The 72,089-nt window shown below is 40.6% G+C and overlaps 1 protein-coding gene across 5 annotated transcripts; it reads right to left on the reverse strand.

Annotated features, from left to right (window-relative positions):
• Positions 1-712: 712 nt before the first annotated feature.
• On the reverse strand, positions 713-40,494 carry ZC3H12C (zinc finger CCCH-type containing 12C). 5 transcript variants are annotated; one of them, XM_077173916.1, is made up of 6 exons: positions 40,174-40,494; positions 19,282-20,048; positions 7,834-7,973; positions 4,929-5,163; positions 3,913-4,019; positions 713-3,188 (listed from the first exon to the last, which is right to left on the reverse strand). In XM_077173916.1, exons 2-6 carry the CDS (start codon positions 19,974-19,976, stop codon positions 1,789-1,791), a joined length of 2,577 nt encoding a protein of 858 aa, XP_077030031.1. In that variant the 5' UTR covers positions 19,977-20,048; positions 40,174-40,494; the 3' UTR covers positions 713-1,788. The 5 variants fall into 5 exon arrangements, with proteins under 5 accessions (XP_077030031.1, XP_077030032.1, XP_077030030.1 ...); XM_077173917.1 differs by having other exon boundaries at positions 40,151-40,260; XM_077173915.1 differs by lacking the exon at positions 40,174-40,494 and adding an exon at positions 39,347-39,712.
• Positions 40,495-72,089: the final 31,595 nt, after the last annotated feature.

Consider the following 72,089-nt stretch of genomic DNA (forward strand, 5'->3'; position numbering starts at 1 on the left):
TAATTTTTAAATAAGGGATAAAATGTTGCCCAAAAGACTAGTTATAATTTTACATTTGTGTTTCTAATCTACAAATCAAAATAGTTCTCAGTTAAAAAGATACAATTTGTATCAACAGTAAAAGGTACTTTCTGGTTCTTCAGGGCCTTACTTAAAACTCCAGCAAATGTACCAAAATTATCAGCTGTAATAGTGTAAACGAGTGACGTTTTTTTAACACTGAACATCATTGCAATGGATGGAAACCTAAAACTGTTGGCAACTGATCGTGTCATGGAAGTACATCTGACATCAATTGCAAAAACTATTTCTATTTTTCATATATATATATATATATAAAAGCTTAAGAGGTGCTAGTAAAACCCATGACTTTAAACCAGAAATATCCCTTACTAATGCTAAAACAGACTTGGCTCGTCTGTTTCTAAAACTACACTATTTGTGGCAAGAATCAGGCCTACACAATGCAAAAAGCGAAAAACTAACTCCAGGAACACATATGGTATCTTCTCTCCCCACAACCCTCCCCTCCCCAGCCAAAAAAAAAAAAAAAAGTTTAAGTTATTATTTTGAGCTACAATATCATTACCATAGTGCAGATAATAAATGTTGCATATCCTGAACACACAAAACCTTTTCAGGCCGGCCTTGATAAATAGCAAGAAAAATCAAACAGTATCTTAAATACAAAACTTGCATTGAGATAATTAAATTCATTTAAAAACAGGTAAATACTTTATGAAAAGCATATTTTATCCAGTACAGTTGTGCAGCAATACAAAAGAAAAACATATAAAACAACTAAACAGGGCCCTACGATTTCAGGTCCCCATCTATTGACCAGAGATACACAGAGCTGGGTAACAACACACAGGAACTGAAACAGGGCAGCCTGGCTTGGGATGGTTCTGAGCATTTGCAGTTTCTCTTAGCTTCCAAGGGGCCTGCAAATTCTCAGTACCTCTGAAAATCAGGCAATAAGGCTTTTAACATATCCATAAATAATTAAAAAAAAATCTTTTCCCACTCTGTTTGCATCTGATCTTACTAATTGACTGCATCAACAAAAACATGTAACTATTTAGGCAAAACAAAGAAAGCAACGAAAAGTGCCATACTATAAATTACCAATATATTGTTACCCATTTCACTGTTAACTGGTAACTTTGTTATTTTTTTCAAAAAATGGAGTCAGTGCTGTAGGAAATCTTTGTTTTCTACAAACAGGTGATTACAGCACAAAAAAGCTCACAAAAACAAACAAACATACATCAGACATACACGTGGTGGTTTAAAAAGTTCAGAAACTTGGCTTGAAAATTGGCTTGAAAATTCCCTGCCAGAAGTAGCAAAATCCTCATTCTGCAGGTTAATATCTCACAGCCCAAGGATAAGCATCCAGCAAGTTAAAAAACAAAACTAAAAATCCCAACAAAATATAACAATGATAAGAAAGTGCTGCATATAAACCCCTGATGCACCAAAGATTATAACCAGAGACCACAGATTTTTTTATATATATATATATATATATATTAATTTAAACTGGAACATCCTCCAGATGTGAAAATAGCCATTTAAAAATTTTCAAACTAGAACACAAAACTTATCTGGTACTTCCAATGCATGGGGCTATACATACAGACTCCATGATACAGTATTTCACATAAACGGATTACTATATAACCTCCTTGCTGAGAAGGAGATCCCAAATGCTATTGTAGCAAACCTCCCTCAGCCTTAGAGCTGAGCTGAAAACTACGAGACACCACAAAGATGCGCCATCTCTCAATAACCTAGCTGAGATTTCTCCACTAAGATGGCAGCAGCGAGCTGCTGAGCGTCCGTCACGTGAGGGTTCTTCTTCATCACCATCCGCACGAGATCGGGGGGGAAGATGTTGCAGAGGTTAATGTAAACCTTCTCCCGGGTGTCTTGGAGCCTCGGGGGGTCTTGCGGGGGGATTCCACAGTAAGGGATGCGCCAGGGCTGCTCCTGCTGCTCGGGAAGGCTTTGGAAGGCGAACTGCTCGTAGCACGGCTGCGTGGGGTTGCTGGGCAAGGAGTACGTCTGGCGGTAGCCGTAGGCATCCATGCCGTAACTCTGCCTATCCCAACCTCCCAGCCCTTCCTGGCCAGAGTAAGGCTTCCTGTGTCTTAAGGGGGAGTTTTCGTACAAGCGCGAGTCTGAGATGCTGTCTATCCTCGTGGACACCAGGGCTCTCCCCAGGTGCAGCGCCTTCGAATGAGACGAGCCCTGAGGCGCGGAGTACTCGCTGGGACAGCTGGAACGAGCACCGACTGCTGGGTGCTGCAGATGCACAGCCATGTACGGAATGGGAGATTTGTGGTGGTGCTTTGGTTCTTCGTGACTGTAGCTCTGCACTCGAGCCAGGGGCTCGTGGTAGCTCTGCAGGAAGGGCTGAGCGTTAAGGCGGCCGTGGGCGTGCATGTGCTGGCACTTCAAGTTCTCCTCCAGCTGTGGGTCAGGAGAACTCATGTAGGAGCGGTCGCTGTAACCCACGTAGGAATCGCTGCTGCCACAGCTGACGCTCCCCTCGCTGCTGCAGTCAGAAGCTACAGAGCTAATCCGATAATCTGTGTCCAGGGAGAAGCGCCTCTCGGGACTACGCGGTCCCGATATGCTGAGATTTGAATACGCACTCAGCATAGAGTAATACCCTACGTCCACCGGAGACTCACATTTTGGATACTGGTCATAAGGCATTGGTGTTCCATGATTTTTGGTTGCCATCATCACTGTAGGATACTGTCCCTGTGGTCTTTGATCCTGAGGTGGGAAGTGAACTCCAGATGGAAGGCCGTTAGTTAAAGGTGCAGTACTTTGGGGTTTTCCAGCAGAGGAACTTGGTATGCTAACTAAAGAAGGTACAGACCTGGTTTCCAATTTGTTTTTGGTGGGAAGCTTTTCCTCCAAGTCCTGATAGACTTGAGTCCTTATACTAGGATCCGATTGCCTCTTTGGAGCAGCGCGCTTCAGCTCTGAAGTGCCCTCGCTTTTAGTGCTACAGGGAACGCTATTGCTTTTCACCAGTCCTCCTTCACTCGTAGTTTTGACAGCTGTGCTTCTAGACATGGCACGAAGTTCATCAGCTACGGATCGCTGAGGCTGATTTCCTCTTTCTGGATGATAGTATTTGCATTTGTGTCCATAGGTACATTTCTTCCCTATTAATACAAACACAATCAGATTTTAAAAACTTCAAACAAAATCTGTTAGCTGTCCAGTAACAGAAATGCACCTCATTTGAAGTTTTACTGTTGATTTGAAAGATCTTGCAAACAAGATTGGCTTTGTGCAACACAGGGTGTGCTCTAAGAGCTTATCTCTCCTGTTTTGTGGGGAAAAAAGAGGTGATGGTAATGCCCTGCAGCTGGTACTCTGGGAATGCAGACCAACACTACCAGCCACGTTTTGAGCTGGATGTGGCACTGCCAGGGAGGCTGTACCTGCTGTGTCGAGCCAAGGCAATATACAGAGAGAAAACTTAATTGAGAAGTCCCACAGCCATAAGGCCAGCAGGTTTCCGCTCAGTCTAGATGCCTGTGGGAATGCTCAGTAGCTAAACTTCAGATAGCTCAATTAATTCTCTGGAAGAAAACCTCAGTATCTCATAACATTAGAAAAGTGCTGATATGGATTTATTCTAATGAATGATTAATTAAGTTGCTCCTTTAGTTCAACTAGTAGACAGAAATGTTTTTTAAGTAGCACATGAAAAAATTGCTTCAGTTTCCACCATCAGCCCAGCATTTCAACCCATCTCAGGCTAAGACAACAACATTAAAACCAATGTCAAAGAGTTTTAAACAATTTTGGCAGTGTTAAAATAAAGCAGGATCTTGGTCCCCAGTCCCAGTCCATAAAAATTTATGGATTAAATCAAATTACCATATGGACATGGTTGCTTCTTATGCTCTGGCACAATAGGCTTCTTCCTAAGAAAATTGTCCAGACTTGGACCATGGCGGCCAAGAGGATCATCAGGAGGCATAAATCTACAAAGAAAGAACAAAATATTATGGAAGCAAACAAGCCTTTTCATATTTCTCATGCAATGACCAAGAACCTTATAACTGTGCTACACCATAACCTGCCATCCTGATGTTTTTAAATCTGGGAACCTCAAGAGCAGTTTTGGAAAGTGACCTTTCTGCTGCAGGTACTGCCTTAGAGGTAGGTCACAGGAACAGACTGTGTGGACACCTCTAGACTGCTACAGACACCTCTGGTCCACATCAGCTGATGCTTTGTGGCAGAGCAGGGCTGCAAATAACCCATCCCGAATTCAAAAGTAAGGGTGCAATACAGGCAGCCATTTCTTAAAACACCACTACTAGCTTTGCAAAACTGTGCTCATGGCCTAGGATTCTTGCATCAGCATTCAGGCACCTCAACACAAGTGCCTGCTTAGGGGAGCACTGAGTGCCTCCCACTACACAAAGACACCAGCAGTAACTGCAGTGGATCTGTAGGCTGGGGTAGAGTTACTATAGATGGATCTAATCAGACAGTTGAACTACAGATCCCCTGAAGTTCATTCCAATTCAGGTTCTTCTATGACTCTAGGACTTAGGAGTCTAACCACAGGCACTCAGAAATGTTGGTTCAGTATATCAACAGAGCTGGAATATTATACCATAGCATACATCAAATACACATTGACATACACCAAAGAGGAAAAAATAGCATAAAAATACATAAATGTAAATAAATGTAAATAAAAATGTTGCTACAAAAACAGTTTCAAGTACTTTAATCAGAAGACCAAATTTATGATTGACTATTCCTCCTGTTTTCCTACATATACCTAATGATCTGGGTGTAAGATAAAAAATTTGTATAAATCTTCAAACTGTCCTTTCCTCAATTATTTCAGTGGCACATGTAAAGACAGAATGACTTACTTGTCATTAACAAAAGAATACATCAACAAGCGTTCATCTATGAACTTCTTCCATTCTGGCTTTTCATTAGCTAGATCCCTGTAGTTGTCATTGGAGACAATGATGCCATCTGACTCGAAGGCCAACTTCACTATGAATCGGTCATCGTAGCACACCACCCTTCTCCCCTGCACGCGCCGGGACGGAGTGAACACGAGAATCTTCTCCTTCTCCAATTTACGCAAGATTTCTTGATCTACAAGGAATAAGAATCAAAAGCCAAACAAGAAAGAAAAAAAAAGTTTGTTTAGCCTCTAAAGGTATTAGACTTGAGGAAGAAAATCCAAGCATGTAGGACTAAAAATGTTTTATATGTTATAGTCCATATATGATATCTGAACTTATAGTCAGAAGTCAGCTGCCAATACTTTCAAAAACAAATCAAAGCCTCCTGCTCCACACCATTTCTCTAAGACCAACACAGGGCACCTTCTTCATGTTCCTGTGGCTCAAAAGAAGAGCCATTTTATCAAAATATCTGTGCAAAACTCCTCTGGCTAAAGGGGTAATTTTAAACACCACTGAATACAAAGGCTATACCCAAGTACAGCCACAGTTTTCCCGTAACTAAGATCCTTGGTAGAACCCAGCTAGAAACATCTTTTGAAAGAATTCCAGTAGCTCATATTAATGGGACAGTCTCATGAAAGTCTCTGCCCATCAACAGAAGGGGGTTACCCACAAGGACTAGAAAAGCCATATTCTGTACAAGCAGGTTCTCCACAAATATTAACAGCATTCCCCAGAAAGGCAGCTGATGTAATTTTGTAACCAACAGCAAAAATTGTGGTGGTTTGTTTTGGTTTGGTTTTTTTTGTTAACACCAGTAATAGTTTAGATTGTATCTTTGCTTGGATGGTTTACACATGTACATTTAAGTACTTATCAAAGCCAGACAGATTTCTCTTCAACCTTCTAAATAAGCATATTTAGCATTTTATGTAGTTCCTTCTTGTTCTACACAATCTGTCACTCACATATCCTAAAAGTATTTTATTTTCCTTTTTTTCTGTATAGAACCTGGAGTTCCCAAGGAGCTTTGAAAGACAGACCTCGGGCTACGAAGGAAGTTGTATCCAGTACTGGTGCACTACCCCTTATGTTGATTCTCCTACCTATCACTCTTCTTGGAGCAGACAAACTATGAAGGAAATATACACGAATAAACTAGGCAACATCTAAAACAGCAGATGCTTGCATAGTGAATATGAGTCATGGCTATTAGCAATGGTTAAGATCTCAACTCAACTGTTTTGTAGCATAAGAAACTTGACAAGGGAACATGTTCCATCTGGGAAAAAAAAATTCCAACAGAGAGAAATACAGCATTAATATTACATATAAGCAATATATTTGATACAAGTATTTATTTGCTTAGTAGAAAAAGCACACGATTTTAAATGAAATACAACCTTTTTGTATTCAACCCCTCCCCCCAATGAGTGATAGTGAGATGGAAGGTGATTTTTTTTCTTCCTTGCTAAGAAAGAATAAAAAAAATCTGCCATGTGATTACTGGTGGGCACTGGTAAGAAAGATGAGGCTGTTGTTCAGTCCAAGAGGCTTCTCATGAATGCTGACAGTCTAGAACCATCCCCATGTTAGTCATCTAGGGCTTTTTCAGAACTCCAGCTGGCTGCGTATTTTAGGTGTGTATCTCTGGAAACAGAGTGTCAGCACCAGATATTTTACATGCCTGGTAGCACACAGGTTTCCTGCATCCTTAGAGGAAAACAGAAGATGCAATATTTTTACAGAAGATACAATAACCTGCTCTGATCTTCCTCCCATTTTCAGGGTCCATGATGACACATGAAAAACTGATTTCTAGGTCAATTCTAGCCTTGCTGCTTTCTTGAAACACCTTTTGGGGCCCTTAGCCCTACACGAACTTCAAGCAGATGTCACAATTAGAAGTGGTCAAATTTTTATTTCTTAGCCAATGCTCTTCTCACACCCCAAACACCAGTAGCAAAAGAGAAGGGCTTCAAGAGGAAGGCTCCACACTGCCAGTGGTGACAGGGTAACAGCAGCTTTCCAGATGTTTCCTTGTGTTAACATGCTATATTCTAGTAACAATCAAGCAAATGGAATGAAGTGTTAAGAGGATCTTTCCAGATATTTGAAAATGCACATGGCAGTCAAAACATGCTTCTGTATTCTTTTAGAAGCTATGGCTATTAGTCTCAAAAACTTCCCCTCCTTTAATGGTAGCTGTGTTGCCCCCTCCTGCTAAAATAAACAAATCCTTCCTCCTTTCTAACTTCTAGGGTTTTTTTAACCCCTAATTCCTTTCTATTTCAACTTTAGGGCAGTTGGAGGATGTCTCTCCAGCCTTCACAAAGAACCTGTTAATTTGATGAAGGAATAAATACTTCTACATCAGATTTTTTTTTTCTAGGATAAACATATTCAAAATTAAAATTTTCAAAAGTTGTCTATTTGCTAATAGTAATGACAAAGAGGGGAACCATTCCTTTTCTGTCTGGATAATTCCCATAACCCAAAGCATGGGCAGTGACAGGCCAGCCTGGCAGAATCTGCTCTCCACAAGAAATAATACTCAACAAATTACTAACTTCAAACCTCTTTGCTACTAATGCTGCACAGACATAGCAGATTTTAGAAAAGGCAATTACATTCTTCAAGAAGTAAGTAGCAATGGTATGGAAACTTAAGCAGATGATCAGAACAGGAGGACTTGTGAGGGCATTGCTTTGTCTTTTTCCTGTCTATAGATCACAATGAAATTACTGCACCAAAGATGCTTTCTGTTACAGCCTTTCATTGCTGAAGGTTTGTTCATTTGAGCAGTAGCCCTCCTGCCAGGCAAAGCACTGAACAAACAAGCAAAGATGGAGCTTACCTGTTATAAGAGCATCTGGTCTCGACTGCTCTTTCCTCCACGCTGGCACAAACACAGTCACATCCTTGTGGCCTCTTTCCAAAAACCAATCTACTGCCAATTTGATTCCTCGACAAGAAAATACTTCTTTGTTCCCATGGCTGAAACACACACATGGAAATTCTTTGTTAGATGACTTTTTCTATGACCATAAATGGAGCTCAGTAAAATGCAGATGTCATAGCCATGCTCTTCACTTGCTCCATGGTTTCTAAAGGCAGCTGAGAGTCTGTCTGAGCCTTGCCCAAACACAGCCATCATTTCCAAAATGGTGTGGGAGAGAGTTTCCAAACATATTTATTACCTGTACACAGATTTGACAAGCAAAGAAAAATATAAGTAGGGGTTTTTAAAAATCCTCATAGCCCAACCAAAAGTATGGGATGTAACAGGCAGCTCAAAGACTTGGTGAGGGAAAGCAGGAGGTCCAAAATACCAACATGAGAGTGCACTGTGCTTAGGAAATGGTAGCAGAGGAGCATAGGTGTGCACAGCAGCAGGGGAAGGGAAGCAAAGCCAGCTGCTGCAGGAGCTCCACAAGGTCCTGTGTGAACAGGGAACGAGAGAGGAGAAGGTCTCCAAGCCCAAGGGGATGGCAGGCACTCAACGGGACAAATTAGGCAAACTGGAGAGACTGTCCAAAATCAACATTGGCAAAACTAAGAAAGTGCTTAGTATGTACTTCAGAAGGAGAAATTAACGTGTATTTAAAACACTGTGCAGAGACAATTAATTGTGATCAGACAAAAGCACAACAAACTATGTGTCTGTTGTGCAATAACTGTCTGCGGTAAAGCAAGAGACGCAATGATGTCATTTTCCCAAGACAGACAAGTCCTTGCCCTACTTCTACATCCAGTTTCAGGCATGACATTATAAAGACATAGATGAAATGGAAAGGATTCAAAAGAAAGTAAAAGGAGACCTATGGGGAAAGGCTGAAGGAAGCATATTTAGCTAATCTGGAGAAAAAAGCAGCTTGTGGAAGAACAAACCAATCTTTCATGCATAGGAAGTAACTATAATGGAGGACAGCAATCAACCAATGGGTGTCCATAGAAAGGTTCTGGGAGCAGGGAGCTGCAGGGTGGTTGCTGTGAGAACAATCTGAGATTGCCCCATGATGGGCACACCCAGATCTAGCCAGCTCCACAGTGCAGGAGATGGGAATGAGAGAAAACCATGGCATGAAGATGAGGAGCTGCTTCATGAGGAGCAGGTACACTCCCAGAGGGATTTGCACACTAAAGAACAGGAAAAGTGCAAGAAGGAAGGAGCAGCAGAGAAAAACTGTGACATTCTGACCCCAGTCCCCTGCACTGCTCACAGCTGCTCCAAAAGGACTGACTGCCACCTGCAGCTGTGACAAGGTTGTAAGAGTGATGCTGTGGTGAGGTAGTGAGAAGGACACATGCTTGGAGTGAAGCAAGCCTGGAAAAGAGGAGACAGTCTTTCCCCTAAATATTTTAATGTTTCTCTTTTTCGTCTCCCAATACCTGATTTAGAATTAAATATTTATATTAACTGGCTAAAAATTAAATTGAATTCCCCAAGCTGAGTCTGCTTGACATAAAAAATTACATGATGAGTGATCTCCCTGTCAGTATTTTGAGCCATGGGTTTTCTTGCTTCTGCTCCTCCTGTTTTCTCTCCCATTCTGCTGGCATGCGAGCCACAGCCAACCCACTACAGTCCCACTGGATAAGGACAGAAAAGTCCTTCACTAGAGCTAGGAACAGTTAAGCACTATGTTAGTAAAAGCTTTCTCCCTGATCTGTGGAACAGTGTGGCTATGGATTTTGGGATCTCTTCATGGGACGCTTTGCAGAACAAGGTAGACAGCTCCTTTGAGGCCTGTCTAGGTTCTCCGTGCACGGGAGACAAACAACTGTTGTGACATCTCTCCCAACCCTGCAGCTCTGTGTAGCAGAAGAAACAGAGGGGCATGGAAAGAAGCCATCACCTTTCACTTGGCTGGCTTGTCATGAATAGCAGGTATGCCACAATCTGCTTTTCAGAAGGGTAAAAGACAATGCTTTGTCTGTGATTAGTGAAGGGGACAATATCATGACAGATAGCAACAGGAATTTTAGAAGTCCCTTTCTCCTTGCATGTCTTTGGTAAATAAAATACCAGAAAGTTATTTTAAAACTTTTTTCCCCTCAGTAGGAAAGTAAGTACCTACTTTTTCCACCTTTCTAAAACATAGCACTGCTGTGTCTTTCTTGACATTATGAGAACTTGAGTAATTGTGCAATAGACAAAGTGCCAAAGAAAAAGTGAGAACACTTCTGCAAAAATGTTCTGATTTCAGAAGCCTGTGAAGGAGGTGGCGTACACTTGCCCCTGAGTCAAGAGAGAATGAGTCATGGCTAACACTTCTTACAAAGCATCATTCTCAGTAAAGGCTAGGTGGAACGTCACAGATCCCAAACAAAAGGAGAAAAGAAAAAAAAAAAGGAAAAAGGAAAATAAGAGCCCACTACCATTAACTGGATTTAAGTGAGGAAGTGTCCTACTTCCTCTTGTAATGAAACAGGAGACAGTACCTGCAAACATAAGCATATACTTTGATATTGCAATTGTTGCCAGGCATAATGATCCAAGCGTGTAGATTTTAGCTGCCATGGGGCACTCAAAGGATAGTTTAAGCCCATCCTCTGTGCCTTTAGGGCTACACTAGGAACACTGTCAGGAACAATATATCTATCTACCTCAATATCCTATTCAACTATAGTTATAGGCCTCTGCAGTAACACATTCCCTGTTTTCTATGATCACATCACACAATATTGTATTACATCATAACAACACTGTAATAGTAGAACACAGACCGGTATATTTTTCTAGGCATTGTTTTATACTATACAACTATTCTTGTGCTTGTTTGGCTGCAAGAGTGGTATCTCTCTGTATTTCAAAACTTACCAGGAGTAGGAAACCAAACCACACACAGATGTGACACACTTAAAGTGCACATGCACACAATACATAGCAAAAATGGCCAATAGTATTTCATCCATGGTCTAATTCCATCTTCCCTTGACAACACAAGATTGGGGCATTAGGTGCACATTCAATGCCCAGGGGGCAGCCATAAGGCCTCCTTTGCAAAGCCTGAGACAAGAGGTTACTGCTATGCTAGCAGGCTGGGTGCTATCATAAACATACTGTAATCCATTTTAAAACAGTCAGGAAGATGTTGTTCCAGCTACTAAATTCCACTGGAATCACTGTACTGTGATTACTCTAAACAATCTCCATGGTTTCAAGTGGATAAACCCACTTTTCACTCCTGACAATGAAAAAGTGGTGTGTTAGACTACGTTTTAGCAGTGCTATGTTTCTTTCTGCAAATCTGAAAAATAATTTCAGGAAAAAAATCCTGGACTCTTGGAAAAAAAAGAAGTTCTTGCTTATTGCTTTTCATCAGGTTGTAGCTCAGGCCACGCTTTTAAAGGTAAAGGGAGAACCAGGCAGTTCAGCTCCTTAGTTTTCTATTGCATAGTACAGAGTATTAAAATTCTTTCATCCAGAATAGAAGTTTTAAATACACTTAAACTGTATGAAACAGAAGTGGGGAACGCATTACAATGCATATCAGCTATTCTGCACTGCTGAGCAAGTGAATTTATAACTTGTATAAGTCTTCACTTTTTTTCTGCTCTTTTTAGACACGTGCCTAAGCTCGGATCTGAGCGGATACAAATTCCAAGGAATTGAAATAATTAGTGAGAAAGTCCATGAAAGAGATGTGCAATTAAAATTTGTTCTTTTGTTTTGTTGTTAGGCAGATTTGATGCTCTTCATTTTGTGATCTTTGTGCTTCATCAGCTTTATGATACGTCATATGGTGAAAAGACTGAAATCATGCTGCTGCTTCTGACTTTTTTTCCTTCTTCTTAGTTGTGATAAAGATGAGAAATGTTTGTACTTCTTTGTCAAGAAACTTCCTTTAAAAAATCTCCTTCCAATCATTAGGAATATGAGAAAGCTCACATCAGTCAGCTGTAGCCCTGGGTGAGATACTGGTTTACAGTATTTTGGTTCTGTTTGATGACTATCTAGCACTCTCAGTTGCAATATAAAGTTTAATTCTTTAGAAGTACCTATTTCTTTTTCATATCATGAATGAATGATTCCTTTTACCATCATGTTCATATTTGGTCTGTTGATAGTTGTGATTTTATTTTTAAATGAAAGAAAATAAAGTAGTATGTCTCCTGAGCAAAAAATCAATCAAGAATTTTTTAGGCTAGGAGAATTAGTAAAAAGTGTAAAACTTCTGATGAGAACACTTCACTTTCATTTTCTCTGTTACCTTCCTAGACCCCAAATTAGATTTCCTACTGACTCTCTTGGAAAGACTTGTGGTATACACGCTTAAAAGACTATTTAGAATACTTGCAAGACTTCTAGTGTCCTCCAATACAATATCCAAACCAACACTCAGATTCTGAAAGCTACAGAAAATATGCCATTGATGACAAGAAGCGAGGTCTATAATAACATCTGCTGCAAACAGCTTTTTATACAACTGAAATCTGGACACATCCACACACCTACCATGTAAAAGCATATTGATTAAAAGCAACAACAAAACCAAAACACATACCTGCCCATTAAAAGTTATTACAGAGTTACCAAACTATTTTCTTCTATGATATCATGGGAGGAAGAGCGTTCAGTCCATAGCACAGACAGAGAGGAGTTTCCATCCTGTATCATATTGGTGACTCATAACCCTGCAGCCTGATTTTGTATCTAGCCTCATCCCTTTTTAATTACTTTTTTTTGAGCTCTACTAATTCCCTAATCACATGAATCATTTGTCCCAAACCATTTCTCATTAACCTGAGCCTTCTATCAGTCCTGTATTTGCTCCCTCTATATATGTATATTTTGGTGCTGGCATGAAGCAGATAGAACAGGTGCCAAACGTTTTTTTTTCCATTAGCCCAAATTACTTCCATTCTTTGAGGTGTTTTAAAGAAAAAAGCCTTGGAAGCTGTCACATATTACAAGATACCTTTTCCCTGTAGGGCTTCCAGTGCTGGAGCACTCTCCAAGTGCAGCAGATGCTGTCTCCAGCCAGAACTGCACGTGGGTCCCTGTCCGAGCACGAGCCACACACTCAGCACTTGAGGTCAAAACAGGCAAAGACAAGCTACACTCAAAGCTGCCAGTGACAAGCTCCTATCCATGTGATTGTTACTTGCTGGAAAAATATTTTTATCTATTCCTTATAGTGACTTCTCAAAATAAGCTAAAAAAAATAGATAGATAGTGGTACTGAAAGATGAATGTCTGAATCAAGGTACCAAGATACAACTACATCTACCAAACTCAGCAACACAATCTGAGGAGAAGCTAATGCAGCTATACTGTTAGTTTGTTAAAATAAATGAGCAATTAAATTGTCACATGAAAACTCCATGTGGCATAGACAAGACAACTAAGCCATCATCCTGACACAAAGGATGCAGTTGTGGAGAACCTTCTGTGTCAGGAGGATATCAGTGAACCTTTTACTACAGCCCAATGACCTGCCTCAGGGTTAACACCCGGGACCAAGGCTCAGTTGTCTGAACAGAGATATCTAGCACTGGTTAGAAACCCCAGTGACACTTTCTCCAGCTGAATGCCACTCCTGAATGGCACTGGGGGCTCTACCCATGACTGTCAGGCCTGGGTGTATGTTTCTGGCGCCACCAAGCACCTACAACATCCACAGCTGGCAGGGCATGAAAGGTGGAAGAAAATTGTTAAATATCTGTCTTGAAACTGGGACTGTATTTAACTAAAAACCACCTCCCCAAATCAGCATCTTCCTCTTCCCAAACAAAAATGAGTACACTGTTTATCTCATGCTTTGTTTTCCCTTGTGCAATGATGCACAATCAAGGATCACTTAAATACACAGGCCAAGGTTTTCCAGAAAGGGAAGCTGAAATGCATCACCTCCATGGCCTGAGAATCCCAAGGGTAAAGTTTTCAGAGGAATCTAATTGACCAAAACAAGATCAATTGATTTCAATCTGCAAATCAAACCAACACGATCAAAATACTTTGATTTCTTTTCCCATAAACTTCTGAAAATTGTTGTCTAAAACTAATAATAAAGCAAGTAAAGTAATCAAATAATTTTACATCAGCGTTATTCATGTTGCACTCTCTGTAGGCAAAGCAAACTTATTTTCTGCCAGTAAGTTTTCAGCATAAATTTTTATATATATTTGAAACATTCTATTCACAGTCAGCAAAGAAAGTCTGAAGGCAGCCAGGACACCCAGTGAAAACTATCAAGGTCCACAATAGCTCTAGGGGATTATCTAATTTGCTGTTCAGCTCTGATTTTAAGTTTACATACACAGAAAAATCAGTCTCATCTTTAAGAGCATTCTAACAAAAAACCTTGATGTTTAAGGCTTAAACTGTGGGCATCTTTCCTCTTCTGAAAAAAATATTAACTCAACACCAAGAAAGGTAGAATGACAAAACAAGACCAGACTTTAAGTATCCTATAGGAAGCTAAATAGCAATTCTTCAAGTCATAGCTTGCAAAACCTCCTTTCTGCTATTCAGTTGAAAGAGAGTGTTTTCTTTGTTTTTAAAACTTCAGCCAATTCATATTATTTAGACCATATTGTATCTTTAAACTTGATATACACAAGATGCATTTGATGACTCATTTACAGTTTAATGCACAAATGACAAGCAGTGTCATATGAAAGTTTAAGGAAAGCTTTCCAAATGTTACCAAAAGGCAGAAAAAAATGACTGTTGGGTTTTTCTGAATCTACAGTTTGCTAAAACAGCTTGTCTGTAACAGGAGTAGTCACCAGACAACTGGCATACATGAGGGCTCTGGCTTGCCAGAGTAAGTTGTTCTGACCCAAGCCTTTTTCTGTGCTGCTCAAAAGAAATTCATGAATCCATCAGCTCATTAGATGCAACCAGTTCCACAAATATGAGCACCAAGTCACATAATCAGACATATCCTTCCTCCTTTGTGTTGGATTGAGTTGTTCTCCCAATGACAAAAACATCAGGTTATGTTAACATGTCAAATGGAAAAATGATCCTTTCTGATTCCCCCTGCTCTCTGATTTAGGAAGGTGAATCAACTCATTTTGCAGCCACCCAGTCACCAGATGAGACGCAGATAGGAAAGCATGCCTGGCAGTGGGATAGAGGCAAGCCTAAAAGTAAATCACTCTGTGTCACTCACCGGATGTTTTGTGAAACTACATCCTTAATTAGGCATGGAATGGAGACACAGGGTAGCACAGTGTTTGATCCTTCCAGAAGAGGACAGCTATCTCATTCTACTCGAATTACTGGACATCAGACTCCTTACCTTCTCCATAAAACTTTCCCTCCCCATCAAATACATCCTTTAAATGAAAATTAGTAGCTCTTATCTAGAATAATTCTAATAATAAATGTTATCATCACGTATGTGCATTACAACAACATGGCTGTAAGAATATAGATCACAATTTAACCATTCCTGTGATAATGTCTGAGAAAGCTTCCAAGAACACCTCTCAAAAGACTATCTACAGTCTTGCTTAGAGCACAGGCCCATTTTCCTTTAGCAATTCCAGAGTGAACTCATTTCCCACAGCTTGGAAGAGTGAAGACAAAACCGTGACAATTTTTAGCTACACATAACAGGACCGTGGACATTTGCATACAGAAATCTGAAGAAGATTGAACTGCAAGTGAACTCCTGTCTCTCCTGCATGTAAAAGCTGAAATCTTTCCAGTATTTGAAGTGCTTAGTTACTAGTACCTATTTTCTTGGAGGGGAAAGGGCAGATCCTGTGGGCAAACAACTGGTTGCACAACTGGTGTCAGCAGCTGAGACTCATCTTTTACATACATGGACTGGCTTTCCTAATCAAGGACTGATTTCTAGAAAAAGGTGGGATGCACTGGACCCATCAGCCAGTTGGCAAAGATGCTTTTGTTCCGACCAACACAGCAAGGCATCAGTAATCCAGGAAGTTTCTGGAATGCTTTTGCGGTAACTTCTTAACAATGGTGACTAAGTACCTAACAAGTGCACCAGCTGGGCCTCATTCTTAGAAACAAGGGAGAAAGAGACTGAGATGGGAAGGTCAGGGGCAGCCTCTGCTGCAGCGACCATGAGAGGCAGATCCTGTGAAGAAAGAGCAAGGCAAAAAGCAGATTACAAGATCGGAATTCTGGAGAGCAGATTTTGGCCTACTGAGGAGAATCCCAGGCAGAAGAGTGCACAGGAGAGAAGATGGATTTTTCAAGGATGAAAGCTTGCTCATGCCAAGCTCAAGACTGGCCCACAGCAATGCACAGAAGTTTGGGCAAAAGTAACAGGACAAGACTTTCCCTCACTGACTTTTGGGAACACTGAAATGGAATATTGCCAGGCTTCTGGGCCCTGATGGGTGTTAAGGGAGCTGGCTAATGACATTGTATGGCCTCTCCTGGCAATTTTTGAAAGGTTGTGGTGATTGGGAATATTCCTAATGTCTAGAAAAGGGCAAATATCCCTTCCATTTTAAAGGGGATAAAGAAGGGTAATTCAGGGACCTACAAAGCTAGTCAGCCTCACCCTGATCCCTGCAAAGGTGATGGAGCAAATTGTCCTGCAAACCATTTCTGCATGTAGATTGGATGAAGATGACTGGGAACAGTCAGCATGGATTTATGAAGAAATATGCTTGAGCAGCCTCACAGCCTTTTATGGTGAGATGACTTCTTCAGTGGATGAGGAGAGCTGTGGACACACTGTTTATTGTGGCTTTAACAAAGCTTCTGACAGCTTTGTTCTTGTAGCAGCCTTCCCTTACCACAGCCTCACTGCTCCTACTTCCCTAGTTTGTCAAAGTTAGAGCAGAGATGGACTGAAATCTGACTGAACTGCTGGACCCAAAGGTGATTAGAGGTAAAAAGTCCAGTTGAAGGTCAACCAGTATCTGTGTACTCCAGGGACTGGCACGGGGGAATGCATTGCTTAACATCTTCATAATGACCTAGATAACAGAATAGAGTCCACCCTCAGCAAGTTTGCAGAGGAAGCTCAGCTGGGAGGAGAACACCAGATGGGTGTACTCTCATTCAGAGGGACCCTGGTCAGGGTAGAGCAATGGGCCAACATGTACCTCAGTAAATCCAACAGAGGGAAATGCCAATCCTCCAGCTGCAGAGGTCTAACACTAATCATCCCTACAGGCTGGGAGCTGATCACCTGGAAAGCAACTCTGAAGTGAAGGACATTGGGGTTCTGGTGAACACCAAGCTGATCATGAGGCACCAATGCGCGTTTGCAGCGCAGAAGGCCAACAGCCTCCTGGGCTGCATTAGGAAAAGCACTGCCAGCAGGTCGAGGCAGGGGATCCTTCTCTACCCATGCATATGGAGTGCTGGGCTCAGTTCTGGGCTCCCGCATACAAGACAGGCATAGACAACACTGGAGAAAGGCCAGTGAAGCGCAATAAAATTAATCAAGGGACTGGAGCACCTTTTATACAAGGAGGAGGGGCTGAGAGATCTAGGACTGTGTAGCCTAGAGAGGAGAAGGCTTGGGAAGATCTTATCCATGTGTCTAAACACCTGATTGGAAAAAATAAAGGGAACAGAAACTGATTTCTCATTGGTGTCCAATGACAGAACAAGAGGCAATGGGCACAAAATAGAATACAAGAAATGTTGCTTTAACATAAAGTAAGGAAACTTTCTTACAATAACAGCATTCAAACACTGGCCCAGAGAATACATTGAGTCTCCATCTCCTTAGAGACATTTAAAACCCAATTAGACATGGCCTTGAAATGACACAGCTCTGTGTATGGATCTCCAAAGGCCCCTTCCAAATGGAATGATTCTGTTATTACATTTGGTAGAAAACAAGTAAAGACTTGATAATTTGATTCTTAGATACAGAACAACCATTCTATGAATAGATTTAATCTATTTATTAAGGTCCTGCAGCATGCATCACATACATTCATAGTTGGTTCATTTGATGCTGCAGGTGGTCAAGAAAGTAAATTGAACATACGAAGGCAGATCCTAAATATTTATGCTAATAGCTGAATAAACATTAAGGAAAAATTACAGATCTGGAGCTAATTCTGGAATGTGTTCAGTACAGTTTGTAGGAGAAGTTGAACCTAAGTCCACTCACCAAGTCTGAGCTGTGCTAACTAGCTAACACACAACCATTTTGGATTCATGTGAAGTACAAAAAAAACCCATTTTAGAAGTCTGGGTAACTTGGTTGAGTACCACAATTGTGTTTGTTCAACTGGACATGCCTCCTCTACAGTTCAAGTTGAACCAAGAGATAAGGCATGACACATCCAGCAAAAAGAACTCACAGGAATATACCATATTAAATAAGTAATATCCATGCCTTATGTGCTAATTCCTCTACTTAAAAAACCAAACCCCATCATACTGGCATAAATAAGTGGTATATTTAAATTTCATTTTAAAAAGCTTCATTTAAAGGGTAATGACTTCATTAAAAGCTAAAAAAAAGTCCCATGGAAATGCCAGGGGTTTTCTTTAGCCCAGGAAAGTCTTGCATATTCCTAAGGTAATGAAAATCACATCAAGTCATCAGAAAACTGACCTACTAAATCTTGCTGTTAGTAATTAGACAATCCTTATGACTTACTGAACCAGTTACCAATCAATTTATCATTTAATAATTTATATCTCCATAAAAACCTAATCTCTCAGCATGTCTCTCTGCCATTTCCTTCTCTCTTTAATCACCGATGAAGCATGAACCTCTCGCCTTCACAGGCAAGTTTCTTGTTATGCACCCAGATGACTGGGTCAGGATCAGTGAACACTGCAGGTAAATGTGCTAGCTGTGGGCATGTAAGTGAAAGTCATCTTTCACACACTAATCTCAACAATTAATGGCAATAAAACCTAACTCCAAAACTGGCAACCAAGACCAATCTTATGGGCAGATTAGTTCTCACAGATTAGCCAACTAAGAAGTATCCCTTAAGCTGCTTAATTCTACATCACTATTTTATAATCTTAAGGAATCTTACATTTGCTGTTACTTTCTGTACATAACTCCATCCAGAAATTGCCTGTAGCAATGGTGACTATCAAAAATTAAGGACTAGAGCGGTAGTAAGAAGGAGAGATTTGCTATCTGCCTACAAAGGGACAATGGCATTAACCTCTGGTTGTTCTAACAGTGAGTAGTACACCACTGAAGTCCTACAAACAGTAGCCCGATTGCAATATCAGCACTCTGTGTGGTTGACAAAGACACTTAAAAGAGACCCTGCATACAGCTTAAGGAAGTCACACCAAACATCAGTGCTTGAACTGGGGGGCAAGAACTTTCTGTTTCCATTTAAATAGAAAAGCAAAACCTTCATGGTCACATACCTCATTGCAACATTGCTGCCATCAATAACTATTGGCCTCAGGTTGTCTCCATCCTCTGTCACATCCTCCTGCAGTGGAGACTCTGACCTCTGAGACTCTATGGAAGACGCTTCACGCATTACACTAGTGTTAGCATTAGTTACAGTCTGATCAGTCTCAGTTTTATTCCCAAGTTTGACAAGTTCTCCCAAAATATCGTTTATTAAAGCATCAGTACCAAGTTTATTTAGTACAAGTTGAACCTGCTCTTCAGAGTAACCCAACTTAAGTGCAAACTCCAGTTTGGTTTGATATTCTTTCACCACATCAGGAGGCTTTTTGACTTCCTTAGGTACTATCTGAGCCTCTTCTATCCTAAAGTCTTGCAAGATCTCATTTCTTTTTAGTATATGAGGCTCTAAGCAAGGAGATCGGCACAGCTGTCGATGAGTCTTAGGCAATAAATGTGACTCCGATGCAGAATTATTCAGTCTCTCTGAATCATTATCAGAATTTGTGCTTTCTTCGGAGTCACAGCTTGAGCTTCCAGAAGTCTCTTCAGAGGTCTCCTTTTCTCTGTCTTCTTTCCTAGAATTAACCTTATCCATCGTTGGCTTCTCCGCCATCGACCAAGGTACAATTGCATTTATTTGTGTGCCAGTGCTCCCCACATAAAGGTGGCCTAAGTCATGACCCAGATGATCCTTCAAGCCCATGAAGCTGCTGCATGCACTTGACTCCACTTTGCTGTTTTTCTTGTATTCCTGAATATAAAGTGTTCCGTATTCCTAAAGAGAAAACAAAAATGTTGCAACTGGTTACACGCATTACTTGTTTTCTATTTTCTTGCTGCTTCCTCAGAACTGCATTTATTCTCTTGCAGCCGAGAAATAGAACTTCTTTCTTTTTATAAACATGGAAGGCTTTTTGTGGAAAAAACTTTCTAAGGAATATCTCTACTAAGAGGATAAATAACTAACCACCTGTCTTCTGAATGTATCAAATGTTTTACTTCCACATTTGTAGAAATGGATTTATGAAAGAATATGAAACCAAAGACTCCAAGTTTACCTACTGTAATGTAGAGACAGGAGTAAGGTAACTATTTAAAAATAATGAGATATTTCTTCTAGCATAAGACTATGTTGTAATGACAACAACAAAAAAGTGACTACAAAATACTCTAGAAAAGGTTTTCAAACTAAATACCTTACAGTATGTTGAACAGAAAGAAATTAGCATAGTGCAAGATCCTCTGGCTTATTAGTAACAGAAAGCATGATTAAATAAAAACTTATTGGCCCTGAAAGACACTATCAGCTCAACTGAATACACTCAAACTATTTCTGAATTCCCTTATAAAGTGATAATTAAGTCAAGAAAGACTAATTGCTCTCAACAGAGTGTTGTACTACTAACACATCAGCATTTAGGGACGTGGATTGATCTAATGGCCAATAAAGCCAATGGAAGTCTTTGCACTAATTCCAACAGACCATTCATCAAGCCAACAAGGCAACAAAATCAAAAGCTGGTTTCAGCTCCTGCATTAGATTTTTGCAAGCCTTTAGATAAATCAACCTATACCTGTATAGATATGAGTTATTTAGGAAGAATGGAAGAAAGAAGTTGCAATTTTCTGGACTTCATATACTCGCCATATCGGATTTTCTTGAGGAATTTTGCATAGCCGTAGCTATACAGAAGTTAGTTACCCATTTCATCACAAACATTACTTAACAACCTACATTTAAAGGCAGATTGCTACCTCTTTCCCTTACTTTGTTCTTTGAAACAGCAATCTTTGCTAACTGCTTCAGTAAAGAAAATAAAACATAAATTATTTCTCATAAATAAAAATGGACCATATGGACCAATTGTACTGAAAGGTTACCATGAAAAAGAAGAATTTAAATTAAGGAAAGACTATGAAACAAAGAGTTCTTTCACACTTCCATCTTGTAAGGCAGAATATAAAGCAAGATATAGAGACAAAGGACTTCACTTGAACTTAAAATTTCTGTCAGCAAATACATTAACTCTCCCATCCCCCTACAGGTGAGCATTTAAGATTGATGTGGTATTTTTAATATACAGTGTACTTTCCTCTTCTTGCAATAAGATAATAATAAAGATTTGAGAGTGTGCACCGGAGAAATTAATCCAGGTTTAAGATTAGAGAGAATCAAACAAACAGTCCAATCCATGGCTCAGTAAAAGTAGATTCTATAGGCAGGGAGTACCAAGACATCACCATTGTGGTAGAGTGTTCTGGTTATGGGGCACAAAAATCTTACTTTACCTGAACATTTCTAGTTAACATAAATAAATCTTATCTATCATCAGTGCTTTCATCTCCGACACCTTAATCACAGCAAGGTCGATAAGGAAGAAAACAAAGTTTTATTTAGATCTTATCTTGTTAGAAGGCAGTAGGGCTGTAATTCTCAGGCAGTGTATTAATGAATATTGCCTTCTCTTAATGTAAAGCTTTAGGATTTCTAGCCACCCGGAGATAAAACACAACAAGAATTTAGGAAATGGACCTTTTCACATGGTGATTTATTAACTAAGATAATACACTTGATAGCACAGAGGTAGTAACAAATCACAATATTCCAATAAAAAGATACAGTTAAAAAACCAACACTGTGGCCTTCACAGGACTGACACACACACACCACACACAAAAATTAAAACAAATCGCAAACAAGCAGCCCCTATTGGAAGCCAGGCTGCCTAGCAACCAGCCTCTAGTTGCTAGGATGCGCTCCTTTAACATACCATCATGAATACTAGCACAGCCAAAGAATAATTTGGTATGAACAAAAGCCCATGAAAGAGAGCGGGACTTAAGTGCGTCTGGTTTCCCCTCGGAGAACAATGCAGCTGCCAAACCAATCTGGAAGCCCCGACATCATTGTTCCACCAACCCCACAATCTGCTCTGACTCGAGGAAGTCTAGTTAATGGGCAATACTTTTAAGCTGGACTGAAAAGTTGAGCTGGCTCATGTACTGCTGCTGTAGAATACAGGGAGATAATGGGTCACTGCCTAAATCCGTGTACTGTGAAATGTCATTTTAGTATTGAACTAAAAGTGAAGGGAGGGTTTTTTTGGAAGGGGGGGAAGAAGAGTTTGCATATTAACAGCATCAAATACCAAAAGCCTGAAGTGCATAGATTAGAAAGAGGATTTTTTTTTAGTGTTAGTTAAAATAATACTTAAGTCATTCTCCAATCACTTCTTTCTTGAAGTTTAAGTGCTTTACAGCAACTACAATCATAACACCCTCCAGTGCAATTCAAAGAAGTCACTAGCATATGAATGTGTCTGAAGATCAGGCATTATACGAAACGTACTTTAGATGATTTGCACATCAACTGCATATGAAAAATGACCATAGCCTGAGCTTGGTCCATTGTTAGGAATATACACATAATAAGCCTCACATCTATCTGCTTTAATTTTCCTGTCAATCTGCATCATTCTTCAATATATAATTGCTTGTTTTGCAAAGAACTCTACTGTTTTTCAGAAACTATTTAAAGAACAGAATAATAGAAGGAGCAGCTTTAACATCTCCCACAGATAATATATAGTCATTATACTATTGCTTTAAAAGCATAGTTAAAATTGTATTTGTACTGTAAATTCAAAGCTAAATATTTCTGAAATAGTTTTGCATAAGCAGTACACTATTCCTGGCATTTGGCCTAAAATCTGCATGCAAACTGGACTTATTTTCAGAAAAAAATTTTACAGTGCCTGGAAACTTCGTATATTGTGTTTGTGGTCAGTAGCACGTCTTAGAAACATTACACTTTGGAGCTCCCATCATGATGTCCTTTATGAGATTCACTGACTAGAACCATGAAAATCAGATGTCACTATTGAATGCTGCTGATTATTTTGTCTTGGTTTGGTTAGTGAAGAGCAACACGCCAGGCAGTCAATTTGAATGAATTTGTATTCCAAATAAACACTAGTGTACCTATATACAGGACAACTACAGGAAGCTCATGAAAACCAGAAAAGGTCACATTTATCTAAGGAGCAACAGCAGCTAAGAATTCTTTATTCACAAGGAGCTTTTATTACATACATATGGTTTTAAAGTATGCCGACTGATACAACGCAAAATAGCTAAGAAAAGCATCTACTATGAATTCTGATTTAAATGAAAGATAAACAAACAAAAATCATCCCAAAAATTCCAGTCATGAAAGTCTTCCCTTTTTTGTTATGCTCACCACAGCTCAGTAAAACAATTTGTATTTATGAAACAGTTGATAAAATGGGTAACTCCCAATTTAGACATACCTATGATAACATAAGTTTTAAACTGTAGCCCATTTTAAATGACAGTATCTCACACTGTGTTCATTGTTAAAGGCTTAAAGTACTGCACATACATTTATCAGGTATAAATATAACAATCCAGATGAGCACTTCATTGTAGAAGTATAATATTTTACCATTTCTTAGAAGTTGTCACTATTTTCCACTAACCATTAGCAACAATCAGCCCATCAGTTCACCTCCACACAAAACAGAAATATTTCTCAAAGGGACAGGGGCTAGTAGATCACCTAATCTTTTACTGTGTATTCAGATTTCCACTTACAGTTGAACATAAAAAGTCATTTCATGCAAATTTAGTTCACAGAGGAAAATAACAGAGTAAAGTAGCGTCATGTGGCACAGTATAACAGAAAATGTGTATTTGCAAAAGACCATCAACAAGTTTCTGAAGATACAGTCTATAAGGAAAGAGTTCAACATGTTTTCACACAGGTAGACTTTTTCTAAGTCTCCTAAACACAAATGTAAAATATTGAAATAATTTTGTTGAAACACTCACTGCTTGTCACAAACAGAAGTGCAGAGTTGATCAGAAAAGAGAAAAAAAGAACGTATCTGTTATCCAAATGATAAAGATACTGCAACAATGCAAATAAAATAATGAATATGTAATAAATACCTACTGCTGTAGTTTCTATGTATTTAATTACCATTGTATTTGAGCGAGTGCTGTTGTCTGCATCATTCTATCCAACAAAGGAGGGATGTCCCATTGAACAGATTGGTTAATGCTCTGGGGCAACAGATGTCTACTGGAACTGCAGGAGACCAGCAACTGGTGGCCTGCCCATCTTCTGAAAACTTTCAATAGACTCATGCATATGTTCACACAATAGGGCATGTGGTAGAAATGCAAACCTCTTTTTAACCCTTTTATATGCTCTCTTTCCCTCTCAACTGATATATGAAGGTCTTTGTTTTGGACTTTTTTTTTTTTACAGGATCCTTGGAACATAGGCTCATGTGTGAGCACAGAGTGTTTGTTCTTCAGCCTAACATCTGAACTCAAAATATAAAACAAAACAGATTAGAAACTTTATAAAAACAGCCGGACTAGATCTAACATACTGATAACTGGTTTTAAAAACTTAAAACCTTTGACTGTACCTGAGAGCACCCTCATGCTCAATCTTACATGCCAGTCTCTTTAGACAGCCTATAATGGAGCTCTTCCTACTTCCACAAACATGGCAAATTTCACCCACGGTGTGGTATAATGGAAAAGGCGTCTAATTCTGGTTTTCTTTCTAAGAGATTTTTCTACTACTCACAATTTAAATAACAGCTTATTTGCGAAAAAGGGTAAATACCTGTAACTTAGAAGTTGAAACCTCTCCTTCTCCCCGATGGGCTAGAGAATTCATTCTGTTGATGGCTACTCCTACCATTTTCAAATTCTGGGAAATGCACCATTACTGATGCTTTCAAAAGTTCCTTAATAGAATGCAGAGTGAGTCAATGCTCTTTAATATACTTAATCTTAGCGCATAACTGTTTTTCTATCCCTCTTTTTCCAAGAGACACCCAAAGTGTGCAAATCTCAGCCGACACGCAGGCTAGCTTGTTGTCCAAATGCAAACTGATAAGGCTGCAATGCCAGAAAGGTGAACCGTCCCGTTTGTGCAGAGAGAAGCCCCCATACTCACGTTGGCTGGAAAACACACAGACATTGGTTTCTCTTAGCTGCTCCAGAAGCAACTCCTTAACACGATTTCAGCTGCAGACTTCAGGCAAGCAAGCAGAACAATGAATGGACGAACAGATGGACCCGCGATGTCTTTGCTTAACCTACTACTGAGCGGCCGCGGAGCCAATCACGGCCGGCAGAGCTCACAATTAGTTGGCTGGGCAGATGCAAGGCAACCTCCCCATCCTGCATCAGGTTCCGAGGTTTCTAAGATAAGCAAGTTGATGTCATTCTCAGGGTCTGCCCCGGGCAGCATGTGTATTAACGAGGGGTGTGCAGCAACAATAGGCCATACAAAAGAGACTAGCAGGCAGCTGCTGTATGAGAGCCAGAGTCATTAGGGAGCAGGCTGCCAACAAGAAACACCTGGCTTGGGCAGACTTCAGCTTCTCCTCATTGTTTCTAATTCATGAAACAAAGAAAAGAATTATTTTTTAAGTAGTAAAAATTGTGAGTTTCTATTAAAATGTATCAGTCTGAAGGAATATAACCCCTTCTATTATAAAAACAAAATGTTCTTTGTCAGGAAAATATTAAAGAAAAATAAATCTATCAGGAGCTATTGTAGTCCCCTTTTCTTGTTAGCAAAATTAATCATAGCGGTATAAAGCACAAGGATGTATGAAAGGAGCCCACACTAAACACTGAAATGCATTCAGAAACTGCTTTCTGAATTTTCTGACACTTTTCTACATTAGTCAATAATTGCAACAAACTTGCATTTACACACAACTCTAAGAGTACTTGTAGGTAATTTCAATGGAGCGGGTGAAAGCCTTTAAACTAAAACCACATAATATTAATATATGGAATAATGGATATTTTTAAGCAGTTGTAACATTAGAGCACTTGACAGAAAGGAACTACAAACCACTCTTTTGTTCTGGACTCCCTTACATTTGTTTGCAACACAACTGCTTTCCCCTATTATTTTTTCACAGATCTGTTCTAGATGCCAAGATCTCTCCATCTCTTCTCGATGACAGAATATTTCAAGAGAAGTCTGGAGCTAGGCTATAGCCAACTCTTTATTGTTTTTATTTTCAATTGAAGTAATCCACACAGAAACACAAACTCCAGTCCACATCTCCCCTCACTGCCCAATATTTCCACTGCCCAACACAGACATTTAGCAACATAATTGTAGCAAGGTTTGATGCTTGATAAAAAAAGGTGACACACTGTGGACTTTGAAATAAGAATTTGCCATTGCTGATAACTTCAGCTGAAGACAGGTCAACACAGAAGGAAAAGATTCTGCATTTGCAAATGTTCATCTGAATGACTACTAGAAAAGCATATTTCCTGAACTTCAGCATCATTACATGACTAAAAGCAATAATGAGAACCACAGAAGCAGCTGTCTCCTCTGCTTGTGAGGACAGGCAAACTGCTGGGAAACATCTACTGTGATTTAACAGAAGGGAAGAATGAGAGTAGGTTTGTTACAACTGTTTCAAGTAACTTTCCAAGCTTTATGTGGATATTAAGGCAATTCAACACAGTAAATGAAAGTACATACTGTCATGCTATTACACTGATGCACTTATCAGGTTCCCAGATACTAAACTTCAAGGAAGAAATCCCAACTATAGTTTGTCCACACTGTCCATTAAACACTCCTAAAAACAACTACTAACACCATAAATTTGGAGCTTTTAAGTCGGAGGCAGGAGGAGACTCCACACTAATTTCTGCCACTGTGAGCACAAAGACTAGAGAAAGCTACCCACGAGCACAGTGGGACGCCTGATCCCCAGCACTGGATTAAGCCTCTTTGCAAACAGCAAATAAAAGCAGTGATCTGAAAAAGCTAATCAGTCCCTGCTGTGGTATTTAGACTACCTCAGTTGCCGGTATTGGATAACGTTAAGCATATTAAAACTTCTGTAGGCAAAATTGGAAGCCAGTCCAGTTCACCTATGTCCAAGAACTGCACTTAAATGCAAGCAGGAACACTTGGCTAGTCATTTGTTACCTCCCTGATTAGAGCCAGGCATTTATTTTGCAATACAGAGATGCTTGCTTTGCAGAGACACATATGATACCCTTTGTATACATCTGTAACAGAGAACTCCATGGCAGAGAAGTGCTGTACTTATGGCTCTACAACCACGACTAGTGCAAGTGTATTACCCAGCTTAGAAAACTGCCTTAAAAATAATGCTGTAAGACATTCACTCACAAAGACCTGCCCCCTCTATGTCTTCTACAGTAACAATAAAAATACCACCCTGTTTCATGTACCGCCATACTCTCCACACACCAACTGCGTGTCTTCAGGGAACTAGGGATAAAATTTAGTTGCAGATTAAAGTTCATGCAAACACCATGCTGCAGCACTATGACTAAAATGAGAATGGATGCAGTCTGAATACTTACATTATATTGTTAAATTTACAGAAAATATTCTAGTAAGCTAGAGTTGGGTGAATTAGGATGACTTTTTCTAATTCTATCTTGTGCTCAACATCAGTTACTTAAACCAGATGCCTCTTCTGGAAGCATCTTCTCAGCTCTTCCCTAAAAGAAGGTGGGTTGTTAAAGGTTTACAAGGTATCAGATCATCCTATTAAATCACACTTGTGATGACAGAAAAGCATTCATACTAAGGCTTATCAAGTACATGAGGCTTCCTTGTGGGAATGATGAGCTCACCTGCATGAAAGACACTGTATGAAACAGTGGGGCTGTGCCATCACATCTGTGAGAGCAGATGTGCCTAAGAGCATCACCAGTAGGTATAAAGCAAGCACAAGGCACAAAGCACAAAGCGACAAAGCAAGTTCTACTTTTTGTGCTAAAACCTCCAAATCCAATAATGAGTTCAACAGCTTCCTATTATTATACTCAAAATACAAAGAGGTAGTAAATTAAATCCAGACACAGCAAATGTAACAGCTCCTTCAAATTTCTGGTCTTGCAAGATGAGTAAGCTATAAAAACCGATATTTGTGGCTGCTAGGTATGGGACATTTTGTACAGTGCTCATCAGGTCCTTAGTGCCACTTGATTAAACAGCAGGCCAGCACAAAATCCTGAATTGCCTGGAGGTGATGGGCTTGGAGACTCCATGGTGGAAGGAAATTTCAGAATGGCACAGCAGAAGGGTATGGGATGCTGCAGAGAGACACAGACCAGGCTGTCTCTTGCTTTGGGTGAGGGGTGGGAAGGAGAGCATCCCCTTTATCCTCCCCCCCACCGCTCAGCGTGGTGTGAAAAGCACACATGGAAGGGCCAGAGAGACCAAAGGGGGGAGAGCTGGAGCAGCTGGGAAATTCAGACAGCAGAGGCTGAAGATATTAGGGAAGCAGTACTATAAGGCAGAAAAAACCCTCTAAAAACCCTACAAAAAAGCTGCTAGCTCCAGCCAAATCTTGTTGTTTCAAACACATTGAAAGCAAAGCCTTATTTAAAGAGAAATTATTTTATGCAAGCATACAAAATGGTCATTCTGTCATTCTGTAACTCCAGTGGTATTATTGCAGCAATTAGAAAGACAATTTGTCCCATTAACTTGTTTAATTATCTTTTATTTTACAACTTTGTGCTAAGCCTCCTGTAATAAATTATGTTCTTTGCAAGAACACACTGCAGAAGTTAAATCAATCATGTACCACTGCATTTATGAAGTAGAAATTAAGGTTATAGGCTACAGACAAAACTCAGCCCAAAAAAGGTGAAAAACTTACATTTACTATTGAACTTGGGAGCTACAAGGGAGATGCTTATTTTTAAAATTACAAGGTGGCAATGCAAAAAAAATATTCCTTTCAAGTTATACGAAGAGATAGACTATCTTAAATAGAACACTTGAAAGAAGATCACCTAGTTTTGAGGAGTGGTAAGTGGTGCTCTAGACTGGATCTACTCACAGTCAAAACAAGACAAAAAACCACCACTCTACAGCCATACAAAGGACTGAATTAAATGACACGTAAAGAATGCCAAGAATTCAGAAAAAGAACTGATATTATGATAAAGATGAGTAATGTTTTGCCTAGAGAATGACTAACCTTTCAAAACCACCATATTTTAAAATAAGGTTCAACTGTATTTTCAAATGCAGTGCAATTGCTCTGTAGAAAAATATGCACTTTCAAATGCATTAAAACAAAGTGGTGAAGAGTTCTTTCACTCTTTGAAAAAAGACTCATCTTTCTCTAGTTATCCTTAAAATTAAAAAAGCAGAAATGCATTTTCCAGCAGGGCATCATCTTAGAAGAAGGCCAGAATGACTACAGTTTCTGGTATAATCCCATTAGATCATTGGTATATTGGCTGCATGCAAGACCTGAGCAAACCATTGCAACATTTATCAGGATGTCCTCTGAGGTGTTGAAGAGAAGTAGAAAACCCCAAGTGTTATCATACGTAGCAATTACTTTTTTTGCTAAGCACGGGTGAAACAGATCCAGTCTTTATTTTTCTGTTGGTAGACAAAGGCAGTGACCATGAGTTGTTCATCACAACATGACAAAGCACCAGCCTGCAGCTGCACAGTTTGCCTACATAAGGAGCCCAAGAGGCTTGAGCCACACCAGCCAGCTACATAGAAAGCATAAAGCAGCATTCTGTGATGCCAAAAAGCACTGGCATCACCCTCACTACCACACTGAGATGTAGCACCTGAAATGAAATACATTTTCTGAAGCATATTTTAATTTTAAAATTAAATAGTTTCGAATATTTACCAAAAACCCCTCCACTATTTACCTAAGAGGATGATGATTTCCTCAGTACTGTTACTTACAGATATTCACTGTAGGCATGGATTCCTAAGATGCGCTCCTTTCACAGCGTGACAGAATCCCTGAAGTTGGAAGAGACCTCTGTAGGACATCAGGTCCAACTCCCCTCCTCCAGCAGGGCTACCAAGAGCCAGGTGCTAGACCCTCCCCAGACAGCATCTGAACACCTCCAAGAATGGACACTCCACAACCTCCCTGGGCAGCTGCCAGTGCTTGGTCATCCTCACAGAAAAAGTGCATTTCCTAATGTTCAGAAGGAATAGTCTGTGCCCACTGCTCCTGGTCCTGTCCATGGGCACCACTGAAAAGAGGCTGGCTCTGTTTGCTTTGCACACATCTTTCAGGTATTTATATGCATTGATAAGAAACCCACAAGTCTCTTCTCCAGGCAGAACAGGCCCAGCTCTCTCAGCCTTCCCTCCTAGAGGAGATGCTCCACTCCCTTCACCATCTTTCTGGCCCTTCATTAGACTTGCTCCATAACTCCACGTCTCTCTTCTGCTGGAGGGCTCAGATTTATCTCACCAGTGCCAAGCAGAGGGGAAGGATCACCTCCCCTGCCCTGCTACACAACCCCTGCTAATACAACCAGGCCACTGCTGGCTGCCTCCAGCACAATGATATACAGCAGACTCAAGGATTTCCCATCTTTAAGTGGATGCTCTGACTCAAATGTGGTTAAACTCCAGCACAAACATACGAGCCACTGTAAGCACACCTGCACAAGCACACCAGGGCATGCACACAGATGGACAATCCCACAAGTCTTGTTTCCAAGGGCAGTAAGTCACATGGTCAGAAATTCTTGGGGGTTTTTTGGGAATAGACACAAAGCTCTGCTGGAAAGTATTCACGGGTTTGCAAGCCTGAAAGCACTGAAACCCCCTTCTACACACTAAGGTGGCTGTTGGGCAACTGCTCTCATCAACACCATCTCATAAACCTCAAGCGTGAAATTCACTGTCTATTTCTGCAACAAATGGGGGAACAGTGCTTACTTAAAGATTGCAACTGCTTATTTTATTTTTTAGTTTTATTATTTATGAATTGAAGGAGACACAAAGCTACAAAGTGTTCAAGGGAAAAAAAAGCTTCCACCAGTACATACATGTCAGATTTGATCTCCTCCCACTTCCAGAAAGAGTCACGTTGTCTGGATGCTTTCTGAGCATGAAAATTTGAACTGTCTAATTAACTTTCCCTGTGACAATACTGGGTGGCCAGACAATGCCTACAACTGTACAAAGTGTATACCATCATGCTTAGCAAAGTACTTTTATTCAAATTTGTTCTGTCAGAAGAAAATCCTCTTACAAAACTAACATGGTTATGTGAAAAAAAAGTATTCTCTTCATTTAAATACACTTAGCTAGTCAACTTAATATCTTTTATCTGTGCCACAGACTATTGTTAAGAATTTGAAAGGTTTGTCAGAGGAAAATAGGCTTCTCAAACTGTCTAGAGACATGGCCAGGTTGTGTTTCAGGCCATGTTGCTGGCAATAGAGCCCCATAATCTCCAGGGTTCCTGGACACAGTTCAAGGTGTTGGTTGGACTCTGTGTCGCCCTAAATGGCTTCACAGTGTTATGCTTATTTGAGACACAATTCCTATGCCTGTACCACACGGCTGCAGTTGTCTTTTTGGCCTGGAGCCTTCTGCAAGAGAGCTGCCAGCAGCAGATTTTCTGCACGACTTTCAGCCTTGCCATTTACTCTCTACTGGGATGAAAGAAGCAGAGAATATGTTAAGGTTCAAATTTTTACCCAGATTTAGTAAGCTAAGAATCAGAGAAGACAGAGATGATCATGTGGTTTGTAGAGACACACTTGGCACATAACTGTTTCTTACTTTCTGAGGAAGCTTTTAATAGACCTCACAAGTGGCAACAATAGCCACATTTTACAAAAAGTGGGTTACTGTAGCTGCAAATCAAAGTTCCAAATGAACTTGGATTCTTGGAATGAAAGAAAATAGCTGCACAGAGGTCTATCTTATTACCTGTCATTTAAGTATAGCTTTTCTTCAGATTTACTGTATTCCTGAACTCAGGAAAGACCATCAGAAAGTCTCCACACTGAGCTACATACAGGCTTTGAAATCCTAGTATCTTACATGTTAATAAAACAGCTTGCTCCTGTTTAATAACCTAATACATCAGAAAGAGACAAACTGTGTTAGTAATTTCACATAATTTTTCCAGCTATTTGTAGTCTCAGAGTCATTCTGGGCTCAGAAGTTTGCAGCTTTTAAAGTAGTAATTAATATTGCTGACCAAATTTTCTTGTATTTGGTTGAAAAGCCAGCTAGATTTTAGACCTGTGAATTCATGCACACATTTCTTTAACTAGGCTAACATTTTGAGCCCTTCTGAACCCCCAGTGCTCATACTTTGTTTTTCCAAGTCCTTGTCATGAAGTTAGATCTGATAAAGACATGCAAACGGGAATACTTTATTCAGAACTGGTGATGCTTTAACATTTAGTATTAAATAATTTAGTTTGGAAGGAACCTCTGGAGGTCAACTAGTCCAACAAACCCCCACTTAATTCAGGATCAGCTACAGTAGGTTGCTCTGTGTCTTTTTCTTTTGAGCATTTCCAAGGCTGGAGACTCCACAACTTCCTCAAACACCTGCCCCAGTGTGTAAGTATTCTCATGGTGACATTTTTCTTCCTCTTCAGCCAGAATTTCTCACTATACCTTGCCAACTGCTGCCTCTTGTCCTTTCGTTACATGCCTCCACACAGAGTACTCTGTCTTCTCCAAACAAGTTACAGAGCTGAAGATGGCAATAAGATGCCCCTTTGTCTTTTCTTAAATAAGGCTGAACAAACTCAGCTCTCCCGGTGTCTCTCCTTGTTACACAACGTACTCCAGCCCCCAATCAACCTGGTTGCCATCCACTAGACTGGTCCCTGTAAGGCAATGTTTTCTCTTGCCCTTTAGAGATCAAAACTGGGCTCAGTGCTCCAAATACAATCACACCAGTGCCAAAAAGGTTAATGATCACTACACTTGGCCTGATGGTGATCCTCTTGCTAATATGCCCTATTTAGCCTTATTATCTATTTCTGCAACATCATCTTACACTCATCAAGGGACAAGGCTTTACAGTCCACAAAAGGATCCCATGTCAGCAGATGAACTAAACCCTATTTACAATGCCCACTGGAGGTGTCTGTTTTCAGTCTGCCCACTGCAAACATTTTCTCATCAGAGATCTCACAGGCATAATGATAAGTGCATTCAAGCTGCAGATGAACAATTCAAACTGCTCACAGAAGTAGCAACAAAGATCAGCTTTAACATGATGATGCTTATTTCACACTAATGAGTTTGCTTATCTGAGGTCTCTCTTGCAACATATGTATATATCAAAACCAAACTGATTTGTAACATACTAATGTCCAAAATTTATCAAGGCATTACATGTGAATTATAGTCCTACCACAGCCTTATAAAACTTTGGAGCAGTCAGTTTTATGAACAAATCAGATGGCAGACTACCACCAAATACTGTACAAAACCTTAGGGAGAGACCTAAGTACCTTTGTACTCTACCAACACCATTAAAACTTATCAAACAACAATTATTCTCACTCCTGAAAAAAACTGGCTACATAATTTCACAATGCAAACACACACTAAATCTCAGTGAGATCTGTAGTTTAGCTTCTCCTAAATGATCAGGCAAGGGTGGTTTACCAAGTTTCACTTATAAGCAATGCTCAATTCAGAGATGACAGCAAAGATCTCACACAAAACTCATGACTTTGAATGAGTCCTGGCAGTAAGGTCAAGCTCCAGGAAGTGAGCACTACCTAAACACATTTAGCCACACAGTCTTTTGCTAGAACCAGATGAAAATCCCATCAATGTATGCATGATACCAGGTGTTATTTTCTTCCACAGAACAGCTAGAGTAAAAAGCCATGAAAAGAGAAGTGAACAAGTGGCTGGGGAAACAGCAGCTGAAGCAAAAAATTCTGATTTTAATCTTTCACCAGAAAGCATGGGCTGTATATGCTCAACAACTTTAAGAAACCCAGACTGTAATCCCAACAGTGACAGTTCCAGTAAGTCTAATGAGTAGTAAGTCTAATGAGTCCAACTCCCAGCTCGGCAAGGATGGCAAAAGCCTAGCTGGCAACCCAGCAAGAAAGGCAGTACAAACCCCAGAAGCAGCTGCTACAGAGACTTGTGAACCCAGCTGCACAGCCCTGGGCACTTGCACATCACAGTCCTTCCCTAGCCAGAACAAACCATTTCCAGAGGTGTATCTGGCATTACAAATAGGATGTATTAGAATTATTGCTGAAGCAAAAATTATATGAGGTTTCCAAAGCAGTTGAATGTTTTAAGGTGGAAAAGCCTTAGGGGATGTTGCTGCAAGCTATGAGGCTCTAAGGCACTCCACTAAGATAAAGTTGAGATCTCCATGTAAATGTTTATGGCACTTCTTATAAGAAAACTGTCTCTCATCAATAATGAAGCCATGTATCGAATCTGGAAAGATAGATAACTCATCAATTCAAATATTAGCTTTACAGATAACAAAGGATTGAAGAGACCTGTTGAAAGTCAAGGCACCAGCTATAATGGTAACTATGAGAGCAGAGAGATGAAGAATGAGATACCAGCTACTTACATTAACAGTTTAAAGAACAAAAGTAGACTTGGAAAGTCGCTTCTGCCAAAAGACAGGCAATCTGTCCCTTTTCCAGACAATCTCTGCCAAACCACCAAATTTCATTAATCCTAAGATAAAAGGTCTAAGTCATAGCAACACTGAAATTTTCAGTTCATCACAAAACTTTAAAGCTTCATGGAACTGATTCACTGATTTCACAACTTAGCACATTACTTTTTACAGCTCATAGGAGAGCATGGCTCACACAAATGGTCATTTAGGAATTATCATGTGAGTTTCTGTCAAGCAGTAAAGGGCTCAAGGATTTTACTCTTTAAGATGCTCCCTAGACTCTGAAATTTACCTACTCACAGCAAGCAAAATGCTTTTCAGGTATTTGCAATAACCTGTGTCACATTTACTGAACACCTCCAGCTTCTCTGATTCTCCAATCTCTGGCACTCCTCTGCAACTTTCAACCTCCTCCCAAGACATTCCTTTCATACCAAAAGAAGCTACTCTATTTCTTCCATTGGGAGGATTAATAACATCCATTAAACTTTTCTGCACTCCCATCCACTGAATGTCTTGCCCCTCCCTCCTCTCTACCCACTCTTTTCTCAAAATACCAACCTCTCATAAAGTAAAATCCCTCCTTCTTAACAAAGCTTTAGTTTCCTCATTATCCACCCTGAAGAAAACTGTAATTTTAAGCAAGAATACATTTTAAATACTTAGTATAATACTGCAGAAATTTTATGCAAAGAACACCTTTACCCTGAAAGAATTTAGAACCAAATCACTTTGGTCTAAAACAGAGATATTGGGAGCTACATTTATGAGCACATAGAAGGTTTCTACATTTAAAGGACAGCAGAACCTGGGATGGTCTAACATTCTATTCTGTATCCATCTACATGTACACACACACATGCACATATAAATATATAAATAGACACCCACACTCCCAGGGAGGAGGATGATGATGTATGTCAAATTTTAAAGTGTTACACTGGTATCATAAATCAAGCAAATATTACCTTTAAATGGTCAACTCATCAGGAGAGGTAGTCTGGTGCTCACTATGACATAAGCCTGGAAGAATGATGAATCTCACAGTTGCAGAGGGTGAGCTACGTTACTCCCCAGGGGAAACTTTGAAAACATCTCATCTGGACTTTTTGAGTTGGGAGAGTAGAGGTGCAAGTCTTAAACCTGAGGTATGCTCTCAAATCATTCTCATTCTGCAGCTATAACTCAAGAATGAATGGAGCTTGAGTTTACCAAAGCCCTAGAATAATTCTTTAATGGGCAGTACAACACCCTAGCAGAATGTGAAAAGTCAGTGTCAAATGTTAAGTACAGCACTTCACACTAAGGAAAATGCAATTTGGATTTTTGGCAGTGCAAGTTAAGCTTTTTACATAAGACATGTGATCTAACCTGAAGTAATCAATCCTGATAGGTAAAAGAGAAATGCCTGGTTCATCTAAGCAGAAAGCCCCAAGGTTATGAAAACCTCTGTCAATTTCTACTCACTACTAAACAACTTGGTAAGGAACATGCTTTTTGACAGAGCCTCAAGCTGTTATACAAAAACATTTAAAGATGAAGACCTTTTCAATTAAAAGTCTCCTCTAGCTCTGGAGATCTGCCTATTCCACAAGATACACACAGGAAAAAATACATACAGTGAGAAAAAAAGTTTAAAAAAAAGAAGGATGAAGAAAAATGAGTGGGGGAGAGCGGAAGAAGAGAGAGTGAAATGCCTCATAATTCTACCAGGAAGGCAATTATGAGCAGATTACAATTGATTTTCTATCTATTTTCTAACTGAAAATAACTACAGTTTGAGGCCAGGAAGTAAGAAAAATGACTCTGATTCTTATTACACCATCTCACCTCTGGTTTTTTTATAGTCTACTTTTAACATATAATTTAGCAATTAAAATGAAGTGTCAATTCTTTCAAGCATAAAAATACGGGCTTGTTCAATTAATGGGTTTCTTGATTCAAACATATGGTAGAAGTAGTGCATTTATTATAAATATTTAGCAAGCTTGGAGACATGAGGCATTTTACACATAACTATATATGATAAGAGATTTAAAGCATCACTCTACAACTTCAACCGAGGACAGAAACGGCTCAGTCTCTTCATAGAAAAAACTCACTGCAGTTTTTGTACAACATCTGTTTCTTACAGTAGCTCAGACACAGTTTTCAGTACCCCAAGTGAAAAAGCAAGGTGCAATCACCTCGATCACTAATAAGGCCGCTGGCTAGCTCCCATGGCAACAAACACTATGGAAATGACTGAATGATGAAATATCTCTTGAATAACTTAGAAAAACTCTTATCTATGACTACCTAGCTACATGTGAGACATTGCTTCAGAGAACAGCAAAAGCAGCAGAATAATATTTACAGAAGAGGAAAAGCAGAAGTTTTACATCACACATTTTCTACCCTTCCTCCTAGTTACTATAAATCTCTCTCCCCATTATTTACTACTGTTACTCCCTCTGAAGCATTTCAGTTTTTAAGAATTATTTAAAATACAGATTATGAAGAGATTGATCATTGGATGCTGAGGCTACCAAAATCCAGATTATGATCTGTTTTAATTAAAAAATAAATAAAGGACAATTAGGGGGAAAAAAATAACAGACTCTTTAGTTCTGGGCAGATTTTTTTAATAACTTAAGATAGAAGTTAGGGAGATGATGCAGAAAATACTAAACAAGGTTTTATGACTCCTGTAATGAAAGAAGTCAAACTAAATCACACATCTCTTTTCTACCAAATGGAGTTGCTTAGCTGTAGCCATTTCTGAGTACAAGAAAAACTGACCTGAGCCAAATAAGTTCCTCATTTTACTTCACACAGACTTTGAACTGCTTTTTCTCCAGCTTGCTTAAAGAGTACTTTCAACTGCATGTAGCATGTATAAGACCTCACAAAATAAAATTTCATAAGGTGTTTGATTTACCTATGTAAAACTGAGCAGTAAATAATCTAGTCAATAGGTTTCATCAAACATCTAACTGCATCTCCAATATTTTCAAGTCTCACCAACTGCAAGCCTAGTTTTCCTCAAAAGTATCAACAGCTCTGGAACACCAACAGTGTTTTTAAAGGTTGGTACAACCCAGAGAAGCAGGCAGTGAAATCACTGCAGCAGAGTGCTGTTCAGTACAGCAGTCAGCATGAAATGCACAATCTGCAGATGAGTCAAGTCTGGATAATCCCTTCATGCTCTGTCAGGTTGAGAGTATGAGGTTTGTTTTTAAATTGCATACCTTCAATAAACTCCACTTCTCTGCATTCACATTTTAAGACAATATTTTTCAATGCGTGTTTTGATTTGCAGGTGTGTAAAAATACTGTTAGTGGAGTTCTGTCTATCAGGATCTTATAAATAATAACTGCCTTTTAAGAAGGACTGCAAATGGTAATGGTAATTGCAGCTCCCCTGGGTGACTGCTGCCCAGAAGTCTGGTATAGTAATAAAGGTGTAATAACTGTGGTAAGATTTGTAGAGAGATGAAATACTTTGAATTGGTTCAACTACATCCATCAGGAAAAAACAAAAAGTAAGTTTTCAAATTTTCAAGAGTAAGTGGTCTAATTAATGAAGAAGAGGGAGCAGGGAGAGAGAAAACATAAAAATCTCCCCCGAATTCCCTAAAATTGTTGCAATTGTGTATTACACTGACATAACAAATTCTCTTTAAAATGCCAACATGCTTGAGTTCAGATTCATTAATGGCAGATTACACTCTGTTGAAGTGTAGTATCAGCCTGGAGCACTACCAGTTAGAAAATTTAGTTCACTAAGATATATCTAATATAATCCTTGAAGTAGTCTTATTGTCAGCTCACTGGCTTGCTATATAGGCAAATGCTACACGGTAAGGAGACAGTGGAAGAGGAAGTACCCTGCCAGTTTGAAAACCCAGACATACTTCAATGGTTTATTTTCCTTCCAGATCAAAAGACCGTGCTACTGCTATCTTAAGTATGTTGTTAATTGCATAACCCTAAGAGCTGCAACTATGAGTTATGTCTCCGCTTTGCAAACACAGATCAAGAGGACAAGACACAGTAAACACGACATTTCAATACATCTGTTCGAGAAATGTAGCCTGCCGTTTAGTGGGATGCATTTACTTAACCCAACTTTTGGCAACACCATCGCTTATTTCGCCCTGTCAGATGCACCTAGCCAGAGCCAGGCACGGGAGTGCGAGACAGGGCCAGGTCCGGCTATAGAAGGAGCTGCACAAGCACAGCCCGGCGGAGTTTCCTCCCCCGGGGCATTATAAAATAGCGTCACCGCTCCACAAATACAACCCTACACGCCCGGCGCTACTCAGACATGCCTGCAGAATTACGCCCCAAACATATAGGTGATTGAAAATTAATTTTTACGAGAAATTACTGCTTAGAAGCCACAGCCAGATCTGAGAACGGTGAAACCAACAGATATTGCGGTTCGGTTAGAGAAAGCCAAATTATGCAGCCCGTCCTCTCACACAAAGCGGAGGAAATAAATCTACACCCTCCTCACAGAATTATTAAAAACAAAACAGCCACAAAAACAGCCTCAAAAGTTAGAAGCAGGAGAACGGCAGGGTAGGTAGAGTACCTGAAACAAGTTTTAAATTCCTTGTCAGGCTCCCGGTGCGGGCGGGTACGCGTGTCCCCGGGCCGGCCGCAGCTCCGGCACGGCCGCGGGCGGGGCGCGGTGCGGCGGGGCGGGCCAGCCCGGCGCTGCCGAGGGGGCACGGCCGCCCCCACCAGCGGCTCCTGCCGGGGTCGGCAGCGAACAGGTCGGGGAAAACTTTCCGGAGGGACGGGGCCTGCCGAGGCGCGGGGCGACCCCGCCGACCCCTCGGGGCAGAGGGCTGAGGCTGTCTCCTCCCTCACCGGGAAGCGCCGCCGCGCCGCGGCCTCCGCCGCCCGGGCGACCTCCACCGGGCGACCTCGGGGAGGCGCCGGGGGCAGGGCCGGCGCGTGTGTCAACACGGGGCCGCGACGGCCGGCCCCGGCAATGGGCGGCGCCGGGGCGGGAGCGCGGCAGCCTCGGCCCGGCGTTCCCCGCCGCCATCACCGGGGCCCGCCCGGTGCCGCCGAGCCCCGCGGCCCCGCAGCCACCCACCGGCCGCCCGCCGGCACCCGCCGCTGCGGGCAGGAGGAGCGGCCGCAAGGTCGCCTTCACCTCGCCCGCCGCGGCGCCGCCGCCCGCATCCCCCCGGGGCCCCGCCGGGCCGCCCCTTGCCGCCTCTCGCCGGACACGGCCGGGGCGGACGGACGGGGGGCACCCGGTGCCGGGGCGCCGCGAAACCTGGCGGGGGAACCGCCCGGGCCGGCCTCGGTGGGTGAGAGACACGGCTCACCCCCCGCGCCGTGGGATCCCGCCGTGAATTCCCAAGGTTGCCGCGGTGCCCACCTCCCCAAACGCCGCTACGTTACCGGCTGGGGCCAGCGGGGAGGGCCTGGGCGGCGCGGCCTGGGCAGCTGGTCCTCCGGCCCGGCAAAGGTCCTGCCGCCATCGGAGAAAACCTCCCGGTGCTCACGGGCGCTCGCTGTGCAAGTGTCCCTGTGCCCCACCGCCCCCGCTGTGCAGGTGGAGAGAGGGCGATCGGAAAGCTTTTCGCCAAGGATCACGAACTCCCTTTGTGACAGAGTTGGTAGAGACCTTAATTTCCGTCCCGTGTTCTAATTACGAGATGTTTCCTCCCACCCCGCAGTTACTTTTATGCAGTTGAAGTAATCTACCTCTCACCATCCCACCCAGCCTTCTGTGCTTCTGCCGAGGCGGCTGAGCGCCAGGAGCTGCTTAGAAGATATGAATGAAAGTCTGGTGTTGTGATTACGGCTTGTAGCTGATGGAGCATATCGTATACAAGATAAGACATACAGCCATTGCTACTCACAGGCTGCAAATGTGTCTGTGTGTGTGTATATATATATTTATATGTATATATATAATTGTTACCCACTGCTATTCTACTATTGGAATTTATAAAAACCTCTTCTGGTACCCACAAAAAATGGGCTAATTTAAAAAAAAATTGCATCCAATTTACACAAATTCTACACAGAAATATGCGCCCAACGTGCCACTTTGAAGGGATTATTTTTTCAAAACAATGTGATAGATTTGCCTCAACAAAAGACTGTGGAGGCACAGGGCTATGTTTCTTTCCTGTATGTTTCCACAAACCCTCCCTCTTAGAGCTGACATAGCCTGTAGAATGACAGCATGATTTTGTTTGTTTGAGTCATTCATTACGAAGTCCGTTGAATTTTTCAGTGGATCTCATCCCCATCCTAGGCACGAGTTTGGAGGGTTCAGTTCATGATGCAAAAGGCCACCTCTCACCCCTGGTTAGTTTACTTAGCTGTACAAAAGGAATTTGAGGCCTCTACTTAAGAAATCAAAATGCTTGTTCCCTCAATCCCATATACTGATGCTGTTTCAGAGCCAGAGTGCTGTCCAAATGTGACTGTGAATATTAATTTAATAGGGGAAATTGGTGAAAGCAAGATGAAAGAATGAGACACTTGTAGTGCGACTTTGCTGCTTATTATGGAAGCCTTTGCCAGTGATTGAGAAGCATATGAGTCAGTTAAAAGCACTGCAGTACTGGAGAAAATGATTCTCAATTATCAGAATAAGAAAGAACAGAGCAATATGGAATTGATTTTGAACCTACTTAAAATCACGAGAATTTCACGTTAACTTCTTTTTCTTAGTATACTATAGCTCCTCCTGAGTTTATCTAAAGGGTCTTTTTGACCTCGTCTTCCGTTTAGAGGATCTTGTGATTCTGTAAGCCTACAGTACATTGTGAGTGATGAAAACATGACACTCATAGCCATGAGTTACGTCTGCTCAAATGGGAGGGCTCATCAAAATGAAGGGAGCTGCTTGATGTCACTGCACTGCTCATTGGTAAAACCTCATTTCCTCCTTATTGCCTTAGGAAACAACTTGCTTCTCAATTAAAATAGAAACAGGATTCTGACTTGGGAGTCAGAAACCAGGATTTTTCTGTTCTGTGACCACACACCCACAATATGGTAATAGTTTTATGAAGGAGGGATTGTAAGTGTTAAAAGGCTTTCTCGGGGTAGGACAGTCAGAGGCTGGGGATTTATATGCCTTCAGAACTTCCCACATCTCTTTCTTCCTTCCCCATTGTATGTCCTCGGTCATTCCTACATCACTGTTCTTCAGTTTTTGCTGAAACTCAGTATTTCCATGGCTTCTTTGGGACTTTCACAACACTTTCCTGGTCAGCTAATGAAATAAAAAGTTGTTAGTAAATGAGAACATACTCGCAGGATTAGTCAGTACTTAAAAGCAAGAAAAGGGAAAGCGGGAGAAACTGCCCTCTTTGGAAACCAGAACCTCCTTTGTTTCCAGAATCTGTATTGGCATAACTACAATGTAATATAGAATAGCAAAAGTTTATGAACGATACTTTTTCTAAAACTGATCTCCTGTATGTGTTAACTCTGGTTTCCCTTGTCTTCCTTGTCAATCTCTGTCAAGTCAAACTTCCATTAACAACTCTACATCAGTTATCTCTCTTTTTAGTGTAAGAAATTCACATTCATCTTTTCAGAATTTCTTTGCCTTCTCAATTGTTGTGCACTTTAGCTATTTTCCATTACTTGAATATTTTCTGCCTCAGACAGCGAATGGCTCTTTAATTCCATTAGTTGTCCAATGCACTGGCCAGCCCTTCTAATTGAACCTACTCCTCATCCTCTCAGGCTGGGAAACCTGTGTTTTGTGCTTCTATCCACAGCAACCTGCTTGTAAGGCAACCCCTCAAACTCTCTTGATCCACCTTGTGCTTGAGACTATCAGATATGCCAGAGCAGATAACTGATTTCAGTATAATGTCATCAGTATCAGTGCCTGTTGCTTTTGTCTTCTTAAATAACTGCTGCTTTACATGAAGATCCTGAACATTAAGAGTATTTTTTGTTGGCTTTCTGCATTGGTTGTTTGAATACCTTTGGTAGGTAGACACTTATCCTTTCCTTCCACTGAACCACCATTATGGTGCCTGATTCCAAAGTGACATCCTTGAAATATCCAGGTGGTTTGTCAGCCCTTTGTTTAGCCTTCACCTGGCATTTTTTTACCTTTTTTAGCCATCACATTTTATGCCGATATTTTTTCATCTGAGAATCTTGTGCTGCTTCTGCCATTATTTGTGTGGAAAAGCTTACGTATTTATATGACAAAGCTGCTACAACAATGTACATTTTGTTAATTTATGTTACCACAGCAACTGAGTCATGCGAAAATGTAGTGTTTCATTGTTTGGTATTGCACTTTGGCATTCTGATAAAAAGCTAGGGAAACATAGTCTGTATGCAGCTGCTATGGAGCTGGGTCTTAACTAGATAGATAACTGTGCCTATCAACTAGGTATCAATAGCTGTTGTCAAAATGGGCTTACCAGCTAGGGTCCTGTAGGAATCTAAATCCAGTTCTGTTCAGTTTTGTGAGAAATCACAGGCATGCTGGAAAAGGGGATTGGTATTTTGACATGTAGAAAACTGATCTAGAAAACATAAGACACAGGTTGGGGGAACAAAAGCAATGAGTATACATAGGTATAAAAAATTGCACAAATTCAGGAAACGAACAAGGGGTGAAAAAGTAATCTTCCAGAAAGGAATCTGGAGTCTACGGATAAGCCACAAGCTGAGTATATCAGTGATGTGTTTTCCTGGCAAAAATGGTAAACATTCCAGAAAGGTATAGATGTGGGGAGAAATCTGTGGGCTCTATGCAATATTGGTAGGACATCAGTGGAAGGGCTAGTTTTGTGCACCACAGCTCAAGAATTATATGAGCCAACAGGAGTCAGTGCAGGGTGGGCAGAGGACTGGGAAGGCTGAGGAAGCTGGAGTTGTTCAGGCTAGAGAAAAGAAGGCAGAAGACAGATATGCTAAGACTCTTCATAGACTTAAAAGGCCCTTGCAAAGAGAAGGGGAATCATCTATTTTTGGTAGGTAGGGTAAGATGTAACAGACTTAAATTGCATCAAGGAGGAAAAGCTTTTCTAATGGTAACATTAGTGAGGCACAGCTTTATATCACAGGGTGTAATGGTGTCTCTGTTACCGGATGTCTTTAAGTACGTACTGGACAAATATTAAGTACTATTGATCTGGCATTGGAGTTGGAGGATGGACTAAGTGACTAATCAAGCTCTGTTACAGACCTGTTTTTCTGTGATTACATATAATCTGAGGCTTCTCATTAATCACTGTTTCTTTATCCAGTCCCATTGTACATTCTGTTTTCTTTTCAAGTCAGATCCCTGGTTGTCTCTCTGTTCTCTGAAGGACAAAAGAATATTTTGTCCCTTTTTTCTTTCTGTGTAGTTAAAGGCCAAAGCTTTTCTTGTTTTTTTGGTAGCCCACAATAGACACGAACTGATGAGTTACATTGCATTTTACTGCTGAGATAACTATTATAATTACACGTGAGTCAAACATGCAATTAAAATTATTTAGATGAATGTTGTCAATCTGTTCAGACATGCTCTACATAAACTGTACAAAATTTGAACATAAATCTGAGATTCTCTAGTCATATTCTAGAAAAAATTACTCAGTTCTGTGTTCCAGACCGATCTAATGCACATAATCTCAAATTCGCTGATCTGCGCTGACAGGAACCCATAAAAATGTTTAATGTAAACTGTACTATGTTACTTATTTTTAAGCATGATTTAGTTTTGAAAAATCTTGTAAATTTAAAAATTTCCATTTAGTTCTACATTTCAGTTAAAAATAAATAGCTTATACCAAGAATAATTGGCATTTGTTTACTTGGCAGATCTGTTCAATGGCCAACATTCCTGATAGGTTTTCTGGGTTTTTTTTCTTGATCATGTTTTCTAAGTAGGTATTACTTTTTTCTAAAACTTTGGTGTTTATAGCCTTAAATCAGCATCTCTGTCAGAGTAGACTCGTGTGTTTTGGGCATAAAAAAAGCTATTGCAATAAATGCCAATGCTAAATACTTTATTTGCTGAGCTTGTAAAGTGAATGCCCATCAAAAGTTTAAACCTACTCTTTTTCACCTTAAGGACAGCTTCTCAACTGTACAGTCATTTTATCCTGTCAGAGAATGAGAATTTTCTTTCTGTAATGATTTTTTTCTGAAAGATTAATAGTGTGCTTTTCTACACAGAGCATGTATTGCCCATGTACCTGTGCTGATGCACATATTCATTGGTGATGGGGAAGAAATAGGTGGGGAAAAAGGTGACAAAATTTCTCTATAAAACTGGATTTCTCAAGGTCATAAAAATGAAATTCTAAAATGAAGAACCTTTGACTTCATGTAAGGCCAAGGATATTTGAGTTGTAATGAAAATGTCAATGTGGCTGAAAGAAATACATATTAGATAAGAATAGGAAACATACAGTATCATTATGCCCTTATTTATGGTGCTCCAGGTTTTAATGCCACAAACTGTTCTTGCCTTCACATCTCAGAAGAGATACAGTAGAACCAGAAAAAGGTAATATGGATAATCAGGGATTTGGGACATATTTTCCATGAAGTGTGGCTGAACGGACAGATTTAGCCTGGAAAGGACACAGCCAAGAGAGGGTATGAAACGGATCTCTAAACCATGGATGGCACAAACCCTATGAAATGAGTATTTGTCACAACACAAGACTGCCACAACATGGCACCCTCCACACTGTTCTGCTTGACACCACGCTCAGCCCAAGGCTGCTTTTACAGCTTTGCCTAGGGTTAGGGTTCAGAAAACCACAAAACCCAAAGCTCCATGCCCACTTCACCTGCAAAGTCATGCCAAGGAGAGCACAGGACTGCCACAGCATGGCTCCCTCCACACCTTTCTGCTTGGCTCCAGTCTCTGCCCAAGGCTGTTTTTACTGCTCCTTCTAGGGTTAGGCCTTAGGGTTAGGGTTCAACCAACCAAAAACATCAGAGCTCCAAGCACAGTGCAGCTGCAGAGTCGTGCGAAGGGGACCACAGGTCCACCACAATATGGCTCCCTCCACACATTTCTGCTTGGAACCAGCTTCAAGCCATGGCTGCTTTTACTGTTCAGCCTAGGTTTAGGGTTATGCCTAGGGTTAGGGTTCAGAAAACCACAAAGCCCAGGCCTCCCAGCACACTGCAGCTGCAAAAGGCATGCCAAGGGGAACACAGAACTGCCACAGCATGGCTGCCTCCACACCTCTCTGCCTGGCCCCAGCCTCATCCCATCACTGCTTTTACTGCTCTGCCCAGTGTTAGGGTTACATGTAGGATTAGAGTTCAGAAAAGCACAAAGCCCAGTGCTCCAGGCACCCTGCAGCTGCAAAAAGTCATGTCAAGTGGAACACAGGTCTTCCACAACATATTTCCTCTGTCTTTATATTGGGACTTTGGAGCAGAAAATAAAATTGTCAGATGCAGTTTTCACCCATAGAAAAGGGGAAATTCCCTGAAACTATCTTATTTTTCAGAATGCAGATGTATATGCCCATGGAATAAAAATCCAGCTAGATCTGTGAAAAGCTAAGGTGTAGGTATCTGTCTTTCAGTATGTCTCCAAGGCAGCCCCAACTTCCAGCCTTGCTTGAGCCTTTATACATTTGTTTAATTCCTGTGTTTGGCAAAAGGCATCTTCATCTGGCCACTGTCAGAGAGAGATTGTGGGCTGGACTTAGACACGTGCCCCAGTGTGAGCATTCTTACTTTGTTGTTAATTTGCCTGCTGACAGAGAAGTGTCTGACACCCTTTGAATTTTGTGGGCCTGTGCTTCTACAGCCTTACAGCACTGCAGGAGACACAGCCTGGGAAGTGATCAAAAGAATAAGCGGGAGGCAGGAATCTGCCTTTGATATGTAATTTTTTTTAAGTAAACTAAAAAAAGAAAAAAAGAAAAAAAAAGAAAAAAAGAGATTGCTTCTCACGTCCTTGGACACAGTCAAGCATGGACAGATGCCTGACTCCAATATCACCTTCTCCTGCATCCTGGTAAAGCCAAGCAAACTCTTAAGGCACTTTAAGGCCACAAAAAGGGTTAATAATGCTGGGGGAGAGAGGGAAAGAGTGAAGAAATTCCCTTGCTGTGCCTTCTTAGGCAGATGCAAAACTACTTTCTGCAGCTGGGAGATATCACAGGGCATGCCTGAAGTGGGTCAGGGCAGGGGTCGTGCTCACTGTTACCAAAATTTTCAGAGCATCAGCAAGAAGGAGAAGTATCCATTGTCATCATATCTAGCGGTATGAGTGAAAACTAACATGGGATTCTTCTTCACTGCAGAACACAGGAAAATATGAATTTGATGCTTGAAAAAGTCTGAGTGACAGGAATATTAACCAGGCTTTCAATTAGCAGGATGTGTATGTGTTGGCTTCTGGAGACCAGGCAGGGTGTAAGTCACCTCAAGCAGCAGCTTACTGGGACACTGTGAGACTGTACAGGCAGAGGGAGCATGCCAGTGCTGAGGCTTTCTTCACACCTGTGGAGAACACTGGTAGAGGGTGTGGAGTAACCCAGCAGTAAAAAAACAGTTTAAGGAGGTCTTTATTTACCCCATATATTTAATCTGTTGTGATTGCCATGCTGTGGTTTAGTGAAAAAGGAGAGAAGGATATGGGAGGGTAAAATGTACATACCATGTAGTTAGTATTGGTTACTTGTATTTTGAAGCAATGAAGAAAATTCAAGCAAAAGTAGTTGCTACAGCATTTCAAATTTTGAAACAAAAACCTTAGAACTTTCAGCAGTTTAGTATTCCTACGTTTTACAGAATTGTTGTTAACTAAAAAAATCTGTGCTTCCATCTTTAATTGGGGTTTTGACTCCTTGATTAGGAAGAAATTTTCACTAAAATTTCCTTTAGTTTATGTGAAAATATTTTAAATGCTAATGATTCAAATGAAAGAGCACTTGGGAGATAATTTTCAGATACTCAGATGTTTTATTTTCTTCACAACTGGCAAAAATTGGCAAAGAATTACAGAGGAATTTCTGTTCTTCTGCAACCAATATGGCTCTTAGTCACATTCTGCTGTTTCACCAGATAGTATTTTTATAAGTTTTATACCTCAGTATTGTGAGAAGTTAGTGTTTCTTTAAGGTAAAGTGATACCATTTTGTTTCCTTCATTCTGGTGAAATCTGATCTCACTGATGCAAAAAAACCCCTCAAACACCAATGCTTGTGCTTTTTTTTTTCTTTCCTGGAGTGGGGTTAGTGTTATTTCCTATAAGGTTCTGTTTCATAATGGCTCAGAAATGAATATAACAGTTACCACAAATGAACAAAATGGCTTTTGGTTGCAGTGAAAATAAGTTTTTTTTCAGGAATTGTGCAATTTGCTCAAAAGCTGCTAACAACATGCTACCATTTTCTTAGTGGATTTGCATATCATTAATGAGAAAGCAGTAATATCTTCTCTCATAATGATTGCTGTTCTTTAGACCTCATCTCCTTGGAGATGAGAATCTCTACTTTCTTTATTCCCTCCATTTATATAATTTTCTGCCCTTTTGTTTTGAATGAAGACCTGAAAGCAAGCAAATTCAAGACAATTGAATTGTCTCTGTATTTATTAATTCATTAGATTTGAGATAGAAATGCTGTGATAGTTGGGACCAAGCATCCATGTTGTCAGACTTTGTTTCACCTTGATTTCTTTAACAATTTTTGAACCAACAGAGGAGTTTCCAGTGTCTGTATTTTAGCTGGGAGGAAATATTGACTTTAGACACTTACCTTCACTCTGCTCCAGTCTTTGAATCTTTGAGTCTCTTTTGGAGCATTTTTCCCCCATTTCTGGCCTCCTTTTTATGTTCTTTACTGTGACAGTGATGAGGCAATGGCACATGTTGCCCAGAGAAGTTGTGGATGCCCCATCCTTGGAAGTGTTCAAGGTGAGGTTTGATGGAACCTGGTCTGGTGGAAGGTGTCCTTCCCACAGCAGAGGGATTTGAAATAGATGGTGTTTAAGGTCCCTTCCCACCCAAACCATTCTATATTTTGTGATTATAAGCAGAATCATAGAAATCCTAGAAGGTAGTATGAGAAGAGATATTATTTGGCCCATCATTACAGTCCACAGCAGGATCATCTCCATGCAAATTAGCAATGAAGGTGTTTGTCCTACTCCTAGGTAATGTGTGTTGATGGAGACACCATATACTCTGTAAGAAAAATTCTCTGGTACTGACTGGCCTGCACTGTTTTCACAGTTTCCCTGAGAAATGCCTTTCCAATAATCATCCTGGGATTAATTATCTAATTATACATGTCTATAGGTATATATCTACATATACGTAAGCTTCTAAGTTTCTACTAGAAGAAGTGGAGATATGGATTGTTCTTTGTTTGTCTACGGATGGGCCTATAGACCCATCTGAGATAGAATGTCTCCTAATGTCTCATCAGTATTGAAAACCATTCCACTCTGTCTCATCTGTAGGACAAGGACTGAGCAATTTATTCCTTTCCTCTCTGTTGTGCCCTTTACCCTTATTTTTTCATGTTGCTTCTCATCTTCTAAAGGCTAAACTAGTTGCTATTTCTATAAACACTGTTTATTTCCAGCTCATCCTTTTTGTTCTTCTTTTGATCCTTTCAGCTGGTTCACACAGTTCTCATAATAAGGAACTTGAAACTAAGCACGTGGTGGACGAAAGACTGCATGACATCAAACCTCTGCGAGAACCTCAGCTTATCTTTTAGGAGGGCGAGTGGGGAACTTGATCAGAGGAAAAGCCCTCTCCAATTACATCACCACTGAAGCAAAAGCAGTACAGGCAGCTCTGCATTGCTTACTCCAGGCTGTATTTGCTGTGAAGCTGAGCACTGCATACCAGTGAGCCACAAGGCCTGGTAGGAGAGTATTGAAATCAGCAGGCACCACAGCAGCAAAAGAGTGCTGATTCTTTCTTGGTGTTTTATGTCTACATTGCTTTAAGAAAGATGCATGCAAAAGCAAGATGCCAGAAGTGCTCTTTTAGTGTCTTTATTGCAGGTTTAAGAAGGTATCACCTTCATTCTTGAAGTTCTGGAGTAAATATTCAAATTAACATGTGAGGGAGGAATACTGAGAGGATTTTTTTCATATATCTGAAAAGCAAGTTCATCTAAAAATATGGTCCATTTAGTTAAGTGTTCAGAAATATTACTCTTTTCAGTTCTATTTTTATAAACAGCTTAAATAATAGTTCCTTAAAAACATCCTTATTACTATAGTACATCCTATGATGGAGGATAATTGCTTCTGAATCTTCTACTTTTTCATCTGTCAATCAATCTATATGAAACTCAGAACAGTTTTGTGAGAATTACAGAACAAACTTCAAGTAGAGGGAATTGTCTGAAGTCAAATGAAATACAAAGGAAAATGAAATACAAATGACCAGACTGATGTTAGGACTGTGGGAGAATGCATGAGTATCTGCAAAGAGCATTTGGGATAAATCCATGCTACTTTGATCATACCCTAAGTAAAATAGCTATATGATACTAATAATGAACATAAGGCGTATGTAACCTGTGATTCTGAATTTCACATGATTATCATTGGTTTAGAGAAATCATCATAATTTCAAGGATAGAAACTAAGACTGAAGATAGAAAATTTATTTAATGTGCTGTTTCCTGTGTTTATTAATCTAGAAACATCATATTTAGCTCCTGCTACTTTAATATTCTGGGTTCAAAGTCATCTGAGAGGAAAGATAGGACATACTTGTCTTTGTGAAGGCAGAGATGAAATAATTTTTCCCTAATAAACTGTCCTTGCACCTCCAGATCCCTAGGGCACAGCCTACTGGAATAAGCTTTGATCAGTTATTTTGATGCAGACCCTGGATGGGTCACAGCTATGGGACCTGACAGATGGAATGAAGGCTCTTATGTAAAAAACCTGAGAATTCTTTGGTTCTGTGATTCTGAAATTGAAGACGAATCAATATCTTGATAGAATACTTTCTCCTTAGTGGTATTATCTAATAATATTTAATATTTTCTGCTGGCGCCATAGTGCTTTGAATTCATATTGCTATTCATTAATAAATCTCTCCTGCAGTGATCTCTTACTATTGTTACTGCTACTTGATATAATTTTAAAATTAAGTTATCAGCAAATCAGAATCAGTTTATTCATAGAAACACAGATTCACGGAATATTCTAAGTTGGAAGGGACCCAAAAGGTTCATTGAGTCCAACTCCTGGCCCTGCACAGCACCATCCTCAAGAGTCACACCATGTGCCTGAGAGCATTGTCCAAATGCTTCTTGAACTCTGTCAGGCTGGTGCCGTGACCACTTCCCTGGTGGGGAAGTGCCCAACCACCTTCTGGATGAAGAACTTTCTTCTGATAGCCAACCTGAACCTCCTCTGACACAGCTTCAGGCCATTCCCTCAGGTCCTGTCACTGGTCACCACAGAGAAGAGATCAATGTCTTCCCCTCAAGAAGAGGCCGCAGACTTCAAGTCTCTCCTCAGTCTCTTCTTCTCCAGGTTGAACACCAAGTGACCTCAGACCTGAGGGGGGGCTTTCCCTCAAAGGCCCTTTACCCATCATCATTGCCCTCCTTTAGAGACTTTCCCATAGTTTAATGTCTTTTTTGTGTTGTGACACCCAGAACTGCCCCCAGCACTGGAGGTGAGGCTGCCCCAGAGCAGAGCAGAGCAGGACAATCCCCTCCCTTGCCCATCTGGCCATGCTGTGCCTGATGCCCCCAGCACAGGGTTGGCCCTCCTGGCTGCCAGGGCACTGCTGGCTCATTGTGATGTTCAACTGCTTCTACGTTTCTCCCTGGCCTTTGGGGTATGGGTTTTGTCTTTGTAAGGCTTTACATTTATCATGACTTGCTGACATAAAGGACAACCTGTTTCTTCCAGTTATTCAGTTATTATTTATTGTTTGTATTATTGCTACACTTGTTAGTAGTAGTACAACAAGGACTTGTTCTAGGTGTTGTACAGGGAATGAAAATAGGGTCTCTGTCCCCTCCATAGCACACCTAACTTAGAACAAGAGAAAGTAGTGCCACAGTCAGAGGCATGTGATCTGAACAACCATTGGTTTTGGACATATGAAATGAGAGATTTCAAGATTTACATGCAGACAGTTCCATTTTTCTCATTTGAAAGTGACTTTTCTAGTGAAACTGATGATGAAAAAAACCCAAATCATCAAAACTGAACTGAAATCTATTTTAAACTCTGGTGGTTTAGTTGTTTTTTTTTTTTTTTTCCCAATGATACAAACACCGCTTATCCTGATTAGGGGTGGAGAATTTTTCTCAGTTCCTGAAAATTATTTTCAGGTGGGAAAATCATTTGCAATTTGCTTCTTCCCCAGAGGACTGTGGGATGAGGGAAGGCTCTTTGGGTCTTGTAGCATAGACTTCTCAAACATAAGCTTGCATACTGTAAACTCTACAGCTTTGGATCAATATGGAGCAATTTGTCAATCTCCTTGATTTTGACTTCTTCTAAGTAATATATAATAGCAATTATCAAGCATGTCACCAGTACTTCTCAGAATTTAAAGTTAACTGTGCTGTAGGTCACCTGTGTTAAAGGACATCTCTTTAGAAGCACCATGAAAAACAAACTGAAACTATAGCTCACCACCTAGCATTTGAGAGGTAGGATGTGGAAAAGGCCCTGACCCTGGTTCTTTTTTATTTTCTTGTCAAATGTCAGGGTAATTTTAATTTAATTTTACCACTATTGCTTTTACTTGATGTTTGTCCCATCTGTATCTGGTCTGAATTTGTTTGAGCACTGCAGGCTATTGAACTTAAAGCAGAGTGACACTTAGTAGGGTTGATTCTGTGTTAGCAGAAGATTTGTTATTGTTTGGGCACACTGTTGGGGGGGTGAAATCTTGCCATCTATTTAAAAACAGTGGTGTGAAAAGCTGAACACCTTAGAGAGGCATAATCATTTCCAATTCGATGTTTCAGTATGTCCTACTGCAGAATTGGCTGGCTGGCTTGATTGCTCTGTGGGCAATTTGTCAAAATTACTTATGCAAAACATGATTTGAAAGGGTGGCATCTTAGGCAGAGGTGAAAAAATGCTCAGAAATCCTTTCTTAACCCAAATATCCTTGCCCCATGCTAGGCCTGCCCTAAAAAGGGATGATTAATCTTTCAAATGTCTTCAAGTCCCCAAAAGTATTTCTGCATTTGACTGTGTACAGAACACATTAGCTACAATATATTGTGATTGCCTTCATGGTTCATGTAAAAATAATATGCAATTGTTTATTAAAACACAGGATTGATTTAGCACAGGTCTAGAGGAATGTACATAATGCTAGATGGAAAGCTGCTTCTCTGAAAACCCCCAGCATGTGGGTTTTCAGTAAACGAGAACATTTGGTAAAGTTTCAGTTTTCACAGATGAAAGGTAAGAAAGATTTACATTTATACATAAACATGCACAGCAGGGGGAAGGTTCGTCTGCTTCACAGCTTGTGGCAACTCTTCAAATGAAAAGGAACACTTCTGAGGAGTTCTATTCTGGGAAGAGCTACGAGTCCATGCTGCTCACTGTGCCAATGGCCCCAAGAGCAATACACCTTAGATGTATCGCACAACAAGGCCTGGCTATCAAGCATGTCCTCAACTTCAAAGGGTTATGGAGTTCAACAATTGTTTATTGATCATACATGAAAGAGTTCAGCAGCTCGTGGTGAAGGTTCCATCATATACCAGAAATAGCCAGACTTTGTCCTAGGGAGTGACACAGGTTGGTAATGAAACACCATTAGTACAATTAATGAAGCAGCAGGAGCTGGGGGAGGCAGGAAGAGTCTGGGCTGTATATCTGCCTTGGCACCTGAGCACTTGTATTTCTGATTTAAAGAAATGCTGCCCAGTTTGAGACAGGCCTCTGTTGCAATATCCTCTATGGATTTGTCTTACTGGAGGTAAATCTGCCTTGATGTTTTTTGAAGGGATGAGCAGAGAGCTGCTCTATTCCTGGGATAGATGGAGGAAATGTTGTTCCAGATTTATGTGATGCTGGAGGATCCTCTTGTTGGGTTTGGGAGGAGTTGCTTGATGGCAACATTAAACAGATTGGATTTTAGCTCATGTTGGTTGGTGGCTTTTGCCACAGCTAACAGTCCTGCTTCAGGAGTGTGCTCAGGGAGCTGCTACCTAGGTGTCCTGCATGAGATTTATGTTCACTTTGAATCCTTGGCTTTTGATTGGCAATCAAACTGTGCCTGTTTATTGAGCAGGAGAATTACTCCCAGCCATGGAGAACACAAATCCCCAGGCTGCTTCTTAGAGCCATAACCTGTTAGAGATGTGTGTTCCTGGAACAAACTTGTCATGTGAGAGGGAACCAAGTACTGTAAAGAAATCACAAGATCTTTGCCTCATCCAGGTCTTACTCAAAAAGGGAATCATTTGGTCACATATTTGCTGCTTTTTAGTAGGTAGCAGTGAGACTTTAAAGTAAGAGATAGTTGCCTGACATCAGCCAGGCCTTGAGTTTAGTCTTACCTCCTCCTGCAAGAGGCATTTCTAACCAAAGAGTAGATGCTTTTAGCCCAGGCTCAGCTTAGCCATCTTTATAACAGTTTATAGGTGTCTTGCCAAAAAATTAGCATAATATGTATTAGGACTGGCTCTAGACATATTGCTGCATGAAGGAAGCCTCTTTATAGGCTTCTGCAAATGTCTTGCTGAAGGCTACAGTTGCAGGAGGATGATACTCCAATAATGGTTTGCATAAAGTTAAATTTGTATCCTGTTATCCGAGAAGAGCTTGCAGCAAGCCTGAACAAAACTTGCTGTTCTTGCCTCATTTTCTGTTAAAGCATTTTCATATCACCTTCTAGTATTACTGCATGTATATTTGCATTGTAATTGATCAGTATCATCCATCTGCCCTTTTTGCACAGGTGACAATCTTCTGTATTAGGAAAATGCCAGGTCCTTGCCTTAGATGTCTCAACAACTCTTCCCATATCAGTTTTTATTTTGAGGATTAATTAAATTTGATTGAAATGATGTCTTACCTTGGGATTAATACTTTTTATTTGAGAGTAGACAAATGTTTCCTTCTCTAGTGTGATTTATTGTTTGCCTGAGTGAGAGTTATGTATTTGGAAGAAGGCTAACATGTGTCTCTCCTCCCACTCCTGAACCATCCATGAGGCTTCCAAGGAGTCTGAAAGGGAATCTGTTGTCTTCAGGATCACTCCTAACTCTGGTGTATTTTAGTCTCTACTTTTCCAGCTACCCTAAAATCAAACAGAAATATGTGAGGTTAGTTTTTTTTTTTTGTTCACCTACAAAGCTCTCAGGTTGCTCACTGGATCCAGTTTTTCAATGACTCATCCTCACATTTGCTTGTCTTGGTACGGATTCTCATTATTCTGGTTCAAACTTATATCACTCCTTTTCTCCAGAAGCCTTCAAGGAAGAATTCAAGGAAGCCCTCAAGTGAACCTCTGTAAATATATTTGTGGACTTTTGGAGTACAATTTATAACTGTAAAATTATAACTGTAGCCACTGAAAATGAAATTTTGTGTGAGCATATTATTTAAGTATTTAATCGGGGACAGAATGTTTATGTTTATAAAGGGGTGAAAATTGTAAGTGATTACTGGTGCTCTATAGATAATACCTATGAAGATACCAAAATTAATCTGGGAACAATAACATTGGTGGCAAATAACTCTCCTCTTTCCCTGTGGTTCCCCAGGTCTGGTTTTCTAACACTGGGATACCATAATGTATACTAGAAAGTTGATGAAACCTCTGACAGCTCTGTGCTGGCCCTTGCACATGAAATAACATTTTATACTGAGCAGATGTTGTCAAAAAGTCTTTACTTTGGACGCACCTGGTTCAGCTGAGGGAACAGATTCATAGTGCAGTTTCTCACTGTTCATTGCTGGCCTGATGGCACTCATACTTCACTGCTCTGTTGAGGGGATGTGGAGGAAATGGAGCCTTTTTGGAGTTTTGTCTTTTTTTTATTTCCATTATTGCAAACTGTGATAACTCCATCTGGTGCTTGTGTGTTCTTAAGACTTCCAGCTATTGCTTGCAGGAGGCTTTATATATATATATATAAAATATATATATATATATGTATGTATATACACTTACACATATAAAAAACAAGATTAAATGCTTTCCGCATATTCATCTTTAAAATCCTAATTAATTTATTGAATAGTGATCAAATTGGGTATGTTTTAAAATGTTTTTTTTTCACTGTGCTCTGGTAGCTATGCAGTATCAGGGAGGGTGGCATTACTAACCCATACCATGTGATGTTCTGCACCTGTTGATTTGCTAGTTTTTACCTTTCCTTCTCAAGAAGTGCAGTACTTAACAGATACCTTGAAAAATTGTTCTATTTTGTCATATTTTTCTTCATATTTGAGGAATGTGGTGTTACCCTGAAAGATTTTGATAGAGAATTATTTTTCCCCTCTGCTTGGTGATTTGTGCCAGGCTTTATGAAATGCTGATGTGTTTTTCTGTCCAGAGAAAGCATTGAATAAATGATATTAACATTTAAGGGGAAAATGACTGATCACAGAGGATTCCCACTAGTGGCTATGGGAAGAGCCTTGTTCAGTTCAAATGCTAATGTGTATTGCATTAAACTAAAACAAAGTTATCACAGGCTCATTGCAGTTATTTGCAAACCAGCTGGGGTGAGATAGTCAGTTGGTCAGATAAGAGTCCCTGAGCTGTTCTATTTAACTGTACAGGTGTGCTGTAACAGATAGTCACATGAACCTCATTGTCTGTATTTATTCATTGTCTATAATTATTCTCTGTCATGTGAGCTTAGAAAGTATTACAGAAGTGCTTTGAGATAGAGCATATATTGAGAAAAGGCTGTGAGATCCTCAGAAAACCTGGCTCGGGACTGCCTAAGCACTATTGATTAAGTGAAGAACAGTATTTAAATAATCTCGGCCATTTCTTTTTCTACCTTAATGTTCTTCCATGCTCAGCATAAGTAACACTCAGAAAGCATGGAGAAGTAAGTGGATGGTATATAACCCCTCCTTAAAATAAATGATAGGAGAAAAATAGCCTTGTCATCAAAGGCACATATTACTCTATTGCAAAGCATGTGAAAGCTTCAATTCCTGTAGGTGTGAGTTTTTCTCACCTAGTGTGACTCTTTTTTACTCTCTTTGACATAAAGAAAAGCATTTTTAAGGCCCTCTTAAAAAATTAGGCAGTGTGCTGCATGCTACCATAAAAAAGCAGCTCTTTCTGCATCCAAGGAGTCCTTTTGGTCTCTCCTGCAGTACTTTTCACTCAGAGCCTGACTAGAAGAATACAGCCTGCTGCTCCATCCCTGTTGTCCTGAAGGCTGCCCCTGATCCCAGAGCACAGCCCCAGCTGTGCTGTCCCATACACCAGAGCTCTTACATGGGTCTCAGGAAGCTTAAAGACAGCAACACTTGACTGTGCTAAGTGACAGTGTGTTTGCTTTGTGACTGTGCTCTATCCTGTATTGTCTGCCCTCCCAGTACAGTGCCTGGCCTATGGACAACATCCCCTGAAAGCCCCTTACACCCCTAGCATGAGCCTCCTGGGCATCTGCTCCTGCTGTTCTGGGGTGGTGTGTGATGGAAAATGATGTTCTCTTCTGGGGGGCATTCTGGACTTGTCCCATAGCCAGGCATACTCCAGCTTCCTCAAGGTTAAAGGCCGTGCCATGCTCTGAGGGAGGTGTATTTAAAGCCCTGAGTGTGCTGGAGCTTGTTTAATGTCAGAGGAATTCATACATACTTGCAGCTAAATAAATACCAAACTAACTGCAGACTCACAAATATGGAAACCCCTTTCAAGATGAGCTTTTAATTAGGAATCACCATTCCCAAGATATCCATCTAGCTTGTCCCACGGGTCACCCCAGCTATATACTGTACTAATGAGACCAGCAATCACTCTGTCTTCCCAGTGAAAATATGTAGCAGGTGTCAGCATCTTTTCCAAGGTAGGAGGCCAGGCTGGATGTTACCTTTCCAAGTTAAAGGTCAGATGTGCCAGCAGAGAATTGCAGGAGCCAGAACAAGATGCCACTAATCAGATCTTTGAAGTACCTTGTCCCAAGATGAATCATGGGATGGCAGAGCAGGGATCTGCAGTCCTTATCTCTCCTGTCCTACAAGATACCACGGCTCTTGGTATCTGCAGCTCTCTGCATTCCTTGTGGACACTGCCCATCAGATTCCTTGGTCTCTGAGCAGCAGGTGGTCCATCCCTCATACTCAGCAGGGAGTAGCTGCTTGTAGCCCTTGTAAAGTAATTATTTTGAAGGGCAGCAACCCAAGGGAGGCAGGGTAGGGTTAAGGATTGGAAAGATGTTCACAAAATTACTAACATCAGTTTTTGAAAAGCTGTGACTTAGATTCCTACATCCCCATCCCCGTCCCTCTTCCCAACTCAAATTGCTGCTTTTTTCTTTAAAACACTTACTTATTTTTTCTTCTGGCCCTTCCTTCCCACTGCCTGCTGGTGTCTCTATATTTTATTCCTGCTCAGTAAGAGTTAGAAATTGGATTAATTTGTCCTAAAGGCCAAGGTCCTCATCTGACTGCTGGCACCAGGCTTTGAGTTGGAAATGGGCAGGAGTTCAGATAACAGCCTGGCAGCTGAAACCATAGCATTCAGCCACAGCTGAGAATGGACACCCCACTCCCAGACCTTAGGCAAATTCAAAGGGTGGAGGGTAAAGGAAAAAAAATGCAGGAAAATGTATTTTAACAGGGTCAGAGGAGCAGGGCTGAGAATGAGGGACTCAAGGAGCAGTTTTGTAGTTCTGTGCAAAAAAAAGGGCATTAAGGAGCAGCATCAAGGTATTTGTGAGAACTCTGCCTTCCCGATTCACTAGTGGGATTGCCTATGGCAAGTGCTTACCTTACTTTAAAATTGGTCCAGAACTGGGATTTTCTTTCCTGAGAGCAATTAAAATGCATAGAAAAAGATGGTTTTCCTTGTGTCTTTAGTGATGACTGCTGTTAGCCTGTTGCAGACATTTTGGCCTGGATATGTCAGGATTAGAAGTGCTGTTAGTTGGTGTCCTGCATGGCCTTGCTCTGAATCCATTTTATACTTCATCCTGCTATCTAGACCTGAAAGACCATTAGGATAAACTCAAAAATAATTTAGGAGAGTGCTGTGCTTTGAAGGGGACACTGATGGTTGGAGCCAAAGATGTCAGGATGTGTCTTTTCCACTAACTATTAGTGCATAAAAACAGTGCTCATCACACATCTTCTGCAAAATATATCCCTCAAATATGCCAAAAATTAGTATATAAAATAAAATTTTTAAAAACCAGACTATCATTCATTGTGCATTTAGGCTTTTTTGGTTAAGAGGATTGTAAAAAAGAAATGTAAAATGGGTGAGCCCTAAAAACAGAATACAAATAATTTTTGCCCCCGTTATGAAACATAACTTCTCATTAGCTGAACTCCTCTTCTGGTGGGTCAGTTCCAGCAGCAGGGCTGAACTCTCCTTGCATTTAACACCTCTGAATGCTCCTGTGGTCATTACTTGGGGTGATACCCAGAAGTAATTTGTAGAAACATTAGGCAAGAGAGGGGAACTGAACATTTCATCCTTGAAATTACTGGAAAAAGTTAATAACATAGCTAAAACCTTAATTAATATTATTTTTAATCTTCTTTCTGAAGCAGAACTACTGACATTTCTGGTGTAACCTCCTGGACACAAACCCAAAACAGCCTTCAGCCACATATTGTAGGAACCAGAGATGTGAACATATCCTTGCTTGTTGTCCTGTTCAATCAACCTTATCTACCAGCAGCTTTGCCTCACTGGCAATGCCTTGGGCATGATTCCCATGCTCTGTGCCCTGACTCAGTATACCTTGCCCTGAATGTAACCTTCCTTTTCTTTCTTCAGAGAAATTGAGGGCAAAAAACAATTTTCTGGTAATAGTTCTGCTTTTATACAGATGGAGAAAATATTCAACCTATTTATGGAAATGTACATTTGCCTTTAATGTGCTTATCCTGTAAGCTAAAAAGATATTGCAAGGGTTTCTTTTTCCCTCAGTGGGTTTTTCCACATAATTAGTGAGAAATGGCAATTGCAGTGTTCACCATGTACTTGTGCTGTAAGCAAATGAAAAACGTAGTGTCATTTCCCACCAAACTTAGTGAACAATACTGTTTCACCTACTGAGTGGCAATCCCTGAAGCACTGTCTGCTCAGGAGTTGATGCAGAATCATAATTTAGTGGCTGATATTTTCTGTTTACTTACCTGAGTAAGTATGAATTTGAAGCCTGAGTAATATGAATTTGTAGTCCAAAAGATTATGCATAGCACAGAAGTTTTATTTCACAGAGTCCCTTCTTGAGAGGCTGTCATGGTTTTGGTTTGCCTGAAAAAGTGCCTATCAGGCAGCCTCAGGTTTAAGGGCCATACAGGGCTAAATATGGGCTAGCTTTAGGCTGCTCTCTCAGGTACTGGTAACAGGATAGCAGTATTGCTTGGCTTGTGCTGCCCATTTGCCCTTTGCCCCAGCCTTCTGACTGAAGCTGGCAGCTTTGGGGGTGCAGACAAATTCCCATTGAAGTAGAACGGGGATCAGAAACTTAGTAATTACTTCAACCTGAGAGGACTGAGATAAATGGGCTGTCTTGGAGGATAAAAAGTCCTCAACCCCTTCATTAAAGCCTTCCAGTGAATCCACCTAGGTTATGTTGAGATGAAGCAAAGAACCACTCACTGCCCTGCTCACTTGCCAAGCCAATCAGGGAAATCTGAGGACTTAAAGTAAAGCAAGGTCATTAAGTACAAGACACTATCCTGATCCCTCCAGGGAGTATTGTGTCCCCTTTAACAAACAACACTTCACTGCTCCTACACCATGCAACCATTCCTCATTCAGTGGGTATGCAAGGGCACACGCTGCATAGCTGGAATGAAATAGGATGCAAAGCCGAAAAAATCCCAGTTCTCAGTCATTTTCTGTTACCTGTTTGACAGGTAACCCTAATAACAACAATTTAACAAATGATTAATTATTTTTTGTACAGGTGGCAGTAAAAGGTCAGTTTTTCACTGTTAAGAGAACAAGATTTGTATTCCAGGTGTCTGGGGTGCTGTACACATACTGTGTGCAACATCCTGAGCATAAAATCTGAGTTTAACTCTCCTGGCCAGTTCCTGACTCTGGAAGAGTACAAAGGCCTGATCCCATGGTCCTTCAAAAACAAGGAAATTACTGAATTGGACTTCCATCCATTACAGAAAATGCTCTATCATGGATTATTTAGGTTAACTTCAACCTCTCTTGAACTCAGTGCAATTGCTAAATATTTGCCTGGGTATACCAGAACAGGAAATCCAGCAGGTTATTTCTGCAGTGAACCTTAGTTCTCAAGGCTGCAAACTCTCAGCCTGGTCATAGGACACAAGCCTCACTATGTGCTTAGAAATCAGTGCAACAGAGCTTGCTTTCTACTCTTGCCTTTCATTGTAAATCAACTGCAGTATTCAACAGCTTTCAGGCAGAGCAGTCTTTCACACTGTATTGAAGAAGCCACTTTAACAATTACTTGTTAGATTAAATGGAAAAGCACAGGAAACCTATGTGCTGTTTGCTTTAAGTGGAATCAGAATCAGTACCCTTTTAAACAGATGTTTCTCTAGCAGTGTCAAAGCTGGGGGTGCTGTGGGACATGCTATATTCCTAATCACCATATGGGAACCTAGGTGTGATATTGGACACCCTGGCCCCTTTTCTTGTGCCAGTTTCCTATGTGACTGAGAATTATAGCTGGAAAAAAACCAGGGCTGGATAGCTCCTTACAGGTCACCTACTTGTCCTCTTACCTAAGGGAAAATAAACTATGCCATCCCTGAAACATGTTTATCCAGTAAATTCTTATGGATGATGGGGATGAGCAGGCCTCAGCCAAGACCTCACCTGCTCTGAGCTGGTTGTGAGCATCTTCCCCAGGTTTCCTGCTGGCTCATCTTCAGTGTATTCACCCATGAGGTGATTTATATCTCTTTGAAATAATTTAACTTTTTTTTTATCCCATGCTTCTCTCTATGTTTAGCCTTTCCTGAGCTTTCCTTTGTCTTTCTGCCTGTATATAGCATCTGTAAATGGGATCTATGGAAGTGTGGAAGTATAAATATTATGCTAAGGAAAAACAGAAATACTATTTTTTCTCGTGTTTTTCAGCATAGGAGATTGGGAAAAAAGGCAGCACTTTTTATCTTGGTTTGGTTAATTCATAGCAAAGTTCCCAGCTGTAATAGGTCAACACCATTACCACGCCTCTTCGTTGCCTGGATAATACAAATCAGCTGGATGCATTCTGGATGCATCAACTATCATGTTCCCCAAGGCAGGAGGAATGTAGAAAGTGACTTAGCTTTTAACTCAGGTATGAGCCTGGTCCAGACACCCTAAATTTGAAATAATAATAGAAAGTGGCACTTGGGGCTGGTTCAATAGATGAATAAAGAATTTCAACTTTTGTAGCTAAAACTTGACATGGTCAGCTTGCACCAGATTTATGAAGACATCTACACTGAGAGAGAACAGTATTATTTATAGGAGAGTGTCACAGATGGAACAGACTAACCGAGATAATGACCACATCTTTTTAAAATTCAGTAGCAGACCTACATTTCAAGAGGTAGTTCCTTTCTGTTTCCTCTCAGCTTAATTTCAGCAGGACTGAGTTCTTGTTTTAGGGCTGGTTTGCACAGACAGATTATCTGGCAAAACATAATAGAGACACTTGAAGAATTAGATTTCTGTAGCTGGTTGTCATAATTCACAGCATATTTTTGCTGCTGTAAAATTTTGCAGCAGAAGTAAAATAGAGAAGAAAAGATGAGAAGCAGAAGAAATTATGCCAAGGTCATTTGAAGATCATTAAAGTCGTGGAGAGGAGATTAATTCTTTTCTATAGCCTTTGGTTTGGGCCCATAGAAGACAATTTATGAGAGCCCAAGGGCTTTGGAGTGAGTTTGTCTCTGCAGTTTATTACAGGTTGTGGGATTACAGCGAGAGTGAATTTAGTGGAGTCATCAATCTCTCGAACAACTCCTCAACATGCCTCCTCTTTCTCGCCTTCTATTTTGCTGTTCCTCCTTGGCAGCTCAGTTTTGCAGCATGTGGAGTAAGAGGCAGATGCCTTCCAGGTCAAACTGGGTTGGGGTATTGAAGTCTCACCTGATTAATATGCTGTGGGAAAGGAGATAGGTCAGGGGAGAAGAGCTGATGTGAGGGAAAGTTTACCTAAGAGTCTCCTGCTTGAGGGCTGCAGGCACTATCTACTTTGAGAGTTCCCTGCACCTGAAAAGAATGGAAAAGAGAATTTCTCCAGGCCTTTTGGACCCATGAGTATACTAAAGCCCTGATAATTAAGTCTCTAGAGGCCACCCCAGCTTCTTTGGCAAGAGAATTAAAGACAAGACACAATTGTCCAACATTCAGGGTAGGACTCAGTTTGAGATTACAAAACCTCAGTGTAGAGGACTGAGAGCTGTAGTGCCAAGGAACACATCACAGGTCATGGCACCCAAGCTGAGGTATCCCTGGGGTGGAGGGAGCTGCTCAGTGGCCAGCCACTAGAGACCTGCACGCCTGGTTGGGTGGCAGCACACAGTGTCATTTCGGTTGCCTTGCCTCCAGCAGGACATGATCCTTTGTAGGTTATGAGTGGTGTCTGGCAGCCCCATCTTGGGTGTCTTATGGCACCCCAAAGAGCACTAAATCCTTGTGTTTGCAGAACTTAGTATAGGCAAATATACCAGGGTGAACTGAAATGTTCTCTGAAGTCTCCCGGCTATACTTCCTCAGGATTCAATCCAGTTGTTGGCATATAGGTGCCTATGCTGTGGAGATGTGTTTGAGTATCTAAGACATCCATGTGGGCTGGTACACATGACATAGGCACCCATAGGAGGTTAATGCCTTATGTAGCTTCAAGTTGGGGACCACAAGTGTCAGATGGCACTGAACACCTAATCTGAACTGGGCTCTGTATCTCCACTGACCACAGTGGGCCCTTGGTGCCTAATTCACAGATAGACTTCCCTAAGTAAATTCCTAAGAGTACAAGGGCACTCTGCAGCTGCTGGCAACTCTAGGCTAGCTACCCTTATCTCCTTCACTAACCATACCTTGAGACAGGGACATCATCTAAGAAACCCAGAAGGCACTTTCACTAAACACAGTTCTGTCTGTAGAGTACAAGTTCCTTACCTTTGAACAAGTGAGGCAAAAATAACTGAATATAGACCAGAACTTTTATTCTTTACTTAGGCAAAACAATGTTCAGGGTTGCTGGCAGTGATGAAGAGCATTCATTCATATTGAATAATTATTTAATACTGTGTAATCATGCTAAGATATTGCAGGAATTTCCTAGGCAGTAATCTCTAACCACGGAGAACGATAAATTGACTAACATCCATTGATTTGTTTGTGACAGTATTTAAAAAGTATAAGTTATCAAAGCACTGTTTTGAGCAAAATGATTTCACTACTATATATCTCATCTACCTTGCTAGGTTGATTGCGCTCTATATTATTAAGAGTGAAACTTGGTTTCTTCCAACAAAGAGTTGGTCTAAACCCAGTTTTTTCATTACACTGTTATTTCTGTCTGTTTTTTGCACATGTACTGCTAACAGCTGAAAAGTCAGTGTTGGCAACATGCTGTTATGTGAGGTGCCAAATACAGGAGATGAGGTACCCCAAAATGCTGACTGATTAAGTGACAGACACCCTCCATGTACTGCTAACATGCTTGAGAAATCAATGTCACAAGGACACCACATCACCTGGAACATTTTCTTCACACTGCAAAGACCCTCTGTGTGGGGTCTGTACCAGCAGGGCCCTGAAGCCATGGCAGACTAGCTCCAGTCATCCAAAAGTAAGGTCCAGGCTAAGCATTTGAATAGCCTCCATCTATGGCCAGAGAGGCAGAGGAAGACATTTCAAAGGGTGATTCACTTCCTCCTTGGCTAGAGGAAACTTAATCTCTACCTGAGGCTGGATACCTCACTTTTAGAGAGCTGAAGTTATGTGACATGAATACCTCCAAAGTCCAAAATCTGTCGGAGTATTACTCTGAAACCTTTTGCTCTGTACTTAGAAAATTGCTGTGTCTGCTATGATTTCAAGAAAAGGTCTTTTGTCAGTAAAATTGAGGCTTGAGTAATAAGCTTGACATTTAAAATTGTCTTAATGAATGGAGAGACCTGGAAAGACCATTTCAAGTTCTATGTCTTTCTATCAGTGCACTGAGTAACTAATGCTGGTTGGGTTACTAATTTCTGCATGGTATAGCAGGTTACTCAGCCTATTATATTACTCATTTCATCTAGACCAGAATTTTAGACTGACAAGTACCACTGTGCATAATATTATCAATCACTGCCACTCATTTCTGCGGTTGCCTTAATTGTGCTTCATTACTTGTACCTGTCTCTTGCATTCCAGGACTTCAAATAAAATTATCTTAGTGTTAAAGGTGCTAGTGGAGAGGTTGGATTGGACTTTGGTAGCTCTGAAGACTGTTTGACAGTGAAAAGTTTGCCAAAAGGCAGAAAGCTTACAATTCTTTATTCTACCTGATATTAGCTTTTCTCTAAGTGTGACTTATTTTCCATTTCAGTGAATCATATGTAATGGACTGTATTTTGATCATCAGCTTTGATTTTAGAGTGAGATTTGAATCTCCTAAAAGGACCTTGATTTTCAATCATATGAGCCTTTGGCTTTTTTATGATAGCACCAAGAACCTTGATTTTCCACTGTGAGCTGCCTTTTACAAATCCAGGGTTACTGTTTTAAATAGGAAAACATAACAGAAATACAAAAAAATGGATGATTGTTACCAACTGGGCAATAAGTTTCATTATGGTTACAAAGCATTTTAGGGGCCATTGAAATGATGAAATTTTAAAATCCAGTTCTTGGCCAGTACCCTTCAGAGCTGACGAATCACTTAAGACACCTTATTTCCTAAGTAAACACCTTGACACCTTGACAAAAATTGCTGGATTTGACAAATGTGCCAACTCTCAACCTCTGAAAAATCAATTCTTTTCATTCAGTCAAACTAAAACTCCAGAAACATTGACTGCTAAATGTACTGATCTTAAGTTTAGGAGCAAAAGGCACACTTCTCCCTTCCCAAGCTATTTTTTCAATCAATCAGATTAATGAGCTATTTTGGCTTAGAAAGTATTTTCTGTACAAGTTTTCTTTTGACCTTGAATATTAAGTTTGGCTCTGACAAGCAACACCAGTCAGAGTTTAAATATATATAGACTTGGAATTTCAAGGTTTGTTTTTAAATATGTCCCCTTTATCTTGTGCCAAAAAGTCTTTTATTACAGAATTATTTCTTTGCTCCTTTTCAATGAATATGTAAAATTCAACCTATGGCAGAAAATTATCTCCCTTTTGATGGGTATGTTTGCAATATTTTTTGCGCACTTCCTCTTCTCATCCCAGTTCTACTGAATTTGAACTGCATAAATTTGCAGTTATGATCAACAAAAATAATTCAGTTTTCCAAATGCCTCACTGAGAAATCTGATTATCTCAAAACAAAAGAAGCAGGGGGCTTGTATTTACAAACTGTGTCTTATCAAGATCAGAGAATAGAGTTCTGATATTAAGGTGATAAAGGCTGCTTATGCTACACTCTCATATTCAAGGCTTAAGATTTTCTTTAATGAGATGAGGAAGTGTTATGGTATAACCCCAGCCAGCAGCCAAGCCACATGCAGCCTCTCACTCACGCCCCTACTGGTGAGATTGTGGAGAAAATTGGAAAGGTAAAAGAAAAAACTTGTGAGTTGAGGTTAAGACAGTTTAAACATCGTTGGGAGAGCAACGACCCACCACGTGTAGCAGTGACTTTGGAAGACAAGAGCCATCACTCCAAACATCCCTTCCTTCTTGCCCCCCGTTGATACATACAGCATGATGTCAGATGGTCTGGAATGTCCCTTTGGTCAGTTGGGGTCACCTGTCCTGGCTGTGTCCCCTCTCAACCTGACAAATACCTCCAGCTCCCTCCTCAGCATGGCAGTACAAAAGCAGAAAAGGCCTTGGCTCTGTGTGAGCCCTGCTCAGCAATAAAAAAAATTATCTTGACATTATCAGCGCTCTGTTCAGCACAAATCCAAAACAGATCCACTGTCAAGGAAATTAACTCTACCCCATCTGAAACCAGCACAGGAAGAAACTCACCACCTATGACTCCAAAAAGTATCTTACACAGAAAGATGTATAGCCTATAATTTAGCCTTCATATTTTGATGTGTAAGTCTGAGAGCTCCATCAGACACTGATTCTTTTAAACACATCTTTTTCTCTCCTTGTTGCTGCTAGTAGCTGATGGGAACATCACCTTTTCAATGCCAGTGTCAGTTTTTGTGGGAGAGCTTTGTTCTCCTTTCATGATGGGTCCTCCTCGGAGAGCTGCCTGTCTCAAAGCCCGTAGACAGGCACTACTTCTACAACACTGAGAGCTGAGCACTCCCATTAGATGGCATTCCCTTGCACACCTGAGGTCATGTCATGATGGGTCTATTTGGCACAGAACATCTTGGAGATATGGCACTGACCTTGCCCTAAGGTATGAAGAGACTCTGCTGTCTCCTGAGTGAACAGAAATTGAAAGGTTTGATGTGATTTGGAAGATTTTGAGAGACTTTATGGGCTGGTAGGTAAAAGCAGGATGCTCTCTTCTCTTAAGCTTTCCTTTTCCCACCGCCTGTGGGAACTTTCATCCAGCAATGAAAGTGACAATGCAGAACAATCAATCAGAAAAAACTACTCGAGGACTAGACTTGGATCAGAAAAGTCAAGACGAATTTGTCTGATTTTTGGAGTCGGAGGCTCTGTGCCATGTGCAAATCAGATCCTCTATCCAGCTTCATGTCAAATTACTCAAGCTCATCCTCAGATACCAAGGTCACCAGAATCAGCATCTGCTTTTTAAAATGTGGACATTAATCCCACATTAATTTTAAAATGTGGACATTGATCCCAATGTTTCACATTGAGATCAGAGTATGCAATTGAGATTTGGTGGAAGAGACATTAATATTAAGAGATTCAGAGATGATTTAGTGGATTTGTCTGCTGTTACTCAGAGTGCACCACTTAACCGAACCTAAAGTTTCAGCTTACTTGCGGAATTTTCATCGTGATGTGAATGAAGAGGTCACAGAAATGTTTTGCCAGGCATTTCAATGAGCATATCCCTTGGAAGCACACGGAAGCACAAGGAATTGATTCATTGACTCAGTGAATTAAATCATGTTTTAAGCATTAAACTGGCAGCTGCTAAGCAATTAAAGGATATGCCTATTTCCAAGTGCTGCTATAAAGAATATAGCCAACATCTTTAAAAAAGTGTACCATTACAGCATACTTTATGACAGGTTTCAGTCTCTTACACTTCATGAATTATTTGCAAGTTTGACAGTGTAGGCAGGCTTTGATCAAACCAGTCCAGAGCTTCATCGTTTCCCCAGAATTGCAGACATGAACTCCTGAAGAAAAATGAAATAACTTTCCTCCCTGCTTTGGGCTACGGTGAGGGGAGTGTAATTGCTGTTCCCATATAATTCTGTATTTGCAACACTGGAGCTTTTTTTTTTAATCACCAAGGAGCCAGTATCACAAAGAGAGACTAAGCTGTTTGTAGGCATCCCCTTTGTAGAGGCTGATTAGGAGCCAGACACTGTCTGCCAAAGTCAGAGCGAAGCCTCCCTCTGGGTCTCATGTCTTGCCCTGGCACATGAGCACGAGCCCCAGCATGGCATGGGGGTGACAAGTGCTCCACCAGCCTGCACCCACCAGGGACATTCCTGCATCTATTTTCTTATCAGAGACTTTGTTTGTGGGGATGAACTTCCCAAACTCAACACATCCTAACACTATCTTGACAAAATACTGCATCTCTCTGCCTGTTAGGTTCAAAATATATTTTTGCTATTAATTTTCAAAATGTTTTTCAGTAATTGTGCCTCTTGTCTTCTTTCCCTTGACATTTCTTTGATGAAATAAAAGGGTCTGTAGCTGTCTGTTTGAAGAAAACCCCTTCCCTGCTTCTGAAGACAAGCAGACTGTACTTTCGGTATAACTTTCTTGTGTTAAACCCTACTTTGAAGAAGCTTATGATTCACAAGGCATGTATAAATGCTACCTACCTACTCTTCACCACCTCTTGCTATTACACAATCTCTCAAATCTGATAAACACTTCTAGGGCTTTGTCATATTCTCTTTGTTCAGGTACGTGAACAGTCTTCTGTAGGATAACACATAATTGATATAGTTTGACTTTCACTGTATTGCAGATTTATATACCCCTGAGCATCCTAGTTTATCAGAGGAGAGAAGTCTTTCATTTGGGAAAATGGGCTTAGTTCAGTACAAACTACTCTCTAGTGAGGCTAAGAGGGAAAAAAGAAAACTAAGCTGGAAAAAATAAAAAAAACCCCATTCATCGTCAAGACCTTGATGCAAATAATAAAAATATCTTACCTCTAGGCCAGCTACAGAGATTGCTGCAGAGAAAACACTTTAGTGGCAGAAAGGCAGCAAGCTGCCAGAGAGGGAAATTATCCCATTGGTAGACTGCTTCTGCCCTGTGAGGACTGCACCAGAGATGTTCCTTTTGGGAGTGCCATGGGAAATTTCTCCTCATGGATGGCAAGAGGCAAGTTAAAATGGAAGGTGCTTTAGGTGTCCAGCATGTAGATAACTGCGTTTTTGATGCCAGCTAGATGCAACAGTGGGAGATCTTGTAGATCTCTACCTAACTTTTAAGGAGTAGCTGCACAGTGGTCTGCCCTTTCCCATGGCTGTCTTTGCTGAAATGCTCCCAGTGCCACCTGTCAGCACAGAAAGCCTGAAAATCACTCTCAGGTTGTGATTTAGGAAATGAGGAAATCATGCAGAGTTGACACACATGGGAAGCTTTTGAAAATGTGGGTTCTACATTAAGAAATGCTAGAAATGGAATATAGTATTCAAAGTGGAAAAAGTTTTATGGGAAATAAATAAACAACTGGGAGAAAGCCAAGAGCTATAGCATCTGAAAAGCATGTCTGAAAAGCATGTCCTCTGGTAGAAAGGCATGAAAAGCAACATCTTCAGATGAGTGGCAGTGTTGAGGCTGATAGCTCAGGAGAGAAACAGTGAAGGTTATTCTGAGGAAAAAAAATCCTGTTAGAACAAGGTGCATGTGCATGTGACCACACACAAACACACACACGCACGCACGCACACACACAGACACACATGGAGACACACAGAGATAACTGTGTCACGGGGTGTGTGCTTCCCTGAAATACTAGAAGTCTAAAAGCTGAAATTATGGAACAGTTATGTTTGCTTTTACATTTGAAAGTTGACATAGCAGACACCTCAGAACCAGAAAGGAAAACAATAATTGTTGGGAGATTGTAGCAATTAGGAAAAAAATTATTATTATTTAAAAAAAAAGGAAAGAGTGGCTGCCCAGCTCTAACAGTGCTTCTGTATATTAAAGAAGACACACACAGTCTAATCAGGTAATTAGTTTAAATGACTGACTCAAAATGCAGTTGACATGCATAAAAGCTCCAGATCTAAATACCAAAAATGCAGTTTTATGACTATACTTTAGCCTGGGATGGATAGATAGAATGAGTAAAATGATGACAATGCAGGAAGACAAACCCAATAAGAATGAGATACATGAGCTTCTTTATATAAATGAAGTATGCGCAGTATGATTTTATATTGTGTGTGTATATATATATATATATATATATATATATACAGCATATATACTATATATATATATATACACACACACTAATAATAATATAGTGGTATATATTATAATATATTGGTTTATCTTGTATATATATACCACAGAGGAGCTAATCAGAGAAAAGGCAGGTGGAACAGAAGCTCCAGACTGAAAATGGAGCTATGCACATGCCTGGGGTTAAAATCCTACTGTCAAAGCCGCAATGGTCAATTAAAAAAACCCCTAAAGCAACAAACAACAATATAAATATTAGATTTGAAAGGAAACAAATGAAAGGGTTAAGTGTTCACAAGTGACATAAGAATTGTCTGACAATACCACAGATTTGAACAAATGCATGATCACTCAATAGCAGGAAGACCAACAAAAACCCACCATCAAACTGCTGTGGTTCAAGATTGAGGTAAGGCCATCCTTAAAAAATTATCATGGTGTCTAAGGCAATCTGGTTCATATACTTGGGTTTTCAGAAGTCTTTCAGGAACAACAAAGCAACACTAAAGACTCTTCAAAGATAATAACTTGCCAAGGATCAAAGAACACATTTGCTCATGGATTAATAACTCATTTAAAACTAGGGAGAAATGAAGACATGGATCCAGAGGTATTCAAAGACTTTTGAATCTTTGTGGGAGTTATTAAATCTCTTACTGGAGGTGGGATGGTATCAGACAAGTATTTTGAGGAAGTTCATAGCTGTACTTTTATGTAATAGCATTTCCTTCTAGAGTGACATGTGATAAATGAAACAAATGACTCTTAGTTGCATAAAAGCAGCAGCATGTCAGGACCTCACAGGATTTCATTCAGTTTCTTCTTTTCCTGTCAAGTCTTTCAGCAAAAGTGATTCTGCACTGTGAAGACTGGTGTTTCTATTTTTTTTTCTTCTAATGTATTTGGCTAAAAAAAGAATCTTTCCATAGAATCCACAAAATCATAGAATTATTTAGGTTGGAAAAGACTTAAATATCATCAAGTCCAACCATAAAACTAACACTGCCAAGTCCAGCATGTCCCTAAGTGCCACGTCTATGTATCTTTTAAATACCTCCAGGGATGGTGATACCACTGCTTCCCTGGACAGCCTGTTCCAGAGCTCAACAACCCTTTTCATGAAGGAATTTTCCCTACTCTCCAATCTAAACCTCCCCTTGTGCAACCTGAGGCCATTTACTCTTGTCCCTGTCAGGTTTTACCTGGCAGAAGAGGCTGACCTCACCTGGCTGCACCCTCCTGTCAGGCAGTTGCAGAGAGTGATGAGGTCCCCCTGAGCCTCCTTTTCTCCAGGCTGAACACCCCCAGCTCCCTCAGCTGCTCCTCACAGCCCTTGTGCTCCAGAGCCTTCCCCAGCTCCGTTGCCCTTCCCTGGACATGCTCCAGCCCCTCAATGTCTCTCTTGCACTGAGGGGCCCAGAACTGAGCACAGCATTGGAGCTGTGGCCTCAGCAGTGCTGGGTACAGGGGGACGGTCACTGCCCTGCTCCTGCTG

This window comes from Agelaius phoeniceus, chromosome 2 (genome assembly GCF_051311805.1).
Source record: "Agelaius phoeniceus isolate bAgePho1 chromosome 2, bAgePho1.hap1, whole genome shotgun sequence".
NCBI lineage: Eukaryota > Metazoa > Chordata > Aves > Passeriformes > Icteridae > Agelaius > Agelaius phoeniceus.

Coding starts and splice junctions, on each gene's coding strand:
- ZC3H12C (XM_077173916.1), bottom strand. CDS start 19,976: ATGGGCTTGAAGGATCATCTGGGTCATGACTTAGGCCACCTTTATGTG. Junction 5,164..7,833: donor ACCAGATGCTCTTATAACAG/GTAAGCTCCATC, acceptor TATTCCTTGTAG/ATCAAGAAATCTTGCGTAAA. Junction 3,189..3,912: donor GAAGCAACCATGTCCATATG/GTAATTTGATTT, acceptor TTGTATTAATAG/GGAAGAAATGTACCTATGGA.